A 72,089-nucleotide genomic window follows, 5' to 3' on the forward strand; every position below is an offset into this window, starting at 1 on the left:
TTTCTGGCTTTCGTTTGTGCCGTGTAAACAACTCGGTATATGTAGATCGATGTCTTGATAGCTTGTCTGGTTTTTGTCTGTGACTTGTAAACAACTCGGTATAGATCATTGTCTTGACAAACTTTGTGTTCTTATTAGTATTAAAAAGACTTAGGACCGGTGATCTCGAGTATCTTCAGCTTCTTCTTTTTGGCTTAACTCGTGATGTGGTCAGCATCTGGTCCTTTCCTTGGTTGCAAAAACATCCTAGGATCGACAAGCCCTCAAGCACTTCATGGTTGAGTTCTGGAAGCCTCGTCTTGTTCCTTCAGGTCCTGCTAAGTAGGAACAAGCGTCGTCTGAGTGCTTTCCTAAGCGAAACCGTGTAGCACTTCTTGGGATCTTCTGAGTGTAGCCCCCGAGCCTCTTGGTATTTGGAACAAGGAGCTGGAGGGTCTTGTCTTGAAATTGCTCTGATTTATGCTCAGGCTTAGTTTTGGTCGCTTTGCTTTTTGGTTCAGGTGTTAGCTTATTAGCTACCCTCATCGGCGTGCTCAAGCATCTTTTTAGCTCTTTTGCTCTTGGCCGGTATGCTTAGGCATATTTTCAGCTATTTTGCTTTTTGGTTCGGGTGTTAGCTTATTAGCTACCCTCATCGGCGGGCTCAAGCATCTTTTCAGCTCTTTTGCTCTTGGCCGTTATACTCAGGCGTATTTTCAGCCATTTTGCTTTTTGGTTCGGGTGTTAGCTTATTAGCTACCCTCATCGGCGGGCTCAAGCATCTTTTCAGCTCTTTTGCTCTCGACCGGTATGCTCAGGCGTATTTTTAGCCATTTTGCTTTTTGGTTCAGGTGTTAGCTTATTAGCTACCCTCATCGGCGGGCTCAAGCATCTTTTCAGCTCTTTTGCTCTCGGCTGGTATGCTCAGGCGTATTTTTAGCCATTTTGCTTTTTGGTTCGGGTGTTAGCTTATTAGCTACCCTCATCGGCGGCTCAAGCATGTTTTCAGCTCTTTTGCTCTTGGCCGGTATGCTCAGGCGTATTTTCAGCCATTTTGCTTTTTGGTTCAGGTGTTAGCTTATTAGCTACCCTCATCGGCGGGCTCAAGCATCTTTTCAGCTCTTTTGCTCTCGGCCGGTATGCTCAGGCGTATTTTCAGCCATTTTGCTTTTTGGTTCGGGTGTTAGCTTATTAGCTACCCTCATTGGTGGGCTCAAGCATCTTTTCAGCTCTTTTGCTCTCGGCCGGTATGCTCAGGCGTATTTTTAGCCATTTTGCTTTTTGGTTTGGGTGTTAGCTTATTAGCTACCCTCATCGGCGGGCTCAAGCATCGTTTTAGCTCTTTTGCTCTCAGCCGGTATGCTCATCGGAAACAACTCGGGGAAAGCCATAATAAGACATATGTTGTCGAGAAAGAACCATCTTTATTGATCATGAACATTGATAAGTCATAATAGTACATATGTTGTCGAGGAGCACCATCTTTATTGATCATGAATATTGATCTCTTGTGGCTTGTATATATATTCTTCCTTGAGTTGTTTTTATGCGTAGAATCTTCTTAGCTGGCTGATGTGCCATGTATTGTTGACTTCTTTTCCGTCTTTAGTTATCAACTTGTATGTGCCTGGTCCGGTGACTTTTGTGACAATAAAAGGACCTTCCCATGGACTGAGTAGTTTATGGCGTCCGTCAGTTTTTTGTATTCTTCTTAGTACTAGGTCTCTGACTTGTAGTGATCAAGGCTGGGTATTCTTATTGTAGTTGCATCTTAATCCTTGGAGGTATCTTGCTGATTGAAGGGTAGCATTTACTCTGACTTCTTCTGTACCGTCAAGCTCTAATCTTCGGGTGTGTTCTGCTTCTCCTTCATCATATTGTTCTATCCTTGGTGACGTCCAGATCAAGTCGGCAGGTAGTACGGCTTCTGATCCATAAACTAGGAAGAAAGGTGAGTATCCGGTGGCTCTGCTTATTTGAGTCCGTAGCCCCCATACGACCTTGGGTAATTCTTCAATCCATTTTGATCCATAGTCCACTAGTTCTTCATACAATCTTGGTTTTAATCCGGCTAGTATGAGTCCATTAGCCCTTTCTGCCTATCCGTTGGCCTCTGGATATGTGACTGATGCGTAATCAATGCTGAAGCCGTAGTCCTGTGCCCAACTTTGGAATTCTGTGGCTGTGAAGCGAGAACCCAAATCTGTGATGATTCAATTGGGCATGCCAAAGCGGTGCATAATGTCTTGGATGAACTCGACTACTTTGGCTATGCTATATTTTGTGAGTGGTTTATATTCAATCCACTTGGTGAACTTGTCAATTGCTACGAAGATGTACTCAAAACCGCCTATTGCTTTCTTGAGAGGTCCTACTTGATCCAGCCCCCAGCAGGAGAAAGGCCAAGCGGGTGGGATACATATGAGAATGTGAGTTGGCACATGAGCTTGTCTTGCAAACATTTCACAACCTTTGCATCTTCTGACAAGTTCTTCTGCGTCTTTCAAAGCGGTTGGCCAGTAGAATCCGGTGCGGAATGCTTTGCCGACTAGTGTTCTTGAAACGGCGTGATTTCCACAGCAACCTAAGTGTATTTCGTCTAGGATCTCTTTGCCCTCTTCAAATGAGACACATTTTAGGAGTACTCCTAATGATGCGGCTCTTCTATAGAGCTTGTCTCCCACTAGGACGTAGTTCTTGCTTCTGCGAACAACTCAGGTAGCTTCCTCTTTATCTGCTGGCAACTTATTCTCTTTGATATAATCAATAAAAACTTGGGTCCATGAGGTGGTGATTACCAAAATCTAGGTGCCTTCAGCTAATATTTTATGTGTTATCTCACCAGGTTATTTGATAGAGGGAGCTGGTAACTCCTCTATGAATACACCGGGTGGGACCTTTGCCCTGTCTGATCCGAGCTTGGCGAGGACGTCTGCCGCAATATTGGAATTGCATAGGACATGTAGAATTTCTAATCCTTGAAAATGTTTTTTGAGCTTTCGTATTTCTACACAGTAAGCGCCCATGTTTTCTTTGGTGCAGTCCCAATCTTTGTTGACTTGATTGATGACTACTGCCGAATCGCCGTATACAAGTAAACGCTTGATTCTGAGGGTAATTGCCACTCGTAGCCCATGGATGAGGGCTTCGTATTCTGCTTCATTATTTGTAGCTTGCCATAATATCTGAAGGACGTACTTGAGTTGTTTTCTGTCTAGAGAAATGAGGAGAACGCCTGCACCGGCTCCGCCTAACTTGAGTGATCCATCAAAGTACATCTTCCAATGATCAAGGATGGTATTTGACATAGGTTGTTGAATTTCTGTCCACTCAGTAACAAAATCGGCCAGGGCTTGAGATTTAATTGCCTTCTGTAGGGTAAAATCGATATTAAGAGCACCAAGTTCAACTGCCCACTTAGATATGCGCCCTGTTGCGTCTCTGTTGTATAGGATGTCTCCGAGTGGGAAATCTATCACCACGGTAATCTTGTGGCTTTCAAAATAGTGGCGAAGCTTGCATGAAGTGATCAGGAGGGCGTAGAGTAGTTTTTGCACATGCAGGTACTGGATTTTTTATTCTGACAGTACTTCACTGATGTAGTATATGGGGCATTGTACTTTATATACATGCCCTTCTTCTTCTCTTTCTACGACAATTGCTGTGTTGATCATAGTAGAAGTTGCCACAATGTACAACATCATGTCTTCGTATTTCTTTGGAGGTGTGAGAATGGGCGAGGAGGTGAGGTATGCTTTGAGCTTCTTGAAAGCTTTGTTGGCCTCTTCTGTCCACTCAAACTTGTTTGTCTTCTTTAGCAATTTAAAGAAAGGTAACCCTTTTCGCCCAGTCTTGATATGAAACGATTGAGGGCCGCCATGTAGCCTGTTAGTTTTTGCACATCTTTGACACTTTGAGGAGGGCCCATCTCTGAGATGGCTCGAATTTGCTTGGCGCTGGCTTTGATTCCTCGATGACTGACCAAGAATCTGAGTAGTTGTCCCGAAGAAACTCCGAATACACACTTGTTTGGGTTCAATTTCCACCTCCATCTTTTCAGGTTTTCAAAGGTTTGCTTTAAGTCTTCAATTAGTGTATCCATGTTCTTTGTCTTTTACTACTACATCATCCACGTATGCCTCTACGTTTTTGCCGATCTGATCACCAAGGCACGTTTGGATAGCTCTTTGGTAAGTGGCACCAGCATTCTTGAGTCTAAATGACATGGTTTTGTAGTAGTAGGCACCGAATGGAGTGATGAAAGATGTCTTGCTCTGGTCTTGTTCCTTTAATGCAATCTGGTGATATCCTGAATAGCAATCAAGGAAGGATAATAGGACAGATCCTGTTGTTGAATCAACTATTTGATCCATGCATGGTAGCCCGAACAGATCTTTCGGGCAGTGTTTATTGAGATCTGTGTAGTCGACACACATGCGCCACTCGTCCGTATTCTTTTTCTGTACTAAAACTAGGTTTGCTAGCCAATCTGGATGGAGGATTTCTCTGATGAATCCGGCTGCCATTAGCTTTGTGATTTCTTTTTTAATTGCTGCCTTCTTGTCGAGTGAGAATCGTCGTAGTCATTGCTTCATAGGCTTGGAGCCTTCATTGATATCAATTCTGTGCTCAGCCAACTCTCTTGGGACACCTGGCATGTTGGCCGGCTTCTAAGCGAAGATATCTTTGTTGTCCCAAAGAAAGTTGGTGAGCGCAAGTTCCTATTTTGCCGAGAGGTGGGCGCTGATGGTTGCCGTTTTGGAGGGATCACCGGTGCCTAGGTCGATTTGCTTGACGTCGGCTTCTTTTGGTGGTGCGAGGATGCTGGGTTTTTTAGCCGGTATCTCTAGCTCTTCTGGGCTCATTTCTGCTGCGACAGTGGCTATTTCTTTTCTTCCATCGGCGGCTTGTGCTTTTGCTGCAATTTGGATTGCCTGAACATCGCAGTCAAAAGCGCGCTTTAAATCACTCTGAAGAGAAAGGACACCGTTAGACCCTGGCATCTTAAGCAACAGGTACGGATAATGCGGTATCTTCATGAATTTTGCTAGTGTTGGGCGCCCGAGGATTGCGTGATATGATGAATCGAAGTCTGCAACTTCAAACTTGATGAACTCTATACGGTAGTTCGAGGGAGTCCCAAAAGTAACCGGTAGAGTGATTTGTCTAAGTGGCATTGCTACCTTGCCGGGTACTATGCCATAAAAAGGCATGCTTGTTGGTGTAATCATCTCAGCGAGTTGTAGTCCCATCTTCCTTAGAGTTTCTGAAAAAATAATATTGAGTCCGGCTCCCCCGTCGATTAGTACTTTTGTGACAGCCATACCGGCAATAGTTGGATCTAGAACCAGTGGGTAATGGCATGCGTTTCCTACGCTAGTCCATTGGTCTTCTCTTGAAAATTGGATTGGATACTATGACCAGGTTAGATATCTTGGAGTAGCCGGTTCTGCTGCCATGATGGTTCGCAGTGCTAGCTTTTCTTGATGTTTGCTTCTGGAATCTGGAACCCTAGCAAAGATTACTGCTACTGTCCCCCTAGATTTTTGGAATCCCTTGTCTTCATGGTTGTCTTCTTCTTTTTTCTGATTGCCTTCTTTGGTATTCTCCTTACTATCTTTTCTTGTATATCGATCTTTGAAGGTGTAGCAATCTCCGATGGTGTGATTTCCTTTGGGGTGCAAGATGCAATGCATGTTTTCAATGTCGTCATACCTTCTGGACTTGGGAAACTTCCTTGATTTGTCTGTTACCGCTACGGTGTTGTCTGGTCCACGTTTTCTTTCTTGATGTCTGTTGTTTTGATGATTTTGCTTGTCCGGGTTGTCTCGGTTGTTTCTATCCAGGAACCTTTCTCGTGTCTTCTCCTCCGTAGTAATCATCTTTTCTACTGTTCATCTGAATTCTTCATTGTTTCTTGTGTTTTCTTTGCAGAAGTCTTGAAATTGCCACCTAGCCATGGTTCCGTGAGAGAAAGCTTTGATTACTTCTCATTCGGTGATGTCATGTACTTGAGCTCGTAGTTCGCCAAATCATCGATAGTAATTTTTGAGACTTTCACCTCCTTTATGCTTGAGTCCTTTTAACTCTGCGTGGGTGATTGGGTGTGTAATGATACCCACGAAATTTTCACAGAAAGCTCTTTGCAAGTCCTCCTAATTTCTGATTGATCCTAGATTCAATTTGTCAAACCATTGAAGGGGCATGGTTTCTAGGGACATGGGAAAGAACAGGGTCTTGATATCATCGTCTCCTCTGGCCAATTCAATTGATTGCGAGTAAATCCTGAGCCACTGTCTTGGTTCGGTCTTGCCATCATACTTGGAGTGGTCGGACGGCTTGAACTTATAAGGCAGTCGTATTGAAGCAAGTCTGTTTGCAAAATAGGGGAATCTATCATGCGTTCTGGCTTCTGTGTATTCTGATTCAACACCCCCTTCTTGCCAACTGTTGTCTTGGTGAGAGTAGTTCTACGTGGCTATCCAAGTAGGTGCTTTGCTTCTGACCTTTCTTGGTTGTTCGACTCGGTCGTTTTGACTATGGTCTCTTCTACTTTCTCTGTTGTGACTTCCACTTGGTCCAAGTCTCTTGAAAGCAGACTTCCTTTGATTTTGATCTTCCTACTCATGAGATGTTGACCTAGCAGGTAGTTTTGAGCGGGTCCTTCCGTTGTGTGTCCTTAGGACTGTTGACCGGAGAAAGTCCCAGAGCTGTTCCTGTTTTTCACTGGGATGTGAGGTCACTCTGAGTTCTTCTAGTGCTTCTCGGATCTTATCGTAGGGAGTATTCGCCGTGCGTCCTTCTTCGACCTCTCGCTCTAATTTTCTTCTATTGTACTCAGCCAGATCTAACTCATATCTGATCTAAGATTCCTAGCGAAGCCTAGCACGGCGTTGACGTCCTTGTTTCAATTTGTTCTTTCTCTCTCTGGCTTGCCTCTGACTCTCGGTCTCACCATCGTGCCCCTGGGTAAAGGGTGATATGTTGGACTTAGATTCATCCGATGATCTAACATCGGGTGCTTCTAGGGGGACCAATGGTGATCGAGGGCGGTGAACCATGGGTACTTCTCGTATGTGAATTGTTCCGCTATCAGTGTTGGTTTCCACACTATCGGAGTAGTTGATAACTTTAGTAGAGGCTTCGAGGTCGCCGATCGAGTCTCCTTCTTGGTAGGGTAGAATTGTTGTTGTCGTATTGCCAACTAGTTGGGTGCCACTATCCTCAGGGATGGAACCTAGCCAGTGGACGATGCAGTCTTGAGATGTTATAGTTAGTACGAGACCTTCCAGAGCTCCTTTTAGTGGCATTCTAAGCACTGGATTGATGGATCCTTTGGGCCGTGTCTGATAAGATGTTGCCATGTTATGGAGTCTGAACGGAAAAGGACCCGACTTCTTGAAAAAACTTTGAGTGCACCCCAAATTGTAGTCTTGATAGACTAAGGCCGCATTCTTAAGCCCCATTGGAAAAGAACTCAGTTTCTCAGAAGAACTCGGGTAAGACTCCATTTTGGATGTGAAACCTGAGTTTGAGTCGGATGCGCAAAGTCACAAAATCTGAATAGAATCGAACATCGCGAGTTGCGTGAATCTTCTAGTGAGTTGACCTGTCGTAGTCGCCAAAATAGAATGGTCTTCATGGTGATTCAGAATCTTCGAGGAGATGGCTTTGGAGCTTGCCATTGTCGTCCGTCTCATAGATCCATGAGCCGAAGATGAAGGTTGATCCCATCGAGAAGATCATGTTGTCGAGGTCTGTCGAGCTCTCGGATGCAAATTCGCTAAAAGCCCCTACCTGGCATGCCAGCTGTCGATGTTTCACCACCGATAGCCTGCCACAGGGGTACCCGAGGCAGTATGTTTAGGCTTCAGCATATGCGGAACTCGACGGTTAACGCAAGAGACAATCGATTTATCCTGGTTCGGACCCTCAATCTTTGATCGAGTAATAGCCCTACATACAGTCGGCGTTAGCCTTTGCGTTGGATTGATTGTAAAGTGTTGTGTTGTCGTTAGAGTCGTGTCTCTAGGAACCCTGCCCTCCTTTATATAGTCAGGAGGTCAGAATCCTAGTCGGTTTACAATGAGAGTTTCTAGTAGGATTATAGAATAATACTACTACTAAGATTACATGGGAAGAATCCTAGTTAGACTAGATCATCTCCCTTCCTTGCGGGGTATCCCGTGGGTCCTGCACCGATAGAGTACGAATACCTTTATTTGTTAAGATAATATATGTCATGCTTCATACTTGTTAATGGTAATAGTAGGTAACTAAGTACCTTAGTTGGTAGAACTCGCTTAGTAGCTTGATAGATGTATTTTTATTTTAAGAGTTGTTGTTGCCGTATTACTAAGTGTTGCATCATTATTTCATGCATGTAGATCATGAATTGGTAGAGTTCATGCCTGTAGATGAACAAGACTATGAAGAGGTCATTGAGGAGTACGAGGAGGAGATCCTCGTGTAGGAGGGAGCCCCGTAGCCGTTCGGTGTTAACTTTGTTGACCCACCGCCTGCCCAAGGCAAGCCCTGGTGCATAACCCTTATTTTAAACGATCACTGAATATATATGATGTGCACTTACGTTACAGACATTTTATGAAAACTACATGCATAAATATATCTACCTATGAGTCCTACTAGTATAGGTCGAGTAGCTGCTATGCTCAGGATTTCAGTAGCGTGAGTAACCTGCCGTTACTCACAATAGGTGATAATTATGATCACTCATGATAAAATGGTGGAAAATAAAAAGGGTGACTGGGCAGGGATATGGTTTGGGTAAAGGTGGGTGTAAGAGGTTGTGTCCTATGGCCAACGGGGCATAGCTTGGTTACACTTTTTCCCTGTCTGTGTCGGTTAAGGACCGGTCATTGCAATGGACGCTAGGCAAGTCACAACTTTATTATCCCAAGCACATACTTGGGTATGGGTGTAGGGAAGACTTGTTGCTCTCTTGTCATGGGTTCTGGCACTTTCTGGACCGACTGATTGGAGTTGGGGATGGTGGAGGTCCTTGCACCGTACTAAGTCTGGGACTTAGGAGCGGGGGCTTGGAGTCCAAGTTTGGACGGGGACCTGGACCCCAGAACAGGTGGGTGATGGGTTGGTCCTGCTTGTGCCTAGGGTACAAACGGGGCGTGTGTTTTCGAAGTACCTAGCTAAGCACATTGATTCATGAATTGTCACTATGTCGGTACGACTTGTCTTAACTCTAGCATCGTAGTAAGGACTAGAAGATGAAAGGTGATGAAATGGAACTGATTGCTCAACTCTTGCTTGAAAGTAGAACAGATGCTTACATAGAATGGCTAGATAATAAATTAATCATGGCTGCTAATAATAACATAAATAAGGATTCACTATTAGTATTGATTTCTACAAAAACAAACCCAGCAAACCAATATGCTTATCATATTCCTTGGAGTCAGGAAATTATTCCCACTAGTCGGATAAGTCTCGCGAGTACATTGTGTACTCAGGGTTTATTTACCCCTGTTGCAGGTAATGCTTGAGGAGTACCATTGTGTGAAGGATTCTTCTGGTGGGCACAGACAGATCCTTGTTTCTTGTCGATAGATGTTTATTTACATTCTGCTGTTTAATATTCCGCACTCTAACATTTGGCAATATCATAATGAATTTCTAAGAACTCTGGATATATGAAATGCATTAAGTATTGTAACTCGTTCTCATTATTGGATCCTTGGGGGAAAATGTGGATCTTTTGGGCTCTCCCTTTGGGTGTGCCCGATTGAACCTACCCGCTATAGCTTGCTTTCGGGGTGCTTAGTGTCTGGTGGATGATGAGCACCTCCGTAAGTGCGTTATTTCGGGCGGTTCTGTCACAGTTGGTACCAGAGCCAATAATGAGTTTACGAGTTCATGACTCTTTTCTAAAACTTAAAAATTTGACCAACAAAAGTTTTGCGAAAAGTAGGATGCGATAAAATTATCTAAATAAGTATAAGCCCTAGCAATATGGTCTATCTAGGATAGCGGCACTAGTTTTATCTAATCTATTTTCTGCAGGTACATTGACTTACGTTGCATAAGAAATCGCTTAGCATACAGAAAGTGAGTGTGCAAAATTTTGTGAATACCGCTATATTCTGGCTTAAGTGAGCGTACAGGCCGATACATGCATCATGATAGTAGCATCTTGCTTAAACTAAAGTCCCCCTACACGTATAATTGGATTAGTAAATTGATAGGACAACTAAAAGAATGCTTTAATAAATGTCTCGTTGTTTCTCTAGTCCCTTGCTTCTGATCTGGAAGGTTGTCCTAAGTGGTTGGTTCCTATCTCTTACAGATGAATCTGAGGTCTGAACGTAGGAGCACCAGTGCCAGGGCAGGCCACGGTCTTGGCGAGGGCCAAGGCGAAAGCGGCCGGGGCATTGAGCACGGCAACGGGGAGAGCCATGAGGCTCCACAACTAGCTCCTCCTCCTCGGCCACCGCCACCTCCGATGACCCTTGCAGTGATGATGGCGGAAATGATGGCTGCTCGTCGGGAGTCAGCCCGTGAGATGGAGTTGCTGGCACAGGCTATCGGTGGCTTCGCCCGTGGAGGCCACGGGGCAATGGTGGGAACAGGGGTGGTGCTCATGGTCTTGAGGGACCCTGCTCTTACCAGGATTTCCTCAAGACCCTCCCGCCCACTTTTACACCGATGGCTAAGCCCCTAGATGTGGAGGATTGGCTTCGCATTCTAGAGCAAAAGTTCCTATTGCTCATCGTGACTGATGAGCAGAAAGTGCACTTTACAGCGCAACAGTTGTTGGGGTCCGCAAGTGCATGGTGGGATACCTTCAATGCCATGCAGGACGACGAGGACGACGAGGACGAGCTGCTCTCCAATGGTGGACCGAACGGAGCATTGGTCGGAGGGGCATCTACGCCCTTTGGCCAGGTACCATCTGGCACATCAGAGACATACGCAGCACGATCCTGTCCACAAATTTTCATGAAGATGTTTCAACATCAACAAGATTTGACATTACAAGGACTACACACGGTATATTCTTACCAGTGGTGGTGGATTCATGATGTTGTATGCTCTTTGTTGTCCTATGTTGCTCAGTTTGGTGTTACTTGAAAAGAGCTCCAGGAGGCGACCATAGGCGTCGTCCTTATTTATCTTCTCGGGGGCTTCCCGAGTGGTATCTTCATCCCCTATGTACTCATATGTGTGGCGGAACCTCTCCTTACTTGGCTGGATCTGGTGTATGATGAAGTTGATGGCTACACCAACTCCGTCAAGATTGTTATGCATCTGACCCAGAATCTACAGAAGCTCATTGACTTGGGTCATATCCGAGTTATTCGATCATGCCAACCAGTTTGTACTTGGCACTGCTAAGCGGTCTATGTCGGCCAATAGGCTCGATTCAGCATTTTAGATATAGAACCACTTAGCATTCCATTCTTTCAATGATGTGTTGAGAGGCACTTGTATGTATTCCTTAACCATTCCATCTCTCAGCTACAGATAAACTCCACCGACCACTTTGGGGGACCCAGATCTAGAAAAGGGTTTGAGGTAGAAGAAATAACGAAAGAGATTGAAGTGCGGAGCGATTCTGATGAATGCTTCACATAGATTGATGAAGAGGGAGATATGAAGAATACTATTGGGATGGAGATGTCACAGGCTAATGTCATAGTAGCCAAGAAGTTTCCGCAGGAAAGGATGCGCAGTCATCCCAAATTCGTGATCGAAATAAGCCACGAATACAATGAGTTCGCTAGTATCGGGGGTCGGAAATGGTTCACCTACAGTGGGGCACCATCCGGCGGTTACTTGATCTTGAAGGACACCTTCGAACACCATTCCTTCCAGGGTCTTCTGGGTGACAGTAGATCTAACCCACTCCTGGTCATGGCAGACCTCGCCGGTACTCTTCGCCGCCTCCTTCCCTAACTTCTTCAGGCTCGAGCGGCTATGTTTCTTCCCACCCTTTGCCAATGATTGGATTTGATTCGATTTGGCTATGCTCAGATTGGGTTGTGGAAAGGCCGCAGTTGCAACTGTAGAAGGGTGCGAGAAGGCGAAGCGCCGAAGTGTTGTGTGGTTGCGAGGAAGACAATGCGCTAGTGCATAATGAGGGGAGTGCACCACCGCGGGTAGATTGAAATGGTTCGACCCTGATCTTTTTTCTTCGGGGTTTTTAGGAAACCGCGCTGACCCCACCACATTGTTTGCACCCCTCCACAATGTTTGTGCCACTTCCTTCGCACCCCTCCACTTCTCCGTCAAAGGATATTGGGCCGGTCTAATGGGCCTATGGGCATACTAAATGGCTGAGCCCGCTTCGTCAGTTTACCTCTCCAAATTTCTCCATGTTCTCCAAATTTTGCCATGTTCTGCAATGTTCGCCATGGTATAGTGCTTATCACTCTCCATGTTCTCTAAAATTTTCCATGTTATCCAAATTTCAGCATGTTCTCCAATGTTCACCACAGTATAGTGCTAAGCACTCTCCATGTTCTCTAAATTTCACCATGTTCTCCAATGTTTGCCACGGTATAGTGCTAAGCACTCTCCATGTTCTCCAAATTTCTCCATGTTCTTCAAATTTTGCCATGTTCTCCAATGTTCACCATGGTATAGTGCTAAGCACTCTCCATGTTCTTCAAATTTTGCCATGTTCTCCAATGTTCGCCATGGTATAGTGCTAAGCACTCTCCATGTTCTCCAAATTTCTCCATGTTCTCCAATTTCGCCATGGTATAGTGCTAAGCACTCTCCAAAATTCGCCATGGTTAATTGCTAAAGTACTCTATCCATTTTTAAGTGCTCAGCACTCTCCAAATTTTGCTCCTATGTCTAGTTCTAAGCACGGAGATTTTGTCCTTTATATAAATATGAATAAACACCAAATAAACATAAACTACTCTGCAGGATATAAAATTCATCTATACATTGCTCCTGATAAACTCCGCTCTATTTTCTTTATCACCGAGTTTATATATTTTATTTTTAAATCATGTACTACCCATCCTACATATTTGTATTGTAGGATCATCGTCTAGGTGGTCGCACCATCCGGCCTTCGGGTTTCTCCGCCGATCAACTGGTCGGACCACTAGGTTCATGACTTCGTCGCCGACTAGTTGATCGGACCATTCGGCATTTCACTTCTACTCGGCGCTCACTTCGCCATTGACCAGTTGGTTGGGCTGCTCGGTACTTGATACTTCGCCAACCAACTAGTCGGATTATCTGTCGCTTCATCATTAGTTATGCTGGGGGCTCGCCAGCTAAGCTGGAGACTTCGTCAGCCGATTCGCTTGTTGGCTTACTACGTTTTGCCGATGCTGCATGTCATGTGTGATATCAAGGTTTTCCATGCTATCCAAATTAGGGTGCTGATCTTGGGTGGTACGTCAGGGGCTTTGATAAGTATATCTATTGCAGCAATCTAGTGCTAAACACTTTTCGTTTTCTCCACGTCTTACTGCTCGATATTATCAAGTTTTACTATAGATGTCCAGTGCTAAGTGCGGGGACTTCATCCTTTACACTTAATTCTTTGATCCTGCTACAAGATGTTTTCTATCTCACAGCAGGCTCAGGGACTAAGTGTGTACACTTCACCTTACGGTGAATGTATAGTTTTTTCTTACTAGTTTTTCAGCTAAGCTGGGGACTAGCTGTGTGCTCGGCCAAGCTGGGAATTGGTTGTTTTGACTAAGTGATCGTTGAAATTCTTTGATCCTGACACAAGGTGTCTTCTTCACCTACTGTCAGGCTCGAGGACTACAATGTATACATTACACTAGCGGTGCTTGTATCAAATTTAATGGTTGGCTAAGTTCTCGTTTTCAGTCGCTGATATTCTTTAATCCTGACACCAGGGGCATTCTTCACCTACTATTAGGCTCAGGGACTATAATGTATATATTGCACCTTGTGGCACATATATCAGTACTAATATCCTCTCTGCCTAAGTCATAGAAGATGATCATCTGACTTCGCCAACGATGCCTAAGTGTGTACACTTCACCTAAGGTGGAGAATTTTTAAATTTAAACTTAAGGTCCTTACATCCTTCTAGCAAGCCTTACTTGGCTAAGTTCAAGATCAGGTCACTAGATAAATTGGCTGGCTTCAATTTCTACTGATTGGATTACCAGTTAAACTGGTCGGCACTTCATTTTGTTGATTAGATTACCAGTTAAAATGGTCAGATTGCCAGATTTGCTGGCTGAGTCCAAGTTAAACTGCTCGGACTTGCTCAAGACGGCGTTGCTCAGCTGATACAAGGCGCTCGAGGACTAGTTGTAGGGGGTATAACCCTAGGTACCCATGGCAATGGACATGGGCCGCACCACCAGGGGAGGTCCAGCCCATAAGATCAAGGCCTACGGTGCCCAGTTCTGGTCGGCGTGCACCGCAAGGCAGTCAAAAGACATCTTAGCAATAAAGGAAGATTTATTCGGATATGCTAGATATCGTATTCCTTGTAAATACTTACCATATAGCCGAATAGATCTAGGCCTAAACCAACTTGTAACCCTACCTCCCAGACTATATAAGGCGGGTAGGGACCCCCCTTGAACTCATCTCATATATAATATAATACACCAAAGACACATGACGTAGGGTATTACGTTGATTAGATGGCCCGAACCTGTCTAAATCGCTGTCTCTATGCTTGTGTCACCATCCGGTTCCTATTATGCGCACCTCTACTGATTCATCTACTACCGTGGGCATACCCCTCGGTAGACTGCCGACCATATTTCATCGACAACTATGCCATTATTGCTGTAAGAACTTTGTAAAAGGTCCAGGAACTTGGCCATATGGGGTATGTCGGCCGTAGTACTCTCCCCCCCACGGTCAGATCTTACTACCTTAATCTTTAAATTGCAATGATTTTCTACTTCAGCCTTAAATATCTTAAATTTATCCAATGCTTCTGATCTTTCCTTAATTGGATAAATATAGCCATAACGAGAATAATCATCTGTGAATGTTATAAATGAATCATAACCATCCACACTTTTCATAGGAAAAGGACCACATATGTCTGTGTGAATTATTTCTAAAATTCCTACGCTTTGTTTGATATCTTTCTTTATTTTCTTAGCATACTTTCCTTTTATGCAATCAATGTATTGTTCTAAATCTAAACATTCTAATCATCTGTGAAGAATTGATTTTTTAATCAATCGTTCTATTCTCCCCCTCAAAATATGGCCTAAAGATAGTGCCATAATTTTGATGATACATCATGAACTCTCTTCCGCTTATTTCTTGCATTCATAGACGAGGAGGTATTCTCATTCTCAGTGCTCACCACATTCATATTCTCACAAAGTGATAACAAATAAAGCTCATCTTGTCGGAAGGCAAGACCAACACACTTATGATTAAACATTATCTTACATCGGCCATTACTAAAATGGCAATCATATCCAACATCATCTAAACATGAGACACTTATTAAGTTTCTATGCAAAGAGGGTACATAAAGGACATCTGTAAGCTTAAGTACAAAGCCATCATTTAATTTTAATGGGAGTTCTCCAATGGCTTCTACTTCAGCTTTGACTCTATTTGCCGCCTTAATATGTCTTTCTCCTCTTTATAGGGTTCTTCTCATATGGAATCCCTGTAATTAATTTGCAACATGAATAGTTGCACCTAAATCAATTCACAAAGTAGATTTTGCATAACTTAAATACAAGGACTCATCTACAAATATAATAATTTCCTCACCTTTTCTGATCAGGTGCTTCAAGAACTCTAGATAATCTTTCTAGTAGTGTCCAGTCTTGTGACACCATCTGCAGGTGTCCTTGTCCACTTGAACAAAGTTGGATTTTCTGATGGTGATCTTTCCGAGGGGCCTTTCCTTGTGACTTAGAAGAGGAGCTATTGTCCCACTGAGGTTTCCCTTGTGGTTTAGCATTCTTGTTGTTAAAGTTCTTTTTATTTTCCTTCACATGGTTGACAAAGTCACCATGTGAGCTCTTAAGCCTCTCCTCTTCTTGCACACACATGGCAATGAGCTTCTCAATGTTCCACTTATCTAGCTGTAAGTTGTAATTAACAACAAAAGTCTCATACTCTTTGGACAAAGATGCAAAAACCAAATGAACTAGGAACGCATCCTTGAGCCCCAAGTTCATTGGCTTGAGCTTGGATGCCATGTTGCTCATCTTCAATATGTGCTCTCTAATCACTTCACCAGAGTATTTCTCATTGACTAACTTCTTAATAAGAGTGCTTGCATAAACCTTTGAAGAGCCAGTGAACTGACTCTCCACCTTCTTGAGATACTCAGTGGCGGTGGTACATTCTAGGATTGAACCCCTTATTGGATCCTTAATGGAGCCCTTAATCACCATCAAACACTTACGGTTTGAACTATCCCACTTCGCACGATTAAGATCGTACTTCATTGTCACTTCTGCATGGTCATGCAGTCGAGTAGCGAAAGCTGCATCAGTCTCATTTGCTTCCCTCACCAAGTCCATTTGCTTAGTAGGACACGGAGAGATAAGTGCTAGATCATTGTCAGACAGCGCAAATGCTATCTCAAGCTTCTCTCACCATACATTATAGTTGCTTCCATTGAGAGGCGGAATGGATGAGATAAATGTTATTGGGTTGTAGCCAGAAACAACGTCAAAGAAAGTGAGAAATAGTTGAAATAATAATTGCATGCCGTAATTCAATGTTGGTCAAAATAAAAAACATACAATATGCTTCTACATTAATTCTACACCACCGTTGGGCAGAAATAGAACTAATGCATGGAAAAACTCATGAATAAAAAAATTATAATATTGCTATTATCAACATTGCTCAGAAAATAGCAATATCATAATTTACTGAATACTATAACTACTCTTCAAAATTAAATTCTCCCGTTGGTTCGAATTTAATTAGAAGATAATAAACATCCACTTAGCAGCGGAAACACAAAAAAATAATCTTAAAATGATATTATCATAAGCATTTCCATGTACTTAACTAATCATCCCGTTGGTTCAAATTTGAGCAGAGATTTAAACGTCAAAACTTAACATAGTTCATCAAAAATCGCTTCTGAAAAAAAAAATGAAAACAGCACTGTGCATTTGGCCCGAAAGCCCACAATGGCCCAAAAGCCCTCCGCGCACGCCGTGCTCCCCGTGCCCAGGCCGCAACCTGGGCCTGGGTCAGGAAAGCGCCGTCCTGCCTGGGCCGAAAGGTGGCCCGAAAACTACCGATCGTCGATCGCCATCGGATGGTCCTCCATTCATATCGGCTAATCAAAACCACGGTCATCCGCCTCCACTGAAACCCTACTCCATTTTCTCTCCTCCCCTTTCGCTCGGAGCACCGCGATGGAGCAATGACAGCACTGCTACGGCACCCCTCTTCGGCGCACGTGTGCGGCCGGAGCCGCGCACGGCGCCATCGTGTGGCATAGCGGTGGTGCCCTTTGGAGCCCTGTGCTCGTGCACACGGCGTCGCGGAGCGCCGGAGAGCCGACGACTCTGCCCTTTCTTCCCACATGATGGCGGTCGCGATGGCGGGGAAAAAACCAGGTAGGTCCTTTCCTCTCCGTCCTTCTCTCTTACTTTAGGGTTAGCGTTTGGCTGTTTCTGCTCGATTCGAACCAATCGATTCATCTCCTTCTACTTGCTGAAAAAACAAACTACCCCAATCTAGATCTACCATCTAGTAGGCGACTGATACCAATGTTGATTCTTAGGATCGTCTAGGAGTAGATCTAGTGGGTGAGTCCTTTTCAGTTCAGGATAAGCAAGCCTAGATCCAACCTAGAACATGAACTAAAGAGAAACAAGAGAGAGAGAGAGAGAGCACGAGGGGTGTAGAGGTAGTTGACCATCAGTGGGCTTAGCTGAGGAGCTCACCATGGCAATGATGTCAGTGCAGCTAGGGTCGGTGACGACACGGTGAGGTCCGAAGAGTGGCAGCGCGGGCGACGGCGAGTCGAGGAGGACGGTGGCGGCGCTTCCCGTCGCTTCAGTGCTGCTCTCTTAGATCGGATTAGGGTTAGGAATGTAGGTGGGCTTTGTGGCGGCTGCGGTGAACCTCGTTTTTAGTGCCCCCGCCCTACCTTTCTCTTTATAGCGCTGCGCGACGGGGGACCACTAACCATGATTGGGTTGGGCACCCCCGATCAGAGCGTGGATCAAAGACCTAAGTTGACCGTTCTGCTAACTTGGTGGAGATCAATAGTAAAACCGAGAGAGTAGTAGTCAGTCTCTCGCACTCGGCGCACTCAGGTAAGGACGGCGATTGCAAGGGTGATGTCGTGATGAGATCGGTCACCCTTGTTTTGACCTTGAAGCAGCAGGATGCAGTGGGTTTTATAGTATAATAAAGGTACTCTGCAGTATATAGATTTCCAAATAGGCCAGGCCCGCTGGGCCGACACGGGCTCGGTGCGGAAAAACACGACACTGGCCTGGTGCAGCACGGCTTGGCCCGTGCCCGTGCCTAGCCCGGCCTGCCACCGTGCCCATGCCTGGGCCTACACATCGGCCCGTAGTGTCAGCATGGGCATGGCTCGCTCCAACGGGCAGCACGGGGGTGGCACGGGTGCCTACCTGCCGTTGATCCCTGCCCCCACTCCTAGCCGTCGGATCCTCCCATGGGGGCAGGAGGGCTATATAATCCTCCCTGCCATGGCTGCTCCCCTGGCGTTGGAACCCTAGCTCATTCTCTCATCGCTCTCCTCTCTCCTGTCGGTGGAAACCCTAGCCTCTCTCTCTTTCTTCTCGCCCTCTGGTGGCTGGTTGAGCCACTGGTGGCCGGCACGGGCACACGACACGGCCATCTTTGCCCCTCATCTTCATCCCTAAACGTCGATTGAGCCTCGTCCTCCACATCTTGGCCGCATCAGAGTCTCCTCTCTATCGTCGACCTCGTTGGCCACCGACACCTCTGGGGCTCCGGTAAGTGGGTTGCACCCTTAATCTCTCTCAGATCCGATTGTTTTGAGACTTATAAGCATGTTTTAATGGTTTGATTTGTTTGTTTTCGTAGGTCTTTTGCCAAGGCGAGGCCGTCAAGGTACCAGGGGGGCGGATCTTTGCATCGTTGACCTCTCCGGCGTCTTCGGTGCTCCGGCCGTAGAGCTCGGAGCCTTTCCAAACCCTAGCTCATTTCATCACCATGGAGTCTTCTGGCGGGTAAGGGGTCAGTTTCGGTGACCCATGGTTCCCTCTTCTCCCTCTCCGCCCTCAATCTCCCTCTTCTCCCTCAGATCCGGTGGTTCCTTCTTCTCCCTCTTCGCCCTCAATCTCCCTCTTCTCCCTCAGATCCAGTGGTTTCCGCCCTCAATCTCCATCTGTTCCCTTATTCTTCATCCTGGAACGTCGATTGAGCCTCGTTCTTGGCATCCTCGCTGCATCTCCGTCATCTGTCTGTCATCCACATCGCTGGCTACCACCACCTTCGGAGCTCCGGTCTCCGTTGAGGTACCGAGGGTGTGCAATTGGTCTGTCTCATCGTCGTCGTTTACGGGGCTCTGGTCGTAGAGGTAAGGGTAAACCCTAACCCTAATCCTAACCCTAACCCTAACCCTAATCCCCAACCTAACCCTACTTGTATCTATTGATTGTGGCAGCCATCGAGGAATCGGAGACGGTAGAGATGGCCCCAGGCGCCGTGTGACACGACGATGGGGAGTTTGACCACTCCTAGAACGACGAGCTACGTATGTGCGGGATGGCCGGAGATGATGAGGATGATGATGTATGCGAGGACGCTGCCGTGCTCTTTGGTCGTTCTGCTGCTGATCCCCTTCCCGTCGATGACTCCGACCCCCCAGTCGATGTGGCTGATGCCGACGGTGGCCAGAGCGAGGTTAGCCCTATCGGTTCTAATTGCCCTTCCACGTCTGCTGTCTGGGAGGACTTTGAGAAGCACTACAAAACTGAGAAAGGTAGAAAGATCAGGTTTGCTACCACTTGCCTTCATTGCCATAAGCGCTACTCTGCTTATTCTGCTCATGGCACTGGGCATCTTACTCGACATCTTGCTAAGTATCCTAAGAAACTTGAGAAGACCCGGGGCATGACTCAGACTCATATTACTTTTAATTCTGATGGTTCTGTTCGTCGTTGGGAGTATAGTGTTGAGGTAGCTCATGTTGAACTTGTTCATATGCTTGCTAGATTGGACCTACCTCTTATGATTGGTGAAACAGAGGCATTTAAAGATTATATTAAAACTGCTCATAACCCTAATTTTTCACCTGTCTCTAAGCAAACCACTGGTAGAGATCTGTTTAAATAATACAATGAGAAACGTGATAAACTGATGGTCTGTTTAAAGGATTATGCTGTTTTATCTGTTGCTATTACCTCTGATATATGGTCTGGAAAGGCTAAAGAAGATTATTTATCTGTTGTGGCTCATTTCATTAATGCTGATTGGCAATTAGAGAAAATGATACTTGGTTTAAGGTTGATTGATGTGTCCCATAATGCTGAGAACATTGTTTAGCGTGTTGTATCTGTCCTTGCTGAGTATGGTATACTTAACAAGGTTTTTTCTATAACTTTGGATAATGCATCTGCAAATAAAAATGCTATGGATAAACTGAAACCTATACTTAAAGAATATTTGGGTTCTGATCTATTTTTGCATCAACGATGTGCTTGTCATATTATTAACCTAATTGTGAAAGAAGCACTGGCTGCTGTGAATCCTCTCATTGAGGATTTTAGAACAGCAATCTCTTTTATGAACTCCTCTAATCAAAGAATTGTTGCATACAAGAGTTATTACATTGCTAGTGGTGTTAGACCTAGGAAGTTTGGATTAGACATGGATGTTAGATGGAACTCTACCTACCTAATGCTTAAGCACTTGCTACCTCACAAGAGTACTTTCTGTACTTTCATTGAGGCCAATTACCCTAGAGGTTTAGGTAGTGGTTTCCTTTTGACTGATGATCACTGGGCTATGGTAAATAAAATCTTGAAATTTCTTGAACTGTTCTATGACTCAACTGTTGATTTGTCTGGTGTTTACTATCCTACTTCTTCACTTATGATTCATCATCTTGTTAAGATTGCTATACACCTGCATAGGTATCAACATGATGAACATCTAAGATCTATTATCCAACCTATGATTGACAAATACAATAAGTACTAGAAGAACATACCTGATCTTTATTCTATTGCATTCATATTGGATCCAAGAGCTAAAATTAAGGGATTTACCAAAGTGCTTAGGAAGTTACATTCTCTTTTTAATATTGACTACACTAATAAGTTGCTGGACACCAGAGCTCTTCTGTTTAAAATGTATAACAGGTATGATGTAATGTATGGCTCTAATAGGCTGAAAAGGGTTGTTCCTCCATCCCTGTCTGGTAAGAAAAGAATAGCTTGGGCTAAAATTTATGATGATGAGGAGTTGGATGTTGCAGCTGGCTGTTCTTCCCTCCCTTCTAGTCTTGATCATTCTAGGAGTGTTTCTGCCACTTCCTTGCTGTAGGCAGCAACTGCTAGTTCTAACTCTAGTGAACTTGCATCCTACCTGAACTGTGATACAGTAAGCCAGTTGGATGATAAGTTTGACATCATGCAGTGGTGGCATGAGCACAAGCTTACTTATTCAGTACTTTCTGTTCTTGCTAAAGACATTTTGACAGTGTCTGTGTCAACCATTTCTTTAGAGTCTACTTTTAGCTTAACTGGTAGGATCATCGAGGAGCGGCGGCGGAGGCTGAACCCTGAAACTGTAGAGGCGCTTACCTGCATAAAGGATTGGGAGAATGTTGAGACAAGACTGCAGCACATAGTGGAGGACAAGGAGCTGGAAGAGGCCTTTGCTGGTCTTTCTTAATGTCGACTAGTTCACTTCTCATTTGTGTAATGGTTCTGTAATAACTGAGACTTGGACTTGTGGTGATGGATGTAATGAACAATTAATCTAGGAGCTGTCTGTACTCTTTTTCTATTTATGGTTTCTCACAAAGGTGAGTTTTAACTAAACAGATTTTTAATGAGCCAGCCATTGCACAACTCATACTTAAATTAGTTTTAGTTTCAAAAGTTTGTGTTCTTTGTTGTGCTGTGTTCTGATCTGTTTTTGATCTTTTGTGAACTTAATCATTTTATATCTCTTTGAATTGCTGTGTTGAGTTCATTGAGGGGTTTTGCCAGTTTAGTGCCTGGGCCGGCACGGGCACGCTGAGCCTGGAGTCGGCACGGCACGACACGGCACGTTCCAGAAATGATAGTGCCGTGTCTGGGCCTGAAGTCGGACACGGTGGCACGACACGGCACGGCACGATTCATCAGCCATGCCTAACGTGCCGTGCCCAGATATACCGTGCCAGGGCAGGTTAGTGCCTTGTAGTGTCGTACCGGTACGTTTGGAAAACTATAGTGCAGTATATGGATCCACCACGTCTGCAGAAGAGGAGCAGAGCAGATGAGGACAGGCCGTCAGGTTGGGCGCGCCGGCACCGGGAAAGAAAGATGGAGGTCGAAGTGGGCGTGGCAGGGACCAGGGAGACCGACACGACACCGACCGAACGGCGACCCATGCGGCCGCCCGCCGCGTGGGCTCGCCAGCAGTCGCCTATCTCTCTCTGCTCTGCTTTGGCGGTCTGTCTGCCTACACCGAGGCCGAGGCCGAGGCCGATTGCTTGGTTGGATTCCTTGTTCCTTCCTGGCAAGTGGCAAGTGCAAGTGGGTGGCAACCCGGCCGGGGTGGACGGGACGCGGCCACCGGCGAGGGCGGAACGGAAGAAGACGACGCTCGCTTCCCTTCCCCGAGCGCCAAGCCCGCGTGGTGACGACGCCCGCCATCAGTCCATCACCGGCCACTGGCAAGTGCAAGTGTTGGTCCCCTTCCGTTCCTCCTTGGGCGCAGCGTGTGTACATGGGCGGATGTGCCAAGTCTACTACGTACTCCTTTCTCTTTTAGGATAGTAGTCCAGTCGCTGCCATTTGCCATCGCCGGCCGCCTTTGCCTCGCCGCATTGCTCTCCTCCACCTAGACTCGACTGGACTGGACTGTCCGCCCATTCGCATCCACTCTTCAATTTACCGTCCAATCGCACGCAGCTTTGCAATCATTTGTTTGTTTGTAACTTGTATACAAGGCTAGCTAGCGTACAAGCACAAGGTTGGTTAATAACCAACGCGACCAGTGGCTGTGGCTCAAACAAACGGGCAGACAGAGTTGATGTATACAGCCAGGCAACTACGGCTCTGTTCATGCATACACGCAGGCTTGGGGAAGCAGGCTGTCGATCGCGGCCTCAAAACACAAGATTTAACGCATCAATCAATATTCATTCATGCACTTAATCTTCATCATCATGGATTTAATATAAGACAAGATTTGGGTCATCAAAATTCAAAAGTCACTCATGCTTTTTATTTCCCTTGTGGGGAGGAGATATGATGCTACATCAATCAAATCAATAAAGGATATATAAGACGGTCTTTACAACCTACGAAAACTCATCTGCTTTCTAGTCTAGATTGATAATGCTCAAAAACTTCTAAAGACGAGCGTTCCTCGGTTATTATGCATTCATAGGCACCTCAGAAGGAAAAACGATATGATACGATTTTCACGTACTTACACTGCCCCAAGACTCATCTCAATAAAGACCCAACAGTTTCCACCATAATGCACCGGCAGCTCCCCGAATTACAGCATTGATTACGGCTGTTATAAAACCCAGCTTGAATACATCTGGAAGGCCAACATACCCCGCTGCACAAGGAAAACATCAGGTTATTCAGCAGAGAACAAATATTAAAGCTTTATTTATTAAAGCCCTTATAATATAAGGATGACCCAACTAATAAAACAAGCAAAGAATTTTCATATGTCTATGCGCAGCTAGCAGCTTGTGCTTTCATTTCATTATAAGGCTCCACTTGAATTATCATTTTGTTGTGTGCACAAATCTGAAGGTACTTTCCATGATCAAATACACTGTCATACCTAGCGAAATAGAAATTGATGCTAGAAAAAGGATCTATTAGTAAATTGAATCGACAAAAAGAACGGAAAAGATGGTGCATCAAAATCTGTTCTACACATTGCAATACCAGTAGAACTGTAGAAGCTAATCAGTTAATTAACTGCCCTATAAAATGGTATTGAAAACCAGGCTCGAAACAAGTATGGAATGTACCAATCCAACGTGGTGGATTGCAAGCAAACTTGGAAAATATGTGCTATTCAACAGAAGCGGTGGAAAAGCACAATTACCTCCAAAGTATACTGCAGATTGCCCGCTACTATAGTGTGTCAGTGATCCAAAGAGGTTTGCATTGTATGCCAAAGCAAGTGCCGACATTAGAGCTGGCACACCAGCTGCTAAAGGCATGGCAAGAAATGCCGAGTATAAAGCTCCAACATGTGCAGTTTGGCTTGCAAATATATAGTGAATAAAGAAGTATGAGGCCTGAAGAACACCAAATGCTGCAGGCCAGCTCAATGAGAAAGATCGAAGAACCTTGGCAACACAATTAGATATCCAGGACACAATCCCGAGGGTAGTAAGCTGCCCAGCCAAACCAACTAAAATAGCAAACCAAGCTAGGGTGTCCCATGCAGACTTCTCATTCAAACAATCCTCCCAGTTCAGCACTCCAAGCAGAAGAAGTATCGAGAGTCCAATCATTGCAGCAACAACGCTGGATACGCCAATAGTTTGCCTGCAATATTAGAAATAGGATAAGCCTTTTTTTGTTCCTCATCAATAAAAAAAAAAGGAAAACTGAATAACCATATTGACTCTTGGCCATAAAGAAAAAAAGAATATTTTAGCTGTCTCCACAACCATGAGTGGAACCACAGACTAATAAAGGAACTTTTCAGGGGAAAACACACAGAACAATGCTGCTCAGTGCTCTGTGATGTGAACATTGTCACAATGACAACTACAGCAAGCACCAGTCAAGAAAGATACTTGTGCTCTTGTGCTGTGTGTATATATACTTGCGTGATTCCAAGAACAGTGTAAACAGTGAAACTAAATACAAAATTCAGTTACTGAAAGTCTGAAAGTTTAGCTTCAGATTGCAAGTCAATTCAAGGAGAAAATCCTCTTTAAAAAGAAAAATCTTACCCAAAAATCCATAGTGAGACTGCAAGAAGCATTGTTGCAATCATGATCCATTCATTTTTTGTTACTCGACCCATGTCAGGGCCGTACCTAGGATTTAGAGGCCCCTGAACAAAATACACGATGAGGCCCTAAAATTCGAGAAAAATCAAAGCATACTTTCACTTAATTATAAAGCTTCAGGATATATATATGGGTCTTACACTACTAAGAACAGATCAAATATTACTTACTGCAAATTCGGAGGCCCTTAAATTTTGGAGGCCCTGAACACTTGCCCATCTTGCTCCTGTCAATCTACGGGCCTGCCCATGTTCTTTAGTTTCTCGGCAGCTAATGCTTGGGCTTCAGGAGTGTCCTTTATTTCAGGCGGAATATTTTGTAAATCAAATAAGGAGTCACTAAAAGCCCAAGAAGTGCTGGCACGCAAGCAGCCTGGAACCAAGTAATCCATTGGTTTGTGATATTAACGCCCTTCAGACACAACAGGTTCTGTGCAGCCGCTGTCAAGAAAAGAGCACTGGAGTTGGCAGCTGCCTGTCAATCAGGCATGAAACCAGCACAGTAAACCCGTTGATCAATTTGAAAGTGCACTAATGATTAAGAAGCGAAAACATAACTAGTACAACTACAGAGGACACAAGTCCACATAAACATGCAATAAACAACGTATAAGAACACTTGCAGTTTGAGGCTAGTTTCCAATTCAAATGCAAGATTTCTATTTGTTCAAAGAAAAATATCTGTACCCACAATTAGTTTGTGCTAAAACAAATGGATGTCTCACTGCTGCATTGATTAATCATGGTTGTATCTTAGCACATCAAAATTAACCTTGCAAGTACACCCTTCGCATCAAATCATAATGCTTACTTAGTTTGAGTGGGCACAAACATTAAGAACCATATAGATCAAGAAAACTACCATTACTCCCTTCTTTAAACACATTGACAGTAGTCACGAATACAGGGTGAGGTAGACAAAGAAGTGAGGGGTTGTAGTAAAAAAGGTAAATACATAGAGTAGCAACTGATGTTAGCCCACAAGATCACCGACTCAGGTGAGTGAACCACTCACCAGTCTTGCCGAGCACCCGCTGGTGTTGCCGAGCACCCACTAGCTAAGCCGACCACGAACAAGCGTTGTCCGTCCCCACACGCTATGGCTAGAGGTTGAAGAAGAGAGAGAACAGAGCATACACACACAGTACAAAGACACTAGCGTTAGCCAAAGCACTGTATAGGAGATGGCAAATCTGAATTCTCTTTACTAAGTTGTCGTGGCAGTCTATTTATACAACTCTATCCATCTAGTCCTAGTACAGCGCACATGTTACAACAGTAACTAGATAACACAGCATGACCGACTTCTGCGTCTGTCCCTGCATGTGGCTACAGTGCGGTAGGTGAGCCGTTCGGCGCCTGCCACCGCGCGGCTACAGTACCACAGCAGGGGGCCTTTCGGCGCCGCCTTCCCCTTGCTGTGTGTTCATACAAGAAAGCAGTAGATTATTCTAACAATTCTCCCCCCTAATCCTACTGCTATCCCTTGTACCCCTTCCATGCCGATCATCTCCTTCAGCTCCGTGAGTCGAAAACGTCCGAGTGGCTTGGTGAGAACGTCCACGAGTTGTCGACCAGTTTCGACGAACTCGATGACGATCTGCCCTCCATCGACACAATCCCTGAGGAAGTGGAACTTCACGTCGATGTGTTTGCTCCGATCGTGCAGAACCGGATTCTTCGCGAGGGCGATGGCGAGCTGGTTGTCCACCATCAGTGCTGGTGGATGAGCTTCCACGCCGGTCAGCTCGCCCAGCAGCCGACGCAGCCATACAACTTGGCACGCCACTGTGGCCGCCGCTACGTACTCTGCCTCGCACGTAAATAGCGCTACCACCTTCTGTTTCAGCGACAGCCATGAAATTAGGGCCGGCCCGAGGAAGACGAGCACGCCAGAGGTGCTCCGTCATCCGTCGATGTCCCCCGCCATGTCTGCATCGCTGAACACAGTGAGTTGCAGCCTACTCCTGCCGGTCTTGGGAAAGATAATCCCTTGATCCACCGTCCCCTTGACGTAGCGCAGTAGCCGCTTCACTATAGCCTAGTGATCCTCTCTGGGATCCTCCATGAAGCGACTGACGTAGCCCACGACGAACGCAATGTCTGGCCTCGTGTGGACTAGGTAGTGTAGACCGCCGACGATGCTCCTGTAGAGTGTTGCATCCACCTGCGCCGTGGTGCTGGCCTTCATCAGCTTCAGCCGCTCCTCCATCGGAGTCACGCATGGCTTGCACTCAGCCATGCCGCTCCGCTCCAACAACTTGGAGGCATGTGCGCTCTGACCGAGCGTGAGTTCCTCCTTCCCCTGTCTCACCTCGATGCCGAGGTAGTAGGAGAGTGCGCCGAGATCGCTCATTCAAAAACGAGCCGCCATCTCGCGTTTGAAGCCGTTGATGTCCTCCGTGCGCGCGCCGGTGACGATCAAGTCATCCACATACACGCTGACGATGAGCTCCTCCTTCCCCCATCGCCGCGTGTAGAGCGCGTGCTCGGTTGCGCACCGCTGAAACCTAAGCTCGCCCAGCGTGGCGTTCCATATTTGTGGGGCCTGCCACAGCCCATAGAGCGCCTTGCGCAGTCGGAGCACCCTATGCTCCTCTCCCTTGATGGCAAAACCTAGAGGTTGCCTGATGAAGACCATCTCCGTCAGCTCGCCGTTGAGGAAGGCTGATTTAACGTCCAAGTGATGGACACGCTAGTCATTTGTTGCTGCCAAGGCTAGTAGCAAACGGACCGACTCCATGCGCGCTACTGGCGCAAAAACCTCCTCGAAGTCTATGCCCTCGCGCTGAACAAAGCCTCGGGCGACCTTGTACACCCACTTTAGGCTGATCGGACGGCATCCTAGAGGTGGATCGATGAGCTGCCATGTCTCATTTTCCTCGATCACCTTCATCTCCTCCAGCATCGCCCGTCGCCAGTTTCTATCCCGCTCGGCCAGCGCGAACGTGGGTGGTTCCTCTGCACTAACGAGCAGCAGCTCTGCGTCATTAAGAGGCTGACTAGCCTGTCCTGAGGGTCCTGTGCCACCGACGATGTTGTCCAACCTACGGAACCGCACCTTCTCACCTTCGTGGAAGGCATCCACGAACTCAGTGATGACACTTGGAGGTGAGGCAAACTCGATCGGCGTCAATGGAGTTTCCTGTTCTGCCGGAGTGCTCGGCACAGCACCAAGAGTGCTCAGCACCCTGGTTGCAGTGCTCGACACTACTTCTGAACAGCTCGTTTCTACTCCTGCAGTGCTCGGCACCACTGTAGGAGTGCTCAGCCTCAGTCTTGGAGTGGTCGGCACCACTGCAAGACCTCTTGGCTCCGCCACGGGAGTGCTCGGCACCCGTCCTGGAGTGGTCGCCACCACTACAGAACCTCCCAGTGCCACTCCTAGCGTGCTCAGCATCCCTCTAGGAGTGCTCGGCACTCCTCCCGGAGTGATCGGCATCCATCCCGAAGTGCTCGGCACTGCCCCAGTAGTGCTCGGCACTGTCGCTGGAGTGCTCAGCGCTCCTCCCGGAGTGCTCGGCACCTCTTCCCCAGCATCTCCACCACCATGGATGACCAGGTGCTCGACGATGAAGGTGCTGGTGAAGCCGCTAGCTTCCCTATGCTTGGACTGGTCCAGTCCCAAGCCACCTTCTCATCGAACACGACGTCGCGCGAGACAAGCACATTGTCTCCGCGTGGGTCGTAGAGCCGGTACGCCTTGGTACCCTCCACGTAGCCCAGGAACACCATCGATGTGCTCCTGTCCTCTAGCTTGGTGAGGTTCGGCTTTGTCTTCCTGACATGGCCGATGCAGCTGAATGTCCAGAGGAAGGACACGCTCGGCTTGCGCCCATACCAAGCTTCGAACGACGTCTTGCCCGTCAGGGCTTTAGTCAGAGCGCGGTTGAGGATGAACACCGTCGTGGTCACCGCCTCCCCCCAGAACCTTGCTGGCGTGCCTTTGGCCTTCATCATGGATCAGGCCATGTCGACCACTGTCTGGTTCCATCGCTCCACCACACCATTCTATTGTGGCGAGTACGGCGCGGTGTGGTGTCGCACCACACCCTGATCCGCATAGTACACAGCGAACTCCACCGAAGTGAATTCGCCGCTGCGATCAGTCCTCAGCACGCAGAGCTTCTTGTCACTCTCGGCCTCTGCGTGCATCTTGAACTTCTTGATCGCCACCGCCGCTTCATCCTTGCTCGTCAAGAGTTTCAGCCACATGTAGCAATTGCAATCATCCACGAGCAGGAGGAAGTACCACCGACCACCGTTTGTAGCTGGCGTGATCGGCCCGCAGAGGTCGTCGTGGATGAGCTCGAGAGTGTCCTTCACGCGATACTTGGCCACCTTTGGAAATGGTAGCCTCCTCTGCTTCCCGGCTAGGCAGCTGTCACACAGCTCGCCTCCGTGCTTGATGTGGGGTAGCCCCCAGACCATCTTCTCTAGTCGACCAAGCGCGTCAAAGCTGAGATGTCTGAACTAGGCATGCCACATCCATGGTTCCTCGGTGTGCCTTGCCACCAGGCACACCAGCTGCTCTACCTTTAGGTCAAGCAGGTACAACTGGTTCAGGGACCTCTTCACCTTGGCGAGAAGTCGCTGCTCCCAGTCCTTGATCCTAAGGACTCCATCCTTGATCAGTACCTCGCTACCGCGCTCATCCAGCTGACCAATGATGGTGATGCTGGAACGCAGCTGTGGGATGTAGTATACATCCGTTAGCGCACGGTGCTCCCCATTCTGGCACCTGAAGATGATGGTGCCGCACCCTTGGATAGCCACCCTTGAGCCATCACCAAACTTCACCGCACCAATAACATCGTCGTCGAGCTCGGAGAAGGATGCCTTAGAGCCCGTCATGTGGTTACTGGCACCAGAGTCTAGATACCACCGATGCTCCTGGTCGACGCCCACACGTCCGAGGTGGACTTGGGCGCATGGTTCGTTGAGGTTGACAGTCTTTAGGGCCTTCCCAGGTCCTTCTACCGTCGTCACCTCTTCCTTCTCCTCGGCCTTGATGTCGTGCAGTGCATAGAACGTCGCCATCAGGATAGTGGCCTTATCTTCATCATCAGCTTGCGCTAAATGAGCCTTAGCCTTCTTCTCCTGCTTGCGATTTGGGCACTCCCATGCCCAATGGCCCATCTTCCCGCAGCGCCAACAGGCGTTGGGGTCGATCTGCTTCTTTTTCTCCGAACAAGCCTTGCCACAGCACTTGCCATCACCACCGTGGCTGGAGGAGGCTGCCTTCCCAGAGTTCCTCTGAGCAGCCCACTCCTCTTCCATCAGCAGCAGTTTGCCGCTGTCCTTTGTTGCTGTCGCCTGCTATAGGCGCTCATCCACCGCCCGCAGACGCCCTGTCACATCCTCAATGGCGAGGGTGAACAAGTCCAGCATCATCTCTATGGAGAGAGTGATCTGAATGTACTTTGCTGGCACAGAGTGGAGGTACTTGGAGACCGTCTCCTCTTCATCGATGGTGGCGCCATGGCTCTTCAGCTTGCTGATGAGCGTCTACAGGCAGAGGGAGAAGTCCTCCACCATTTCACCATCCTTGAACTTGAGGTTGGAGTACTCCTGCTTCAGAAGCTGGGTTGTCGCCTTCTTTGTGCGGTCGGAACTGACGCGCATCGCCGCAACAGCCTCCCACGCCTCCTTAGCAGAGCTCTTCGCCCCCAACGGCTCCCTGTACTCCACTGGTACAACAGCAAGGATAGCCTCCAATGCTGACATGTCATCTTCCTCATTGTCGGTGCCCTTGTCAACAGCATTCTAGAGCCATCGGGCTCTGAGCTTGACCTTCATGGTCACCGACCACTCCCCATAGTTGGTGCGAGTCAGCGTCGGCCAACTAGTGCCGCTGACCTCCCACACCATGCGAACAACGACCTTTGGTCGTGGCTGGGCAGCCACAGCAGTTCCACTGCTGTCGCCCATCTCTGAACCGCCCATCATCGCCAGCGGTTAGTCTGGCGACGGTGCTCGTACGGCTCTAATACCACTTGTTAGCCCACAGGATCACCGGCTCAGGTGAGTGAACCACTCATCAGTGTTGTCGAGCACCCACTAGCTAAGCCGACCATGGACAAGCGTTGTCCGTCTCCACACACTATGGCTAGAGGTTGAAGAAGAGGAAGAACATAGCATACACACATAGTACAAGACACCAGCATTGGTGGCTCTGTTCGGTTTCTCCGACCAGCTCCTCTGGTTCTCTGGGATATGGTGGACGTCGCAGCGGATTGCAGGGTGGCTCTGTTTCATGTAGAACCATTTGGAATTCCACCCTTTTAGAGAAGTGTTCAGCGGTACGTTGATGTACTCGCTGGCCATTCCATCCTAGAGCCGCAAATAGACGCCGCTGACCACTTTGGAGCCACTGCCACCTTTCTTCTTCAACCAGAAGAGGTGTCTGAAGAGGTTGAAGTGCGGCAAAACCCCCAGAAACGCCTCACAGAAATGAATAAAGATCGAGATGTGCAATATGGTATTTGGGTGGAGATTGCACAAACTGACCACCTAAAGCTCCATCAAATCCCTAAGGAATGGGTGAACAGGAAATCCCAACCCACGCCAGAAATAATCTTCAAAGACTACAACTTCATCGGTGTTAGGCATTGGGAAGGACTCAACACGGGCTGGCCGCCATCCAGCGATGATGCGGCCAGGAAGAACGCCGGCTTCCACCAATCTGTTCAGTTCCGCTTCTCCCATACGCGACGGCACCCACTCTTCGTCACACCGGGTTTTGGTTCCCGCCTTTTTCGGGCTCGTCTTCTTCGATTTGGCGTTTCCCTTCTTCAGCGCCATCCCTCAGATTCGATTAGGGTTCAGCGGCGGAGGCGACTGTGGATGCAAATCTAGAAATGCAAGAGCTTTGGAGGAAGATGAAGTGGCAAAGGTGGGAGCGCTAGGTGCGGCGGCGCTGTTATAAAGCATTTTCCCCACCTCTTCGCAGTTGAGGGTTTTTGGTAAACCGTTCCCACGATTTGTGCCTCTCCGAATCCTCCACTACAGCAAGGTGGGCCATAACGTGGGCTTTTGCGCAACCACAGCCCACGTCGCCCATTTATCGCCAACGTCAGTTGCTACTCGCCGAATAATCGCCGACTTCTCCGCCATTTATTGAGGCTCAGTAACCGACACTGTACAACCATTACTCCAGTTTTTTCTCCACGGTTTGATTTCTCCGATATCTCCGCTTGTAGCTCGGGGACTGGCTGCCTGCTCGGCTGGTCTTTGTTTATTTTTCTGTTTCTAACCCTGGCACCACGTGACTGCGTCACCTACTGTTAGGCTCGGAGACTAAGTGGGCACACTTCACCTTGTGGTGAATGTGCTTTGTCTCTTTTTGGGACACGCCCGGGGACTGGCTGCCTGCTCGGCTGGTTTTCTACTATTCTTCTACTATCTGACCCTGGCACCACATGACTACATCATCTATTGTCAGGCTCGGGGACTAAGTGGGCACACTTCACCTTGCGGTGAATGTGCGAGATTTTTTCTCAAAGACTACATGCCTATGGAAGAAGATTGACTCATACTTCCGTGGTCGGACTCTAAGTGGGCATACTTGGTCCACTGCGAACAAATTTTCGATTCTGGACTTGAGCTCCTTACACCATTATGGCAAGCCGTACTTGGCTCACACTGCTCGACGACAGGTCACGCTGCTCGGTTTTATTCGCACATGCTCGGACGAGCTCAAGACGGCGTTGCACAACGGGTACAAGGCACTCGGGGACTAGCTGTGGGGGGTACAACCCCGGATGCCCACGACAGACCACATGGGCTGCGCCCCCAGGGATGGCCCAGCCCACAAGGCGAAGCCTTGCGGGGCATGACTCTGCTCGGCGCCTCTCGCAAGAAACCGGGAAGATATCCTGAAGATACTATGAGATCTATTAGGATATGTATGATCCCAAGATTCATGTAATTAGTTATTACTTTTCAGTTATCTCTCAGATCTAACCGACTTGTAACCCTGCTCCTCGGACTATATAAGGCGGGCAGGAACCCCCTCCAAACTCACGAAATATTATACGATAGCTAATACAAAGCAACAGACCACATGAGTAAGGTATTACGTCATACTGACGGCCTGAACCTGTCTAACTCGTGTGTCTCTGTTGCCTTCTTATTCTTGATCTCACGCTCCTTTGCCGATCAATCTACCTTCGTGGGATACCCCTCGGAGGACTACCGACGATATTCTGTCGACAAGAATGAACACAGTTTTTCATTTCAGTGGTGATTACCATCAAAGGGGATTCCTATAAGACATTAAATAATCTTAAGGCACAGTTTCCATTACTAGGCCCTATCCTATTAGCAACTACGGAGTACAACAGTTTAGAGCAATGCAAGGTCAATAAGCACATGCACCGGTTCATCCATCTGGAGCAAAATTTAAAAGGTTCATCAGAGCCCGAACGAATATCTGATATATATATATATATATATATATATATATATATATATATATATATATATATATATATATATATATATATATATATATATATATATATAACAGCGGGATTCATAATACTGTAACATCTTAATATAAAACTTGCATGCATGCATCTGCTTCATCCAGCATTCAAGCGCATCGTCGTGTATTACCTGTAGCTGCGATTGCACAAGATAAGAGCCGAGTTTCTTGGCCGATGGGTCGTTGGGCTTGCTTCCCGACGATAGCGACAGCGACTTGATGATGGGAAGGAAAACCCCTCCTGCCCTGGCGGTGGTGCTGGGCATGGCAGGCGAGATGAGAGCCTCGCTGATGACAAGCCCATAGGATAGGCCCAAAGTGCTGCGGCCCAGCCATTTGGCGAAGTAGGTGGCGACGCGGTCGCCGAGGCCGGTCTTGACGAAGCCGCGCGCGAAGGAGATGACGATGAGCCAGATGACCTCGTTAGTGAAGGCCCCGAACCCGGCGGTGAAGGAGAGCGTGCGCGTGGCGACGGTGACGGTGAGGCCGAGGAACGCCCACGCACCGACGGGGAGCGGGGCGAGGACGAGCCCCGCGATGGTGGAGAGGAGCTGCCATGCCTGCGGGGTTACCTGGGCCGGCCGCGGCACGAGGAAGCGGACGGCGAGGCCGAGGGCAAGCGAGATGAAGAGGGGCAGCGGCTTAGCGCCGCCCGATACCGCCGGCGCCGGCTTAGGGCTCGAGGTTGCCGAGGAAGCGGGGCAGCCAGGAGGATCTGCTTCGACGACCACGACCGTGTCAGCGGTCGTCGTCGTCGTCCCTATCTCTATGTCTCCTGTCGCGACGGTGGGATGACTCCTCATTCAGAATCAGAAGTGGATGAGGAGGACACGGATCCGGTATCCTAGGCATGGACCAACCGGCCCCGCACCATGCTTGCTGCTCACGGTGGGCCATCGTCTCTCTCTCTCTGTGAGGGCGTTGCGGAGCTGAGGTTGAAGCGGTCAATCAGCGGGATGCATGCATGTTGTTGGGGTTGTGAGTCCATGCACCATGCCCACAGCCACAGGTTGAGAGACCGAGTATCTTCTCTGTTCAGAGTTCAGACAGGCCTCTACGACATCACACTATCATAGTGCAGCAAGCAGGACTTGCCGATAATCTTCTTAGCGACTTTTCTTAATACGTACTCGAGAGAAAAAAAAAATCTTCTTAGCGACGTCCTCGGTCGCGAGACGTGGATCGGCACGCCCTCGAGGCAGAGACGCACATGGAAGTCCATCGGGGCATGCTCGCCATGGACGCAGCTCTAGCCAGAGGTTGACGGGGTGGATTCCCTCCCGACTCCCGTGCGACAGCTTGGTCACGGTGGTGGTGATGGACAAAGCATGCCACTGGTAATAAGGTCCTAGCTGGCATGACTCCACTTCACTAGTGAAGTCATTTTATTTAGCTTTAGCTCCACTAACAGCTCTTCTGATAGAGCTGAATACATTTTAATACACCATTTGATAAAACAGCTCCTTATGGCACACAAAAGAGATAAAAATTTCATAATACCTTTTTCTTTTTCTCCTCTCCTATTTTTTTCTTTATCTGCTCGTTTCGTTCTTCTTCCCTGATGGCACGCGCGAGCACTCTGCCCGTCCGCGTGACTACGCCTGGCCGGCCATGCCCTCTCTGCTCTCGCGCCCGGCACCCAGCGGCCCGCGCGCTCCCCGGCCCCGCGCCCGCACCCTCCCTAGGCGGTCGCACCCCTTGCGCCCGCACCCTCACCAGGCAATCGCATCCCTCTGCACCCGGTGGCTGAGCCCCTCCCTGCTCTCGTGCCCGACGTACGACGCCCTGCGAGCCCGGCGGCCCACGCCCTCCCCGGCCCCGTGCCCACACCCTCCCTAGAAAGCCGCACCCCTCTGCGCCGGTGACCGCGGCCCTCTGCTCTCGTGCCCGTGCGCCTCGACACGGACAGAATGGGTCTCTCTCCTTATGGTGTCCACGTGGACGAGGTGAAGCCGAGGGAAGACACTATATGGCTCCATCCCTTCCCAAACATATTTGAGAGCCCGTCTTAAGAGCTTCACCGGTGGAGCCATTTCATTTGCTCTATTTTGTAGAAAATGACTCCAAACGGCTCCTGAAGTAATGGAGAAGCCCTGTCAAACGGGGCCTAAGAAAGTTACACAAAAAAAACTGGTGGTTTATTGGCTTACGTCTAAATATGTTCTAGAAAAATTAGCTTCAATAGTTTCAACATTAAAACAAAAAGATGTAAAGTAAAAGGCTTGAAAGACCGTGCACAAAGATCGATTGACAACTTCACAATAGTTTTAGTTTACAATTGAAGCAATGCTCAAGTAACTCCGGGGAGAAAAATCATCTTGCTAAGAAGATAGCATCAACTTATTAATCATGCTCCATTGTGCACTTGTCATATCCTCCTCACTTTCAAATTTTACAAAGCTAAAACCTCGGGACTAAAGTTGGTCGTCTACTGGTATCCCAATGACTACTGCTTCCTCCACACGCCCAAATTCAGGATTGAAGAATTCAATAAGGTACTCCGTCAGGAAATAACAAAGAAAGTGAGAAGTGTGCATTGCTTTAAATTTGCTTAAAACCAAGAAGTGCAGGGTTTATGAAGTTTTACCTGAGTCTACCGGAACGAGATCGTCTGCAGTCGGGAAATGCAACGCTGATCCCAACCAAACACAACCTTTTTTTGAGCAAACCCAGCCAAACACAACTGGCAGGCCGGTTCAGTGGTCCATGCCAGCCCAAAAATACATAGCGCTAGTCGGTCGTCTCCTTCGCCGCCGTCCAACATCGTACCGCTGTGCGCTGATGCGCCCGATGCCATCTTCCTCTCTCCTCGCCACCGCGACGCACACATGTGTCCTCGTCCTCTTCCTCGTTGCAAATCAGTGCTCCCTTACTCGCCACCATGACGCTGGGGCGTCGTTGCTGCGGACGCCTGCCCATCATGGTCGGGCGCGTCGATAGGGTTCATTCCCCATCTCGCCCACCACCATGTACCCCACTTTTCAATTTACCGTCCAATTGCAGCTTTGAAATCATTTGTTTGTACAAGCACGGTTTGACTCAAACAGAGGGATAGAGTTCGATGCATGCACTTCTTATATTATCATCGGTTCTGCTCTCAATGTAGCCGCCATCTACTCCTACTTCATTACTAGCCAAATTCAAGAGCTGTGTCTCCATCGGCAGTTACGAATAGAGATTTCAATCCTATTTGGATCACCTAGGGCTAGTTATCAGTGCACTAGTGGCTAAAACTAATTGTCAGGTGACTAAAAGTTGGGTGACCAGCAGACTTTAGGATCCTAAATGTGTACAAGCACAAGCCTAAATTGTTGTTAATTTCTTCTTTAAAACTCGTCCGGCCGGGAAAAGATTACCTCACGGTATTAAGAAACCTCAGCATTCATCACCCAAAGAAATTTGATCAACACTGACGAGGATGGGCCCAGGTTGATGCTGGAGTGCGCGGACGCACACAAACACACAAAAAATGATAATGATCCAGAGCGAGCGTCCGTCGGTGACTCAAGTCTCCACGCGGCTCCACAGGGGCGGAGCCCATCTCTCTCAGAAAAAAAAATTTTCTCCACCCATGCTTACCTGCCCGGCTCCAAAGCAGCGTGTGGCCGCACCGTGCCCTTCCCCCATTGTCGGTCGCGCCGTGCGCCCTCACTCCCTGCGCCGCTCACCTGCGTCCCAGTCACCATCGCCGCTCGCTCCCTCGTTGTTCGTCCATTGCCCACCGTCGTCGGGCGTGCAGCTGACCTCGCATGGTTGCTGGGGCGCACGTGCCATGGCACCTCATGCCTTCCCCGGCCGAGCCATGGGCACCCATGAGCATGGCCGGTGCTAGTGGTGCTTGCGTGCCACCGCTCGCCGCCGGATCCCATCCCGAGGACCGGAATCGACCGGCCCCGGTCTCCCCCTTCCCTATGTTGCAAATGTATATTTCGATTGTTTCAGATATTTCAGAGGTATGTTGCAATTGTTACATATGGATGTTGCCAAAGTAGATCGAGATGTTGCACATGTTGCATATTTTTGCAGTGTTTTTAGTGGTATGTTGCAAGCGTTTTGAAAAAATGTGTCATATGTTTCAGACGCATGTTGCAGCAAGTGTTTTATCTGGACGTTGCATATGTTTCACACACATGTTGTAAGTGTTTTATCTGGATGTTGCATATGTTTCACACACATGTTTGCAAGTGTTTTATCTGGATGTTGCATATGTTTCACACACATGTTGCAAGTGTTTTATTTAGATGTTGCATATGTTTCACACATATGTAGCAACTGTATGTTTCAAATGTTTAATCTGTGTTCGACGTATGTTGCATTCATGTGTTTTATGTTGCAATTGTTTCACAGGGCACGGCGAGTGATGGGCGCACGGGCCGGGCGCTAGCAGAGCTGGGGACCGACGAATAGGGGTGCAACGAGCTAGGGGCCGGCTCTCGGGTCCCGCCCACGCGGAGAGAGAGGATGGGGTCAAGGGACGGAGCGGGGCGCAACAGGGGCAGGGTGCGCATGCGAGGTGGGGGCGGGCTGCACATCCGTCCATCCAGACGTGAGGAGCAGCGGACGTAGCGTCGTGGGTGGGGTGCACGAGCGAGTCAGAACGAGGCGGACGGAGACGGGCTGCGTGGACGTCCAGATGTCCGGCCGCTAGCCACGCCAAACAAAAACACAAATCAGGGAGATCACAGGCAGCCTTCCTTGCAGGCAGACGCGGATGTAAGGACCCATGTGCGACATGAGGCAGGGCGCGGGAAGCACTAAAATACATAGATATTGTACATCAAAGGTCTCCTGGCTGCTTACTTAGTAGTCATCACAGATAACATAACATTCATCCAAGCTTGTTAATTAGGAAACAAGTCAGGGATACATCCGATCAACTACCTAATTGTTAATTTCGTTTCGAGAGACCTAATTGTTAATGAAGGGGTAGATTTCCTCCTCACAAAAAAGGGAGTTTCCTCACGACAATAGCTTAATATCCTAATTCTCACTTCTGAGTTCCATCCACCACACACTTCAAACCCGCCACTGGAGAGATTGATGACATGGTTAGTCCAGTTTTGCTGATAAAGTTTGCAAACCCACCACTGGAAGCACGTCTGCTGGCTCTGGCTTTGTAATCAAGAGCTGGTTCTACTACACTTGGAGAAACTCCAACAAGCGCATTAGTGGAGATCCAGACAGAAGACCATGCAGCAGGGTCACTCCTTGATTCTCCCTCATCAAGTAACCTCTTTCCCCCTTGGGCACACCTTGTACAAATCACCCCTTGTCTGAAGAAACAAGAACAAGATATGTCAGTTAAAACAGAAACTGACAAGTGCCTCGTATGATAACTTATGCTACGACCCCGTTACATAGAGACTCCTTACAAACAAATTCCAGCTCCGCTCCAAAAAGAGGAGGCTATCGCAATCTCAAAACCACACAAAAAAAAATGAAAAAAGAAAAGAAAGGCACAATGCTGCTGTGACAAGGACATTGATGACCAAACTGATGCTAAAGAAAAATAAAGGCCAAATTGCACCATTCTATAACAAGTAAATGCCCTTTTGCGATACAGCATTTGCTACAATCGAGGCCTTATCCTATGAAATTTCTGTTTATAATACTAATCCCTTCCATACAGAATTCTTTTCATTGTATCACAAAATGACGAAAAACAAGTCAGCATCTAGGCACCACTAAGCCACCTGCCAGGTGCTATGCGTATGTTGCGTTGGATTTGCGGTCATACAAGAAGGGATCGAGTTCGAAACGATGATATACATGAGAGATTAGGGGTAGCGCCAATTGAAGAAAAGCTTGCCCAACACCGGTTGAGATGGTTTGTACATGTGCAACGGAGACCTCTAGATGCACCGATGCGTAGTGGATTCCTAAGTCAGGATAGTAACGTGAAGAGAGGCAGAGGAAGACCGAAGTTGACTTAGGTAGAGGCAATAAAAGGAGACTTGAAAGGATGGAATATACCCAAAGACTTAGCCTTAGATAGGAGTGCTTGGAAGACAGCTATTCACGTGCCTGAACCTTGATTGCTTCTGATGGGTTTCAACTCTAGCCTACCCCAACTTGTTTGGGACTTAAAGGCTTTGCTGTTGTTGTTGTTGTATTTTGCCACACTACAAATTTTCCCCATCTTTCATGTTACTTGGTGCCTTGGTGGAAGATGAAGAGCATGAATATACTTGTTAGCTTTGTTTGCTACCTGATATCTGAAAGAGCTTTGCTTGTTAATTATGCCTGTGCTACTGTTAGCTTGATGTACTCTTCCATTTTCAGGCTCAGCTTCGTGTTTGAGTTTTCGAAGAACTGGGTACATGACACAGAAAGTTCCCGGTACAAGAATTCTAACATTAAACCAATCCGGTACACTTTTAATACCACTGAAGATGCCGCGGTTAAGAAATCTACCATCCCGTCATCTATAAATGTTTTTTTTTTGTTTACCTATTAGTTAGCTATGTCAATCTGCAGTAGTTGTGCCTCAAGCACGATCTACTTTCCTCCCTCTAATAGCCTAATCTGCAGTCTGTGTGCACCAGGCTGGACAGAAAAGAGGAGCAGAGCAACGAGGCCAACACCACAACTGGAGAAGAAGGCCGGGATCTGTTTGCCGTAGTGGTCCATGCAGTAGTAGTGGAGAGCAGAGGATCCAATTTGGCCTAGAGGTGAGTGGTCCATGCGGTAGTAGTTGTGCCTCAAGCACGATCCAATTTGGTCGACAGAGAAGACAAGGACACAGGAGGAACAAGGCTGTTGATTGTGTAAATGTGACGGATTCGTAATTTTTGTAACAGCAACATCTTTTGGTGCCGGTATGAAAGTGTGCCCGGTAGATTTGATGGTAGATTTCTGAAACTAGAAACTTTGGGTCACAGACCTTGTTCTTCCCTGATCTCTAAGACTTTAACTACACCTGCACCAACTCTTAATAAGAGCAGAATAATATAAAGCAGTAATGGAACATTAAAAAAAAGATTGGTCCAAGCAGCCAGTTGAAGTGCGGCTTACTTTCACCACCCCCATCACTACTTTTTAATAGTAATTGGGAGCTTAACATTTTCTAGTGATACGTTGAATGCCCTCCCATTTGCTAGAATTTCAATAAATTGTCTAACTAGTTCAAATTGATCACATCTGTTTTGGCAAGAAAGAAAGTAAGGGACCTGTTAGGAAGTAGTACCTGGTTTAGGTAGCGGGTAAGTGAGAAGTAAGAGCATCTCCAGTTCCACGATACCTCCCCTATCCCTATAAAACTATTATATTGGGGACAGTTATGCTTTTTTCTTGCTCCAGCAGTTTTTTAATACCTCTCCTTTTTTTTAAGTGGCCACCAATATGTCCCTCGTCTCCCCTCAAAGAAAGAGGGAGATACAACTCCCGCAATACCGTGGGTACCATACCAATTGTGGTTGTAGACCAAGATCCCTTCCAGAAGGTCAACCCAGCAGAGCGAGGTTGCTCCAGCTGCCAACGTCATGTCTGCACGGAAGGAGGGGTGGTGGTCTTTGTCGGTGGGGAGGGGGGGCTCCACCTCCATGGGGATCCACTGCTGGGCGTGCGCGGCCAAGTCTTCAGGGAAGGCAGGGACCTTGTCACGGGTGAGGCAGATGTAAGGGCTGCAGATGGGGCGACGAACAAGCTGGCCGGAGGCCCCGAGCGACTTCCACAAGAAGAGGGGATATCTAACTATTTGCCACTCTTAGTGGCTGCCTCTCCATTTGCCAACTTTATCATGCCAATTATAAAATTACCCCAGTAACCTTGCTAATATTTTGCCATTTTCCCTGACGTGGCACGCCACTTCAGCGTGCCAGCATGGAACTTGACGTCCCCGTCTGCCCAGCTAAACGGCGCTAGCAGCTCCCGTCAGTCCCCATCTCTCTGCTAGTGGAACCCAGTTATCAGTACCTTCTTCTTGCACGTGAGGAAGCAGTCAAAGGTGCCGGCCCAGGCGTCGCGCTTGGTGAGGAAGCTCCTGAGGTTGAAGGGCTTCTTGACGGTGGCCGGGATGGAGGAGTGCTCGAACTCCGACGTCGGGTATGGCCCCGACGGCCTATGCAGCATGGTCCCGGGCTCGATCCACGGCGACACGAGCAGCGCCGGGACGCGGACGCCGAGGCGGTCGAAGCCGAAGAAGAAAGGCGCGGCGCTGACGATGCCGTCGGGGCTGGGCACGACGCCGGCGCCGGCGGGCGTGGGCACGTGGTCGTAGAACCCGCCGTGCTCGTCGTAGGTGACGACGAGGAGCATCTCCTCCCACTACGGCCCCGACCGCAGCGCCTCGTACACCTCCTTGACGAACCGCTGGCCTTCGGCCACGTCATGGGACGGGTGGTCGTCGTTCCCCGGGAGGATCTCCAGGTCGAAGTAGCGCTGCTCCACGACGACGTAGCTGGGCAGCTTTCCCTCCCAGCAGTGACGCCGGAAGTCGAGGTCGAAGGCGTGGAAGCTGCCCGCGTACTTGAGCTGCCGGAGGTTCCGGTAGAAGAGCGTCGACGGCGGGTACTGATAGTAGATGTCGAAGGAGACGAAGCCCTCGTCGTGGAGCGCGTCAAAGATGGTCCGCTGCGGGAGCCCCGCCACCAGCGCCTTGGTGTCGTTGCTGACGAGGCCGTGGGAGGTGGCGGAGTGCACGAACAGCCGGTTGGGCTGCGTCGACGTCGGGTTCGACGCGAACCACCGGTCGCACACGGCGAACTCCTTCACCAGCTCGCGGTACACGGGTACGGCGTCGGGGCGGAACCCGCTCATGATGGTGCTAGACATGCCGGCTTTCTCCTTCTCTGCCTGCTGCGCGAAGCCGGTCATGGGCGGCGTTGGCACGCCCGGCGGGGTGATGGGCGTTGTGGCGGCGTCGATGAAGGGTGTCCCGTACACCTGCGCGAAGCCGGTCATGGGCGGCGCTAGCAGTGAGTAGCTGAGAGGGGAGCTAACGGGCAAGCTGCGTGGAGGAGGCGAACGAGCTGATCGAAGCGTACAACGGCAGGCTCGCGGCGAGGGTGGACGACATCGTGGAGGAGGGGGAGCTGACGAACAGTTGCGGGCGCCGTTGGTCAGCAGAGACGGAGGCGTTAACTTCCACGCTGGCGCGCTGATATGGCATGACACGTCAGCGAAAATGGCAAAATATTAGTCTGGTTACTGTTTTCTCAGGTAATTTTGTAATTGGCACGATAAAGTTGGCAAACGAAGAAGCAGCCACCATAAGAGTGGTAAATAGTTAAGAAGAGAGTGGCCTTGTTTGTGGGGTCCAGGCCGCTCCGGTCTTCCGTGCGAAAGAGGAGCTCGGCGAGGAGGTAGTCATCGTGCTCCTCGCTGGAGGAGAAGCGTAGGACGGCGAGCCCCCTGAACTCCCATCGGACCCGTGCTATGGGGAAGTGGGTCGAGTAGCAGCAAATCTGCCGCGGGACGACGGCGATGGAGTTGGCCTTGGTATTGTAAACCATGTAGAATCCATCCTTGCTGCCGAGGCAGAGAAGGAGCAAGTTCTTGTGGCAGCCGACGATGAAGGCGGAGTCGGGGTGAGTGCGCCCGTAACGGTTGGGGAAGTGGCCAAGCGATGTTGAGGGACAGGGAAGTGACGCCGTCGCAGGGGTCGGCGACCTGGGGAGGGCAAGGCTCGGTGCCGTCCAACACGCCAAGGAAGTAGGCAACTTCGTCGTCATGGTCCAACAAGAAATCCACCCACTCCGGCCACTCCTTGCGCACGCCGCTGGGGCCCGAGGGAACCATGAACGCCGGCCCCTCACATCCGCCCGGTACCGGGTCATCTCTTCACCGACGGCCACCTCCTTCTCTCGTCTGCTGCTGCTGGAGTATCTCTTGCGGAGAAGAAGCTCAATGTCCTTATTATCCCTTGAAAGACCTCCTGATTGTGGGATGAATTCTTCGACTTGATTGTTGATTCTGACCTGGCGATCGACCAACACCATGATCGGGAGTCGCGGGTGGCGTCGGCCCGCCGCCGTGGTTGAGGATCCTGCGGATCCGCTTCCATGAGTGGTGCCGTGGTGGTGGAGGAGGATCCGCCGCCGCCTTGGAGCTAAGAGGAGGAAGATGGCAAGAGGGGAGGATTACCGTAAGTTGAAGTTGAAGCGGATGGGATGGCAAACGATGTTTTTTTTTTCTGTATATATATAAAGCAGGCAAACGATGTTTTAGTGGGCCGACAGCATCCAAAATATTCAGCCCGGTGCACCCAATACCCATTGGGCTGACCCACCCAGCTCGGTGCGGCGCCGCCACCTGGTTCGTCGTCAATCAAAAGCTCAAAAGAAAAGAAAAAGAACTCAGTTCGTCACCGCCTCACCGGCGTGGCGGTATCCGCCATTCCGCCCGCACCGGCGGCGGCGCCCGGCCACACCCCCTCGATCCTCCCCAGGCCATGGCGAGGCGTCCTCACCTCAACCGCGCCCCAACCCCAGGCGTTGGTATCCTCCAGGCACCGTGGGACGCATGGACAAATGATGGATGCGGAACGGAAGAGGAGCACACTAGAGGACCTGCGACTGCGCGGCAGAGGGCGGAACGGAAGACGCTTCCCCGACGGCGGAGGCGGGAGGCAGAGCAAGGAAGTGAAAGAGCAAACTCACCTGCCTCCTGGTCCTGGAGTCCTGTCCTCCTGGGGGAGCTTCAGCTTGTCCGGGTCGGGTCCGCCTGCTGGACTCCGAAAGGTGGATTCATCACGTACATAAAGCGCTTGGTTTTTTTTATTTTTTGAGGAAACATAAAGCGCTTGCTATGTACTACAGGCACAAACCTAAATTTGACCCTATTCGTTTCTCTTATGATTTATTTTTTTCAGCTCGTTTTTTTTAGCTAAAATCGTGTTATTCTCTCACAACAAATTAAACGGAACAGTATTTCGGTTTTTTCTTCAGCGAAGCAAACGGAGCCATTGTTGTACAAAACTCGTCCAGCCAGGAAAAGATTACGCCATGGTATGTGGTATTAAGAAACGTCAGCCTTGAGCAACCAAGAAATTTGACAAACGCTGGCTGACTGACTGGCAGTCCAGATCCAAAGTGTTGCAACCCAGGCCAGGAGCAACAGCCACCTCATAACCTTGCCCTTTTAATCCTCCGTCGAGTTGATGTTAGGGCCCGTTTGGTTCGTCTAGTGGCTACTAAATTTAATAGCTTTTAGTCACTTTAGTAACTTTTTAACCAAACGTTATGACTAAAAGTTATTAAAAGGACTTTAGTCCTCTCTAATAACTCTGAAGTTACTAAAAGCGACTAAACCATTTAGTAGCTACTAAAGTTTAGTAGCTTGAACCAAACACCCCCTTAAATGATCAAGCATTAGCACGTGCCCTTTCATCAGATGTACTGCTGTACACAACTACAGTTCTGCACAGTTTTTGTACAGCCGTTCGGGCGGTGGGGGAGTAATGTGGTCCTCAACAGGCAACACTGCGCCTCTGTTCAAGTATACAGGCAGGCAAATAGCAGGCTTGGGGAAGCAGGCTGTCGCGGCCTCAAAACACAAGATTTGACGCCTCAATCAATATTCATTCATTCATGCACTTAATCTTCAAGGATTTGATATAAGACAAGATTTGGGTCATCAAAATTCAAGTCACTCATGCATTTATTTCCTTTGAGGGGAGGAGATATGATGGTACATCAATCAAATCAAAGGATATATAGGACGGTCTTAGCAACCTACGAAAACCCATCTGCTTTCTAGGTTGATCATGCTCAAAAACTTTCTAAAGATGATCGTTCCTCTGTTATTATGCATTCATAGGCACCTCAGAAGAAAAACGAACCCCCACTTCCGATGGTGGATCATGAGTTACTTGTTTAATATATGGTACCATTTTCATGTACTTACACTGCCCCAAGACTCAATAAAGACCCAAAAATTTCCACCACAATGCACCAGAAACTCCCCAAATTACAGCATTGAGTGCGGCTGTAATAAAACCCAGCTTGAATACATCTGGAAGGTCAACATACCCCGCTGCACAAGGAAAACACCAGGTTACTCAGCAGAGAACAAATATTAAAAGCCCTTATAAGGATGGCCTAACTAATAAAACAAGCAAAGAATTTTCTCCATTCATATGTCTATGCGCAGCAGCTTGTGCTTTCATTTCATTATAAGGCTCCATTTGAATTATCATTTTGTTGTGTGCACAAATATGAAAGTAGTTTTCAGGATCAAATACACAGTCCTACCTAGCGAAATAGAAATTGATGCTAGAGAAGGATTTAGTAAATTGAATCGACAAAAAGAACAAAAATGGTGCATCAAAATGTGTTCTACACATTGCAGTACCAGTCGAAGCTAACCAGTTAATTAACTACTCTATAAATCGGTATTGAACCAGGCTCGAAATAAGTATGGAATGGTACCAATCCAACGTGGTGGATTGCAAGCAAACTTGGAAAATATGTATTCAACAAAAGAGGTGGAAAAGCACAATTACCTCCAAAGTATACCGCAGATTGCCCGCTGCTATAGTGTGTTAGTGCTCCAAAGAGGTTTGCATTGTACGCCAAAGCAAGTGCCGACATTACAGCTGGCACACCAGCTGCTAAATGCATGGCAAGAAATGCCGAGTATAAAGCTCCAACATGTGCAGTTTGGCTTGCAAATATATAGTGAATAAAGAAGTACGAGGCCTGAAGAACACCAAATGCTGCAGGCCAGCTCAATGAGAAAGATTGAAGAACCTTGGCAACACAATTCGACATCCAGGACACAATCCCGAGGGTAGTAAGCTGCCCAGCCAAACCAACTAAAATAGCAAACCAAGCTAGGGTGTCCCATGCAGACTTCTCATTCAAACAATCCTCCCAGTTCAGCACTCCAAGCAGAAGAAGTATTGAGAGTCCAATCATTGCAGCAACAACGCTGGATACGCCAATAGCTTCCCTGCAATATCAGAAACAGGATAAGCCTTTTTTGTTCCTCATCAATAAAAAAAGGAAAACTGAATACTTTTGAACCATATTGACTCTTGGCCATAAAGAAAAAAAGAATATTTTAGCTGTCTCCACAACCATGAGTGGAACCACAGACTAATAAAGGAACTTTTCAGGGGAAAACACACAGAACAATGCTGCTTACACCAATCGAGTGCTGCTCAGTGCTCTGTGATGTGAACATTATCACAATGACTACTACAGCAAGCACCAGTCAAGAAAGATACTTGTGCTCTTGTGCTGTGTGTATATATACTTACTTGCATGATTCCAAGAACAGTGTAAACGGTGAAACTAAATACAAAAGTTCAGTTACTGAAAGTTTAGCTTCAGATTGCAAGTCAATTCATGGGGAAAATCCTATTTAAAAAGAAAAATCTTACCCAAAAATCCATAGTGATACTGCAAGAAGCATCGTTGCAATCATGACCCATTCATTTTTTGTTACCGGACCCATTAACCTTAGCTTTTCGGCAGCTAATGCTGGGGCTTCAGGAGTGTCCCTTATTTCTGGGGGGAATATTTTGTAAATCAAATAAGGAGTCACTAAAAGCCCAAGAAGTGCTGGTACGCTAGCAACCTTGAACCAAGTAATCCATGGGTTTCCAATATTAACACCAATCTCCTCTGCTAACTTCAGACACAACAGGTTCTGTGCAGCCGCTGTCAAGAAGAGAGCACTGGAGTTGGCAGATGCCTGTCAATCAAGCATCAGAAACCAGCACAGTAAATCCATTGATCAATGTCTAAAATGCACTATGATTAAGAAGCGAAAGCATAACTAGTACAACTACAGAGGACACAAGTCCACATAAACAGAAACAACATATAAGAACACTTGCAGGTTGAGGCTAATTTCCAATTCAAATGTCAGATTTCAATTTGTTCAAAGAAAAAATATCTGTACCCACAATTAGTTTGTGCTAAAACAAATGGATATCTCATTGCTGCATTGATTAATTATGGTTGTATCTTAGCACATCAAAATTATCCTTACAAGTGCACCCTTCGCGTCAAATCATAATGCTTACTTAGTTTGAGTGCGCACAAATATTAAGAACCTTACAGATCAAGAAAATTACCATTGCTCCCTCCTATAAACACATTGAGAGTAGTCGCGAATGCAGGGTGCGGTAGACAAAGAAGCGACAGATTATAGTAAAAAGGGGAAAATAAAAACAATTCACATTCACGAATATCTGATATAACAGCGGGATTCATCAGACTATTAACATCTTAATATAAAACCTGCATGCATCTGCATCATCCAGCATTCAAGCGCAGCGTTTATTACCTGTAGCTGCGATTGCACAAGATAAGAGCCGAGTTTCTTCGCCGATGGGTCGTTGGGCTTGCTTCCCGACGAGAGCGACAGCGACTTGACGATGGGAAGGAAAACCCCTCCTGCCCTGGCCGTGGTGCTAGGCATGGCAGGCGAGATGAGAGCCTCGCTGATGGCAAGCCCATAGGATAGGCCCAAAGTGCTGCGCCCCAGCCATTTGACGAAGTAGGTGGCGACGCGGTCGCCGAGGCCGGTCTTGACGAAGCCGCGCGCGAAGAAGAAGGAGATGACGATCAGCCAGATGACCTCGTTAGTGAACGCCCCGAACGCGGCGGTGAAGGGTAGCGTGCGTGTGGCGACGGTGGCGGTGAGACCGAGGAACGCCCACGCGCCGACGGGGAGCGGGCCGAGGACGAGCCCCGCGATGGTGGAGAGGAAGATGGAGAGGAGCTGCCATGCCTCCGGGGTTACGTCGGCCGGCCGCGGCACGAGGAAGCGGACGGCGAGGCCGGCGGCAAGTGAGATGAAGAGGGGCAGCGGCTTAGCACCGCCCGATGCCGCCGGCTGCGGCGGCTTGGTTACCGCTTGAGAGGCCGATGCGGAGGCGAGGAGCGGGGGCAGGTGGCGGCGAGGGATAGGTGAGAGGTGGGAGGAGATGCGGGGTGAGAGGGAGAAGGGATTGGGGTAGGGGTGGAGGTGCAGATGGCGGCGGCGAAGGTGGCTATGGGGGGTCGGGAGAGGGAGAGCCGGGCAGTGGGTGACGGCGAGCCGGAGGCTCGCCATAGGCGGCGGTGGCGGCGGCGGCGGCGAGCGGGAAGAGGCAGCGGGATGGGCAGTGGTGGCTGCAGTCGTCGGAGAGCAACAGCTAAAAATTGTCTTTGTTTGCTTTGTTTTTATTTCTGGGAAAATTGGTTCTGCAGCATCGAAAGGTTGCGAACTCCATAAAATACCACTAAAAGAGTTTGGCCCCATAAAATAGCACTGAAAGTTGTCACCATAAACTAAAAATAGCACTCCGTCAGGTTTTACACTCGGGAGCGTTAATTTGACCTAGACTCCAAAAGGTAAGTGACATTTTTGCCCTTGCCTTGTCCTCATCCCTGTCCTCATACGGGAACTGCACTGCGCAAGTGAGACAGCCGCGCCGCGCTCGGTTCTGCCTGGGAGCGCCGCCTCCGCCCGTCCGCCGGCCGCCTGGGAGCTCCGAGGGCCTCCTGTGCCGGCCGCCGCGGTTTCCTCTCCTCGCACAGGTCGCTCCCCGTGTGGAGGCCGCGCCGTCCGCCGCGGGCTGGTACTCGCGCGGAGGCCGCGCCGCCTGCGCCGTCCGCCGTGGGCCGCTCGTCGTGCGGAGGCTGCGCCGCCTCCGCCCATCCGCCGGCCGCCTGGGAGCTCCGAGGGCCTCCTACGCCGGCCACCGCGGCTTCCTCTTCGCGCGCAGGCCGCTCCCTGTGTGGAGGCCGCGCCGTCCGCCGCGGGCCGCTCGGAACGCGGAGGCCGCGCCGCCTGCGCCGTCCACCACCTCCTCCTCCTCGACTGCGTGTTGCGCCGGCCGTGACTCCTCCTCCTCCAGTGCGCATGCGGTGGAACAATGCATCGATCTAAGATCCTCGACGGGTAAGAATGAAACCCTAGTTAAGAATTTCAGCTTTTCAGATTGGTGACATCATTCATTCAAGGGACAGATTCTTATAGTATTGCTAATTGAATTGAGGAGGTAGGAACTGGACATTTTGCTTGCTTTGGTTGGTTGAGCATGGGTTGTAGTGTCCAGTCTTCACACTTTTAAAGTAGATAGTTGTTTTTGGTTTTGCTTTGCATTTTTTGTTTGTTGGATTTATGAAATAGTTCATGTTTTAAGTTTTAGTTCTTAGGCTGTTAGGATGAAACACTGCGAACACATTGGTACATGTTGGAACTCTTTATCTTGAACGCTGGAAAATTTTCTTTAAAGAAGAAGTTTTAATGACATTGGACATGATGGTCATGTTGCATGGTCTCAGAAATGCATTGCTGGACCTACTCTTCTCTACCATATGTGTTTATTCTGAGTTATACTTGAAGTTAATAATAAAGTTGTTCCACTAATATTTTGAAAATGCACTTTTATGTCCTCTTAATACATATTTTGTCTCGCCAGTGGCCTTCTTTGGTGGAAGTTGCAGAAACTCGTCAACTCCCTCCTATGTTGATTGAAAGATATAACACAGCTGCCGGTGAAGGAACAGCTCTTTGCGGGTTTTTTTGCTGACATACATCGAGCCTGGGCAACAGTTGACAATTCATTTTTCGTCTGGTGTTTTGATAAATGGTAAACCACTAATACTTGTTTTCTTTTTCTTTTTCTTTTTTACATGTGTGATTGGCCTTAAACTGTTAAAAGGGAATACCCTTTATAACGAACTTGATTCTTACTTGGTACTCAGATTTATCTCGTTCTCAGTTTGTTGTTCCGTGTTAGTTAGTCACAGTGCTGTTGTTTTGTAAAATTGTTTATACAAGCCCATTATTATATTCCCTTCCATTGTCTATTTTCATATTGGTTTTGAATCAAATGATTGTATGGTCTATAATGTGTTACTTCTGAACTTTTGGCCATGCTAAAATTATACGAGCCCATTATCATTGATTTGAGTTTATTAGATATAAACAGCAGAGTTGGGTTTAATAGCAGTTTTCAAGTGATTCCACTTTCTCGTAAGTGGTCTAATGATACCTTTTCCTCAATGGAGACATGCCATCCTTATTGCTTATATAATTGTTTTTTTTCTATTTCCCAGGGATGGGCAGTGCCAAGAGCATAATGTCGATGAGCAAGCAATTTGTGCTGTTGGCCTTGCTAGGGCAAAGCCTGGGATTTTCATTGAAGCCATTCAATACTTTTTAGTTTTAGCAACTACTGTTGAGGTAAGGATGATTATGATTTCCCTTGGAATTGCAACGCACATGCATACCTTGAATGGCACTTGCTAATCCAATTGATATATGAAGACGAGCAAAATCTACAGTAATATATATTGCCTGCAAAATTCAATCGTTAAGTTAAAACACACTAAGCATTTGACACAATTTCTGGATAAAATTACTCTTCACAGTATCCATTTTCTGTTTCTTATACCTAGCACACCAGGACTAAAATTTACAGGATGCTGAATCAAATTGTATCCTGGGGCTATATATAGTTTGAGATTTTCGTAGTGATATGACTGGTCAAGTGTTCAACACTGCAAGGAAGAGTGGACCATCGGATCCTTTCAGGGCATGCTTAGTTTCCTTGCCTTGCTTGACCTAGCCTCAGTAGTGGCTGGGTAACGTAAAAAAGAGTCAAGATAATCAAATTCATTTCTTACCTACTAATCTTGCTGGGTAAGGTCTTGGCTAATGCAAGCGCCCACTTTGTCTACTATGACATTGAAGCTGTTCCAGATTTTCTTCCAAAAACCGTCTCTCCCTTGACCTGCATTCCCCGGCCTTCCTTGTTGTGCTTCCCTTGCCATAACAGATTGGTGCACCTTGCCATGTCAGGTCGGATCTGATCTGACATACTGCCGTCCGGGACCATAAGCCTAGCTGACTGCCCATGATAGAAGATGTAATTAAATCTCAACACATCAGTGTGTTCGGTTTATCTCATATCATCAAAGGATAAAATGAGATCTATACCACAGAATCGATTTCTTTTTTTTTCCTACATGCAAAATGATTTGATTACATTGCTGTTCTGTAGTAAAAGAAAGGGAGGGTGTGGTACTTCAAAATGCAAGAATGCTTCCAAAAAGTCCAAGAAGAATGCTACAGGAACCTCTACTTCTTCTGAGCCCCCTACTGAACTTGCTGTTGAACCTAGGTAAGTTAAACTTTAAGTTTCATGTTTTAGCTGAATTACCCTACATGCAAAATGACTTGATTACATTGTTGTTATGTAGGAAAAGAAAGGGAGGAGGTGGTACTTCAAAGAATGATATAGGAATAACCTCTACTTCTTTAGTCACTCAATCACCTGGTATAGCTACAGCTAGCCCCTCTACTTCCTTAGCCATCCAAGCACCGGTTAGTCCAGGACCAACAACAAGAAGGATGGCAGCTTCTGTTTCTACACCAACAAGAGTCCAGGGCCAATAACAAGACAAATGGCAGCACAACTGGATACATCACCAGGAGGCATTGCTAGGAGGGTCATCATAAACTAGGCTAGTGTGATCTTGAATCATTTTATTGAACTGTTGATGTAGGAAAAAGTCATGTACTAAACCTATTTTGGGCATGTGTTGGACCAAACCAATATGGTTCCTCTACTGTGAACTTATCTGGCCATGTGCTTGCAAGATGTGTTAGTCAATATTAGTCCATGTGTTGAACCAGAATATTTTTCATGTGCTTGGTCAATATTTAGTGCATATGGTGACTTGTATGTGTTGAAATGCTGTCAATTCATCCCTGTACTTCGTTCTTATGTTTTTAGAGCTCCTGTACCGGTTTGGGGCTTGATTGTTATATTTTTAGAGCGCTTGTAACGGTTTGGGGGTATTTTAGTCTAAGTTAACAGACCTAACGCTCAAATCTAACAGAATGGTACTTTCAGTTCACATGTGCACCTTTCAGTGGTATTTTACGGGACCGATGTCTTTCAGTGGTATTTTATGTGAGTCGCGATCTTTCGATGCTACAGAACTAATTTTTCCCTTTATTTTTAAAAAAACAGGAAGGCTGGAGAGGCGTGATCTGTCAGGGTGCTCCTGACAGCTGGGGACAGTGTCCAAGTGTCCTAGTGGGACCACAATGTCAGTTTCTCTACTGTATGTGCGAATCTCCTGTTGTGAATTCCGTGACCTTTCTGTTTGACAGATCATCACAGGTTTTGTTTCAGGAATCGGCCTGGGCCCCACGGGCAGTGAAAAGGTAGATTGGGATCGTCAGGTCTGGCTGTGTGGTTCAATGTTGATTTTGGGCGGAATCTACGGTAATGGTTAGGACGTGGGCGTGCATCAGTGGCCACGTCATATATCTCGCGCTCACCGTCTCTGCATGCTCCGTCATAGGTTCCTAGGTGTCGCTATGCTATTTACGTCAATCAGACTTCTTAAAAATTAATCAAGTTTGTAAAAAATATTAATAACATTGGTATCTTTAAACAAGTTTGTTATAAAAATAAATTGAATGATCTATCTAATTATATTAATTATGTACCATAAGGTCTCGTTCGGCTTGCTGAAACTTGGCTGAAAAACACTGTTCTGGTTGAAAAAAGAAGCCGAACAAACCGGATATAAGGTAAGAAGGGCCTAAACATTAATGTTTTTATGTATAATCAGTTAAAGTTGAGTACATTTGACTTTTCAAAAAGCGAGAATGACAACTAAAAAGGGACGAATGAGGTATGTGTAAGTACAACTTTAGACTGTCATTGCCAATTCATGTCTGGTTGCTAACTTGTGTCATTTGCTATTGTTTTTGTTTCGTGGATATTATTATTATACTTTGTTGCTTGTACTGCTAGAGGTGAACTTACCACTCATTTCATTTCTCAAACATCATACCATTCTCAATGATCATTTACCATCATAGTCGGCTTTCTCCTCCTCTTCTACTCATGCTCTAGTTCCAAGTTGTGCTTGTGGAATCGGTTTGCACCACAAAGTTCAACAAATGAAACTCGTTGATACTACCATAGCTGCCAAGGAAAGAGCTGGTAGCCATCTTTTCCAAGCAATGGTGGACGTCCTCAAGGACCAAGCCACGCGCAGTGAATTCTTGCTCTACTTAAATGCCCATCTCATCTTCGTTGTGTCTACGATTCTTGGTGGCATGGCTGGAGGTGTTTCGCGGCTTCGTGCTAGGGCACCCTATCATTGCTCTCAGCCTAGGTGTCGGGGACCTAATACTGGGGTACCCAATGAGATGAAGCTAATAACCATCAAATATTGATGCTTTCAAGCGGACAAGAACGTAATTGCACTTCTTGTCCATATGACCCGAGGTTGGCCGTGCCTCGCCCGACCCCTAAAGGTTGGCTCTGCCTCACCCGACCCTCGAGAGCTAGACTCCGTCTCGCCCGACGTCTAGGGGCAGACTCCACCTCGTCCGACGTCTAGGGACAGACTCCGCCTCGCCCGATGATGAGGGCTAGCTCCGCCTCGCCCAACGGCTAAGGGCTGGCTTCGCCTCGCCCGACGACCGAGGACGGGTCTCGACTCGCCCAACCCCTGAGGGCTGGCTCTGCCTCGCTCGACGGCTAAGGGCTGGCTCCGCCTCGCCCGACGACCGGGGATGGGTCTCGACTCGCCTGACCCCTGAGGGCTAGCTCTGCCTCGCCCGATGACTAGGGACGGGCCTCGCCTCGCCCGACCTCCTAGGGCTGGCTCCACCTCGCCCGACGACTACGCCCTGCTCCTTCATAATGACGGGCACAGGATAAGATAGGACATTCAAGTTAACCACAGTACCGAGGACCATGCTCTGCACGCCTGTAGAAAGGTACCATTAGGATATGATGGGACGGGCGCTTTAAGCCCTTTCTAGCCTGACAGAGCCCGAACAATGTTGTAGGCGCCGACTTTTGTCTTACAGTGTTGTGGACGACGCCGTCAGCCCTCGGACCCTAGATCCTAAGATAAGCATATGACAACCACTACAATCCAGAAAAGAACTCACATCATCTACAGTGACGGACGTATGGTCACTTCCCCATCTACTCCTCGTAGGGTCGCAGCTCGACTTCCTGGCACGCCGCGCCGTTCGCTAGTGTAGGATGGGATGTACCCACTTGCTGAATGAGGCCAGGGCACAACCCTATAAGGATCAGCGAACACGCCATCCTTGACACGGTCTGTCATGTCAGCAGGGCAGGAACAAGGGGAAAGGAAGACCCGACTCCTTTGAAGGACCTTCTCTACCCTCTGGTTTTTTCCTCTTTCTCCCATATGTAATCTCTGCTCCCCCTTGGTCTATAAAAGGAGGGCAGGGCACCCCACTAAGGGGATGGATCGATTTGACACACAACACATAGCCAAGCAGCAACCGAGCTCTTGGCATCCTTTTGACCTTTTCATCAGAGACTTGGGATATGTCCCTCTCTCGACCGTTTGTACCCTCTACTATGAACCTTTTTCGGTACTAATAACACGAGCAGCAGCAAACTAGATGTAGGGACATTATACCCGAACCAGTATAAACCTTGTGTCCTTTAGTATACCATCTGAGCCTAACGCACAATAAATATAAATTTACTAGTTGGTGTTTGTTCGAAACACCGACAGTTGGTGCGCCAGGTAGAGGCCTTTGCGTGTTCCAAATTAGGCATCGGATGGCTAGCCACGCAATTAGCTAGGTCCCGAGCGCACACGTGTGTTTTGGTGACCTAGACTTCATCGTCACGATGGGAGGAGAGTTGGCGTTGGCCCACGCCGCCATCCAATCTCTCTCCTCCATCGGCTTCAACTACGGGAGGCTTGAGCGCTAGCCTGGCATCTCCCTTAGACCCTAGCCATCTAGGGTGGACCCATGTTGCCTCACCCTCTCTCCAGAACACTTCGCATGGAGCACCCCAATGGCACTTCCATTCAGTCTTCGCAAAGCCGCGGCGACCGTTAGCCACCTTGTGGCGCAGTGCATGATCCTGTCCCCTGCGAACAATGAGTTCATGGGAATGATTGAAAGCGTCATGGAATCCCTCCATGGCCTCCTCGTGGAGGAACCAAGGTCAGACTCTGGCTCTGACTCCAGTAGGGGGAGCCATCACCCCTCCTTAGAATGTTTCATGGTGGGTACCCCCGAGGGACACATTGAAAGCATCTCCACAGAGGAGGCTACCCCGATAGGCAACCTCGGTGATGGAACCGAAGGGGGGACAGCGGCCCCACCTCGCATAGGGGTGGAGCAACTAAGAGCCCAAAAGCGGGAGATCAAAAAAGCCAGAATCCAACTTGTGCGGGAATGCGCAAAGGTCGATTGGGAGATCAAACGCCATGGAGACGGTGGGTGCACGCGCACCAGGGCCCATGACATGAACCAAAGGATCATCGCCGATGCTGAAGCCCTTCCTCACTTCGCTAGGCGAACCAAAACATCACCACCGCAACGGCCTTGCTCCATGGCCTTCCAGAGGCCATGATGCCTGAGGATTATCAGGCCCACCATAAGATTCACATGCTACTCGAGCATACGACATAGCAGCAGGCTGAGAGCTTGCTATCTCGATGACGCGAGCTCGATGCTAGCCAGCACACAACCTCAACGTGCCCTGCCAGGGACGTGTTAGTCCATTAGACACCACAAGGTGGCAGGCAGCATGTCATGGTCTCAGTGCATCAAGACCTCAGTCGCAACCACGACGCACGCAGCACCCTCGACGCCCGTAGACGCACCTACAACGACCCGAGAGAAGGAGCCCATCATGACCATCACCCTTATCGTAGCGGACGCTACGATAGCGGTGAGGATCAGAGCCCGAGCCCCGGCCTATCAGGCCCTTAGGCCTTCGGTCGGCACATCCTTAACGCTGCATTCCCACCAAGGTATCAACCGCCTACCAATATCCCTAAGTACTCTAGGGAGACAAACCCCGGACTTTGGCTCAAAGACTATCGGCTTACCTACCAAGCCGGTGGTGCGGATAATGATGACTTCATTATCCGCAACCTTCCACTGTTCTTAGTCAATTTAGCACGAGTGTGGTTGGAACACCTACCGTCCAACGCGATCCAGAGTTGGGTGGATCTAAAGGAGATCTTTGTGGGGAACTTCCAGGGCACATACAAGCGCCCTAGGAACCCATGGGACCTCAAGAACTGCCATCAGAAGGCCGGTGAGACCCTCCGTGGGTACATCCAACGCTTCTCCCGGCAGTGCAACAAGCTCCCTAACGTCATCGACATTATAGGAGCCTTCCTGTCTGAGACTACCTGCGAGTCTTTGGTTCATAAGCTAGGATGCAAGGGCCCATGAACCACCAAGGAGCTCCTAGACATTGCCACCAGCCATGCCTCAGGAGAAGAGGCGATCGGAGCAATCTTCGATCGTCTCGAGGGCAAGGTAAGGCAGGACGAGAGCACCGACGAAGGCACCTCCAATCATTTCGCCAAAAGGAAGAACAAGAAGCAACAATGCGAGGACTCGCTCATAGCCGCTGCTAACCACAAGGGTGGCTGGAAGCCCATGGAGGGCACTCTGAACCACTTCGAAAAATTACTCGAGGGGCCGTGCCCAAACCACACCTTTCCTGTTAAGCATATGCTCAAGGACTGCAGCCTCATGCGGTGGTTCTTGTTTGAAGGCTTCAACAAAGGGGAGCAAGGGAAGGACCCTACCCCTATTGCGAACAATGCTGAGGAGAAGGACAATGCCTTTCCAATGCTGGACGGTTGCCTCATGATCTTCGGAGGATCGATGGCCTATGAGGCTATGACTCCAAATGTCGTTAGAAGGTCACACGCCACGAGGTCTATACGACCGAACCAGCCACGCCTGCCTTCCTTCGATGGTTAGAGTCCGCCATAACCTTCGACCGGGCCGACCATCCAGATAGCATCCCGCCCCTAGGGAGATATCCGCTCATGGTTGACCCGATCGTTGGCACAAAGTGACTCACCAAAGTACTGATGGATAGGGGCAGCGGCCTCAACATCATGTACACAAAGACGCTCGACGAGATGGGCGTCGACCAGACACGCCTCTGCCCAACCCAAGCGCCTTTCCATGGCATTGTGCCCAGGAAGCGGGCCATGCCACTCGAGCAGATCGATCTACCCGTCAACTTCAAGGATCAGTTCAATTATAGGACTGAGACCCTCACCTTTGAGGTGGTTGGGTTCCCCAGAACTTTCCACACCATTCTGGGACATCCATGCTACATGAAATTCATGGCCATCCCCAACTATACATATCTCAAGCTAAAGATGTTGGGCCCCCATGGGGTCATCACCGTTGGCACCTTCTTCCAGCAGGCCTATGAGTGTGAGGTCGAGTGCTGCGGCCACGCTGCGGCGATCGTCGCCTCCGAGGAACTCACTGCCCTTAGGGAGGAGGTCACCAAAGAAGCGCCCGATGCTAAGAAGTTGACCGAGTCGTTCAAACCAACCAAGGGCTCTAAGGATGTCCTCATAGACCCCAACAGCTCTAAAGGCAAAATGGTAGGCATTGGCACCACGCTTTCCTTTAAATAGGAAAGCACGCTCATCGACTTCCTTCACAATAATAAAGACATCTTTGTGTGGAAACCCTCGAATATGCTAGGCATTCTAAGGGAGGTCACCGAGCATACCTTGAAGATCCACCCGGGCTCCAGGCCGGTGAAGCAACACCTATGTCGCTTCAATGAGGAGAAACACAGGGCCATCGGTGAGGAGATAGCCAAACTTTTGGTAGCTAGATTCATCAAGGAAGTGTACCACCTAGAGTGGTTAGTTAATCCCATTCTTGTGCGAAATAAGAGTGGGAAATGGAGGATGTATGTTGACTATATGGGTCTCAACAAGGCATGTCCAAAGGATCCATTTCCTTTGCCATGCATCAACCAAATAGTCGACTCTACCTCAGGGTGAGAAACCCTCTACTTCCTTGATGCGTACTCCAGCTACCATCAAATCACGATGAAAGAGTCTGACCAACTCACGATGTCTTTCATCACCCCCTTCAAATCGTTCTGCTATGTTTCAATGCCGTTCGAACTAAAAAATGCTAAGGCTACGTACCTGTGTTGTATGCTCAGATGCTTCGGGGACCTCATCGGGTGGACCGTTGAGGCCTACATCGATGACATCATAATTAAGTCCAAATGGGCTGACCACCTCGTTGTTGATCTTAAGCAGACGTTTGCAAAACTCTAAGCGAATAGCATCAAACTCAATCCCTGAAAGCTCTAGTTTGGTTTTGGTGAATTGATGAAACCCTAAGTGCTAACCTAGTTTATCAAAGTGTTCATGAGATAGGTAGCACATTCCAAGTGGTCAAGCAAATGAAGATCATGACATAATGATGGTGATCCCATGGTGATGATCAAGTGCTTAGACTTGAAAAGAAGAAAGAGAAAAATAAAAGGCTCAAGGCAAAGGTATAAATTATAGAAGCTATTTTGTTTTAGTGATCGAGACACTTAGTGAGTGTGATCACATTTAGGATTGATAGCCATACTATTAAGAGGGGTAAAACTCGTATCGAAATGCAGTTATCAAAGTGCCACTAGATGCTCTAACTCATTGCATGTGCATTTAGGATCTAGTGGAGTGCTAACACCCTTGAAAATGTTTATGAAAATATGCTAACACATGTGCACAAGATGATACACTTGGTGGTTGGCACATTTGAGCAAGGGTTAGGAACTTCACTGGCGGAGTGTCCGCCCATAGAGTGCGGACAGTTCGACGATGCCACCGACGCTCTATATAGAAAAGATGGAGGTCACTATAAGTGACCGGATTGTGGTCTCGGTAGGACCAGAGTGTCCGGTCAGTGGTAGCAGTGAGCGTGTGGTTTCGGTCTCATGACCGGACGCTAGCACAAGAAATAACCGGATGCTCAGGGCCTAAGTCCGGTCAGTATGACGTATGATGACATATGCGGCGCATAGGGGAGATGTTGAGTGACCGGATGCCGGATGTGTCCAGTCGTGCATGACCGGACACGTCTAGTCGTGATTTTTCGCTTCTAGATGCTTACTGGAAACGACCGGACGCTGAGGTCCTACGTCCGGTCACTTCGAAGCAGCGCATCCGATCACAACTTAAATGTACTGATGACCATTGCGATTAGGCGATCAGTGTTTGAAGTAGGGGACACATGGCACACATCGCGCGATAGGACGCTGGGGTCCAGCGTCTGATTGATCTGACCTGCGCGTTCGATCGTCCCGGTTTTTAGTGGACTGAGGAGCCAACGACTCTATTTCATGGGGGCTTCTATTTAAGCCCCATGACCAGCTCAAGCTCACTCTCTTGGCCACTTACATTGATATAGCAACCTTATGAGCTTAGCCAAAACTCTCCCACTCATCTCCATCATTGATTCATCATCTTTGTGAGATTGGGAGAGAATCCAAGTATATTGCTTGAGTAATTGCATCTAGTAGCACTTGGTATTCGTGTTTCACTGTGAGATTCACTTGTTACTCTTGGTGGTTGTTGCCTCCTAGATGGCTTGGAGCAGTGAGGATCATTGAGCGGAGGTTGGTGATTATCTCTGGCTCTGATCATGGTGATTGTGAGGGGTCTTATGCCTTCCCCGATGGAGCGCCGAAAGGTAACTCTAGTGGATTGCTCATGTTATTGAGTTATCTCACTTGTGGGTAGGTTCTTGCAGTGTCCAATTGGGTGGACGAGGTTCATGCAACACCTCTTAGCCGCTGAACCACCAAGTGTTGGTCGACACAACGGGGATTAGCATGCCGACAAGCACATGAACCTCGGGAGAAAAATTGGTTTTCTCTTGCCCTTTAGTATTCTCCTAGTGATTGATTTAGTATTCATCTTATGATTGGTTCACTCCTCTACACGGTGGTATAATCACCCTACTCACTCATTTATATTCTTGCAAACTAGTTGTAGCAAGCTCTTTATTGTAATTAGAATTGAGAGCTTGCTTTGCTGTTTTAAGTTCATCTAGTGGAGCTCTTTAGTGTAGCAAGTGTGAGAGCTCTTAGTGAGTAGTGACATAGCAAACTATATGTCTAGAGATCATAGCAACTAGAATTGTTAGATAGGTGGCTTGCAACCATTGTAGAGCTAGAGCAAGTTTGCATTTTGCTATTTGTTATACTAATCAAATTGCTCTAGTTATTTTGTAGATTTTTAAATAGGCTATTCACCCCCCTCTAGCCATATTAGGACCTTTCAAGTGGTATCAGAGCCATGGTCACCGTTTGATTAAAGGCTTAACAACCTCGGTGTCAAATTATGGCTTAAGTTATGTTCAACCATGTGGGGGCAAACCACCGTTCTTTGATGGCACATGCTATGATTATTAGAAGAGAAAGATAAGGATGTATCTTGGTTCAATCAATGATCAAGTATGGGAGATGACTGAGAATGACTATGCTATCATTGATCCTGACAATCCCACCAACCAAGACAAGACCAACAAGCAATGCAATACAATGGCTCTCAACACCATATACAATGCCATTGATTCCAAGGTGTTTGAGCAAATCAAGGATTGTGAAAGAGCTAATGAGGTGTGGAGGGGATTGGAGGAAACATATGAGGGCACACCGGCAGTGAAGAGTGCCAAGTTGTATATCCTCAAGGATAACTTGACAAGCTTCAAGATGAAGGATGATGAGAGCATTCTAGAGATGTTCCTTCAGTTGCAAGTAATTATCAATGACTTGAAGGCTTTAGGAGAGAAGGTCAAGGATGATGATGTCTCTCATCAGTTTTTAATGTGCCTACCTCCAAGATTTGAGATGTTGAGATTGCTTATCATAAGAGGAGGATTGAAGAAGACTATCCCTAACCAAGTACTAGGTGATGTCATGACACAAGAGACATATCATGTGGAAAGGGAGGGGGATGACAAGGATGGCAAGAAGGAAGAAGAAGACAAAAAGAAGAAGAGTATAACATTCAAGGCTAGCTCATCATCATCCAAGAACAAGGGAAAGTCCAAGAAATAATCAAGTGATGATGATGATCTTAGTGATATTGATGATAAAGCTATGGCCCTCTTTGTATGCAAGATGAGAAAATGCATGAAGAAGAAGGGCTATGGTGCAAGAAAGAGAAGAGATCACACCAAAAGCAAAGAATATGTGAGATGATGCTACAATTGCAAGAGCTTCGATCATGTTATAGCGAATTGTCCCTACAATAGTGACAATGATGAGGATAAAAAGAAGAAGCACAAGAAGGACAAGAAAGAATAGAAGGAGAAGAAGGAGAAGAGAATGACCTTCCAAAAGAAGAAGAAAGGTGGAGGCTATGTGGTCACATGGGATAGTGATGGCTCTTTGGATAGTGATAGCTCTAGTGACGATGATAAGAAATCTATCAAGAAAGCACTAGCTAGCATCGCCATCAACAACAAGCCCTCCATCTTTGACATTCCATCGACGTGCCTCGTGGCAAAGCCTACCAAGGTAAAATATGATGTGAGTGATGATGATGAATGTGAAAGTGATGCTTGTAGGAGTAATGATGATGATGATGATGAGTACACAAAGGAGAAGCTCTTGGACATGTGTGAGCAAGTGCACACTTGCATTGAAATGAAGAGAAAGGAGTGCAAAGAATTACGCAAGAAAGTAAATTTTTTTGAGCAATCCTTTGATGAGCTCAATGCCACTCATGAGAGGCTAATGGAAGCCCATGAGAAGCTTGGCAAGGCTCACTCTAAGCTTGAAAAGGCTCACTCCCCTCTCATCGAGCAAGTCAAAATAGAGGAAGTCAAGAAGGAGCAAGTGATTATGTCTTGTGATGTGGGACTAACATGTGATCTTATTAATGAATCTTTTTATAAGCCCACTGTAGTTGCTCCAACTAACACTTCTTGTAGCACTACTACTTCTAATTCACCTTTGAGTGATGGTCTCACTTGTGATGCCTCACTAATGGTGGAAAATGAGACCCTCAAGAATGAGGTGAATGAGCTCACTCGTGCCTTAGGCAATGCCTATGGTGGAGACACCCGCTTGCTAAAGTGCTTGGATAGCCAAAGGTTTTCTCTCAACAAAGAGGGATTAGGCTATAACCCCAAGAAAGGCAAGGCGACCATTGTCACTCCCAAAGTTAGTTTTGTGAAGGGCAATGATCGGTTTTATAATAGATGCAAGCAAGTTGGGCATGTAGAGCAATATTGCAAGATTAACAAGAACAAGCTACCTAATGTATCCTCAATTAAATTTGATTCTTGTTACATGCTTGTTAAGGATGCCAATGGTGTGAAGGCTAAGTTCATTGGTACACCAATTGTGGGTCCAAAGAAGAAGGCCAATTGGGTACCAAAGACCTTGGTAACTAACCTTCAAGGACCCAAGTAAGTTTGGGTACATAAAAGGAATTGATCTTCTTTTATAGGTCAATTATAAAGCCAAAGGAATGCATTGGGTGTTTGATAGTGGGTGCATACAACACATGACCGGTGATTCAAGAATGTTCAATTCAATTAATAAAAACAAGAGCAATGGGATTGATAGTATCACATTTGGTGACAATGGCAAAGGCAAGGTCAAAAGTCTTGGTAAGATTGCAATATCCAATGACTTGAGCATTTACAATGTGCTACTTGTAGAGAGCTTGAACTTCAACCTATTATCGGTAGCTCAATTGTATGATCTTGGTTTCAAGTGCATATTTGGTGTGGATGATGTAGAGATTATAAGTGTAGATGGCTCTAACTTGATATTCAAAGGATTTAGATATGAGAATCTATACTTAGTTGATTTCAATGCTAGAGAAGCTCAATTGTCAACATGTTTGATCACTAAGTCTAGCATGGGTTAGTTATGGCATAGAAGGCTTGGTCATGTTGGAATGAAACAATTAAATAAGTTGATCAAGCATGATTTAGTTAGAGGCTTGAAAGATGTCACATTTGAAAAGGATAAGCTATGTAGTACATGTCAAGCCGGAAAGTAAGTTGGTAACACACATCCTAAGAAGAGCATGATGAGCACATCTAAGGCATTTGAGTTGATGCACATGGACTTATTTGGACCAACCATATACATTAGCATTGGTGGAAACAAATATGGATTTATGATTGTGGATGATTTGACTAGATATACATGGGTATTCTTTCTAGTGGATAAGAGTGATGTGTTTACAATATTCAAATCATTTGTCAAGGGCATTCACAATGAGTTTGAAACAACCATCAAGAAAGTGAGAAGTGACAATGGAAGTGAGTTCAAGAACACAAGAATTGATGAGTTCTAAGATGAATTTGAAATTAGACATTAATTCTCGGCTAAGTACACTCCACAATCAAATGGCTTAGTTGAAAGAAAGAATAGAACTTTAATTGACATGGCAAGATCAATGTTGAGTGAGTACAATGTGAGTCATTCATTTTGGGCCGAAGCAATCAACACGGCTTGCTATTATAGCAACCAACTCTATTATCACCCCATGATGGAGAAGACACCTTACGAGCTATTAAATGGAAGAAAGCCCAACATAGCATACTTTCGGGTTTTTGGTTGTAAATGCTACATATTGAAGAAAGGCACTAGATTTAGCAAGTTTGAAAAGAAATGTGATAAAGGCTTCTTTCTTGGTTACTCCACTACTAGCAAGGCATATAGAGTTTGGAATTTGGCTACTGGTACTCTTGAGGAGGTTCATGATATGGAATTTGATAAAACAAATGGTTCCCAAGAGGAAGATGAGAATCTAGATGATGTAAGAGGCACTCAATTGTCAATGCAATGAAGAACATGGACATTGGTGATATAAGGCCTAGAGAGGTGATTGATGTTGAAGATGACAAGAATCAAGTGCTCTCTAACTTAAATGTGCAAGCTAGTGGTTCTCATGATCAAGTTTAAGCAAGTACTAGTCATGACAAAGTGCAAGATCAACAACAAGTGGCTAGTTCATCATCTCAACCAAGTGATCAATCAAATGCAAGCAATCAAGTATAAGTGTTTCAACCAACCAATGTTGCAAGAGATCATCCATTGGACACTATAATTGGTGATATTTCAAGAGGTGTGCAAACTAGATCAAGATTAGCTTCATTTTGTGAGCATTTCTCATTTATGTCATCCATTGAACCTAAGAAGATAGATGAAGCTTTGAAGGATATTGATTGGGTCAATGCTATGCATGAAGAGCTAAACAACTTTACAAGAAACTAAGTATAGGAGTTAGTTGAGAGGCCTAAGGATCATAATATGATTGGAACCAAGTGGGTCTTTTGGAATAAGCAAGATCAAGATGGGATAGTAATAAGGAACAAAGCAAGATTAGTGGCTCAAGGTTATACTCAAGTTGAAGGTCTTGACTTTGGAGAAAAATATGCCCCGGTTGCAAGATTGGAAGCAATTAGGATCTTGTTAGCCTATGCTTGTGCCCACAATATCAAGTTGTACCAAATGGATGTGCAGACTGCATTTCTCAATGGGTATATCAATGAGCTTGTGTATGTTGAGCAACCTCCTGGTTTTGAAGATGAAAAGAAACCCAACCATGTTTACAAGTTGAGAAAGGCTTTGTATGGATTGAAACAAGCACCTAGAGCATGGTATGAGAGATTGAGGGATTTCCTACTCTCTAAGGGATTCAAGATGGGAAAGGTTGACACCACTCTCTTCACCAAGAAACTTGGAAATAACTTATTTGTAATGCAAATCTATGTTGATGATATCATATTTGGGTCAACAAATCAAGATTTTTGTGAGGAGTTTGGCAAGATGATGGCAAGTGAGTTTGAGATGTCCATGATTTGAGAGCTTAGCTACTTCCTTGGTCTTCAAATCAAGCAAATGAAGAGTGGCACATTTGTGAGTCAAGGCAAGTATATCAAGGACATGCTCAAGAAGTTTGGAATAGATGATGCTAAAGCTATTAGTACACCTATGGGGACAAGTGAAAGCTTGGATAGTGATGCTAGTGGCAACATGGTGGATCAAAAGATGTATCGGTCTATGATTGGAAGCCTACTCTATGTGACCACATCAAGGCCAGATGTGATGTTTAGTGTATGCATGTGTGCTAGATTTTAAGCCTCACCAAGAGAAAGTCATTTGAAGGCAACAAAGAGAATATTGAGGTACTTGAAGCATACACAAAATGTTGGATTGTGGTATCCCAAAGGAGCAAGATTTGAGTTGATTGGATATTCGGACTCTGATTATGCAGGATGCAAAGTTGAGAGAAAGAGCACATCGGGCACATGTCAACTATTGGGAAGATCACTTGTGTCTTGGTCATCGAAGAAGCAAAATAGTGTATCACTTTCAACCGCCAAAGCAGAGTATATTTCGGCCGGTAGTTGTTGTGCTCAATTACTTTAGATGAAGGCTACTTTGAATGACTTTGGAATCAAGTTCAAGAAAGTGCCATTGCTATGTGATAATGAGAGTGCCATAAAGCTCACCAACAACCCAGTTCAACATTCAAGAACAAAGCACATTGATGTCTGCCATCATTTCATAAGAGATCACCAACAAAAAGGGGTCATTTGCATTGAGAGTGTGGGCACCGAAGATCAACTTGCCGATATCTTTACCAAGCCACTTGATGAAAAGAGGTTTTGCAAGCTAAGGAATGAATTGAATATACATGACTTCTCAAATATGTGTTGATGCACCCCCCCATTATATGACGTGCCTCTCCTTCGAGCAAAGCAAGCTAAAGTTGATTGTCATGTCATTCATCCATTGCTAAGGACTTGTTTAGTGCATCTAGTCATTCCTATCATGTCCTAGGCTCATTCATGAAAATCAAATGAATTTGATGCTTGTATGGTACCACTATTGCTTGTATGTTTGAAATGATCTAGTGGTAGCATATGACATGTTTGTGGGCTTGTAAACCTAGTATTTGATCTAGAAAATAAGCTATAAGTGTTTAACTTAACATGGTACAAGATAACCCTTATTTGGAGGTGTGAAGAAGCTTGTCCTTGGATCAAACCGAGTTAAATATCTTTTGTAAGTGATCTAGATTGAACCAAATTGGGAAAATGATCCCTATTTCACATGGTTTCACCTCAACCTATCTACAATTTGAGCTCATCTTTGTTCTAATTATTGACAAAGGGAGAGAGAAATTTACAAAGATAGTAAGATAGGAGGAGCAAACAAATGAAATGACATTATAAGGGAATCAATAAAAAATGCACACAAGTAGGGGGAGAAAGCTTATAAAGTTGTATGTTGCATTTGAATGTGCATTTCATATATTTGCTTGCATGACACAAGTTTTAAATTTCAATATCCATGCTTGTGTGGTGTATGCTAGTTATATGCTTGAATGGTAAAATGAAAAACTAGCATGCATAGGCTAAAGTAACTAGACTTATGTTCATCGTATGGAAAATAGACCCTTGCTTGTAATGTTGATCTTATGGGGTATTCTAGTTTTTGTGTATATCTAGTTACTAGTGGTGCTAAGGATGGTATATTGGTGCACTCCAATTGGTATCACGCTTCAAAGGTCCATCTCTTATACCTTAGCATCATTTGGTAGACATTGTCTCCTATATTTTCTATCTAAGCATATGTGCAAGCTACCATCCAAACTCTTAGCACATATGTAGGGGGAGCAATTGCTACCATTTGGGGTTCATGAAACTTATCCATATCCTTTTACACATGGTAAATATGCTTGGGCAAGCAACATGGATTCAATTAAATTTTAATTCATATCTTTACGAAAGGGTTGTCATCAATTACCAAAAAGGGGGAGATTGAAAGCTCTAGTATGATGACATATGCGATGCACAGGGAAGACGTTGAGTGACCATACGCTGGGTATGTCTGGTCGTGCATGACTGAACGCGTCCGGTCGTGATTTTTCGCTTCTGGATGCTTACTAGAAACGACCAGATGTTGAGGTCCTGCGTCCGGTCACTTCGAAGCAGCACGTCTGGTCATAACTTAAATCTACTGATGACTGTTGAGATTAGGTGATCAGCATTCGAAGCAGGGGACACATGGCACACATCACGAGATCAGACACTAGGGTCCAGCGTTCGGTAGATCTAACCTGCGTGTCTGGTCGTCCTGTTTTTTAGTGGACTGAGGAGCCAACGACTCTATTTTATGGGGGCTTCTATTTAAGCCCCATGGCCAGCTCAAGCCCACTCTCTTAGCCATTTACATTGACATAACAACCTTGTGAGCTTAGCAAAAGCCCTCCCACTCATCTCCATTATTGATTCATCATCTTTATGAGATTGGGAGTGAATCCAAGTGCATTGCTTGAGTGATTGCATCTAGTGGCACTTGGTATTCGTGTTTCACTATGGGATTCACTTGTTACTCTTGGTGGTTGCCGACACCTAGATGGCTTGGAGCAGCGAGGATGGTTGAGCGGAGGTTGGTGATTGTCTCTAGCTCCGATCGTGGTGATTGTGAGGGGTCTTGTGCCTTCCCCAGCAGAGCGCCAAAAGGTAACTCTAGTGGATTGCTCATGTCATTGAGTTACCTTACTTGTGGGTAGGTTCTTATGGTGTCCAATTGTGTGGACGAGGTTCATACAACACCTCTTAGCCGCCGAACCACCAAGTGTTGGTCAACATAACAGGGACTAGCGTGTCGGCAAGCACGTGAATCTTGGGAGAAAAATTGGTTGTCTCTTGTCCTTTGATATTCTCCTGGTGATTGATTTAGTATTCAGCTTGTGATTGGTTCACTCCTCTATATGGCGGTATAATCACCCTACTCACTCATTTATATTCTTGTAAACTAGTTGTAGCAAGCTCTTTAGTGTAATTAGAATTGAGAGCTTGCTTTGCTGTTTTAAGTTCATCTAGTGGAGCTCTTTAGTGTAGCAAGTGTGAGAGCTCTTAGTGAGTAGTGACATAGCAAATTGTGGGTCTAGAGATCATAGCAACTAGAATTATTGGATAGGTGGCTTGCAACCCTTGTAGAGCTAGAGCAAGTTTGCATTTCACTATTTGTTATACTAATCAAATTGCTCTAGTTGTTTTGTAGATTTTTAAATAGGCTATTCATCCCCCCTCTAGCCATATTAGGACCTTTCAATCCCGAGAAGTGTGCTTTTGGGGTCCCGAGGGGCATGCTGCTTGACTTCATCGTCTCCAAGCGTGGCATTGAAGCCAACCTAGAGAAAATCTCAGCCATCACAAGGATGGGCCCGATTCAGAACATAAAGGGGGTTCAACGAGTCATAGGGTGCCTCGCCGCACTCAGCCAATTCATCTCATGCCTCGGCGAATGAGGTCTCCCCCTTTATCGACTCTTGAAGAAAGCCAACCACTTCGAGTGGACATCCGAGGCCTAGGAGGCACTTGAAAATGGTCAAACTGCTTCTGACAAGGGCCCCGATCCTAGTTCCTCCAAGCAACGGAGAATCGCTCCTGCTATACATAGCAGCCACCATGCAAGTGGTCAGCGCTGCCCTGGTAGTAGAGCAGGAGGAAGAGGGGCACACCCTCAAGTTGCAGCACCCTGTGTACTTCATCAGCGAGGTACTATCTGACTCTAAGACCCGCTACTCCTAAATCTAGAAGCTCCTATACTCCATCCTCATCACCAAGAGGAAGCTACACCACTACTTTGAGTCACACCCCATGATAGTCGTGACGTCATTCCCCCTCAGTGAGGTTGTCTAGAGCCAGGACGCCATGAGAAGAATCACGAAGTGGGCATTTGAGTTAATGGATCAAGCCAGGGCACCTCCCGAATGGTGATCAAGTCCCAGGTGTTGGCTGACTTCATCGTGGAATGGATCAAGCTCCAAACACCACCGACGGTCATCGATCAAGAGTACTGGATGATGTACTTCAATGGATCACTGATGAAGAAGGGCACTGGCACGGGGCTGGTCTTTGTATCACCACTCGGGGTTCGCATGAGGTACATGGTTTGTCTCCATTTCCCCTCATCCAATAATGTGGCTGAGTATGAAGCGCTCATCAATAGCCTACGAATCACCATCAAGTTGGGCATCCATGCCTCAACATCTGGGGTGACTCCTAGCTGGTCTTCAACCAAGTCATGAAGGAGTCGAGCTGTCACGACACCAAGATAGCTGCATACTGCCAAGAAGTCCGATGGCTAGAGGACAAATTCGATGGCCTCAAACTCAATCACATCCCAAGGTGCCTCAACAAGGCGGTCGACGTGCTTGTGAAAGCGGTGTCTGGCCAAGAATCGGTGCCAATGGGTGTCTTTGCTAGTGACCAACATAAGCCCTTGGTATGCTACGAAGGGTCAAAACGGGCCAACGACGGTCCATCCGATCCAGCCTCAGGGGCTAACCAACTGACGACTCCTTCCATCCTAGAGGTCATGGAGCTTGAAGAGGATCCAGCGACAAAGCCTGACCCTCTTGACGACTGGAGAACACTCTACCTCGAATACCCCCTCCATCACACACTGCTGATGGACAAGACAAAAGCTCGATGGCTCGCACGTTGCGCCAAGTCATTCATTCTTGTCGAGGGCAAACTCTATAAATAAAGCCACATCGGGATCCTGCAGCTCTATATTCCCATCGAACAGGGGAAGCTTTTGTTGAGCGATATCCACGGTGAGGTCTACGGTCACCACACCGCGCCTAGAACCTTGGTTGGGAACACATTCTGATAGGGCTTCTATTGGCCCACTGCAGTAGCCGACACTGAGCAGATCGTACGCACCTACGAAGGGTGCTAGTACTACGCTCGGCAAACTCTCCTCCTAGCCCAGGCATTCTAGATGATCCCCATCACGTGGCCCTTCATAGTCTGGGGGCTTGATCTGGTTGGGCCTCTCAAGAAGGCACCCGAGGGCTACACCCACTTACTTATCACCATAGACAAGTTCACAAAATGGATCGAAGCTCGACCGATCTCTGTGATCAAGTCCGAGCAAGCTATGTTGTTCTTCCTCGACATCATCCATCACTTTGGAGTACCAAACTCCATCATCATGGACAATGGCACATAGTTCACTGATAAGAAATTCCTTTGATTCTACGATGAACAACACATCTGGGTTGATTGGGCCACCATCGCGCACCCCCAAACGAACGGGCAGGTCAAACGCGCAAATGACATGCTCCTACAGGGCCTCAAGCCTAGGATCTTCAACTGGTTGAACAAGTTTGGCGCACGCTAGGTTGCCAAACTCCCTGTGGTGCTCTAGAGCCTAAGGACAACTCCCAGCCGAGCCACTAGCTACATGCCTTTCTTCATGGTCTATGGTTCTGAGGCCGTCCTCCCAACCGACCTTGACTATGGAGCACCAAGGATCAGAGCATACGATGAACAGGGAGCCGAGGCATCCCACAAAGATGCCATGGACCAGCTAGGTGAAGCTCGTGACATTGCCCTCCTTCGCTCTGCCAAGTACCAGCAGGCGCTGTGTCGGTACCATAGCCAACAAGTGTGGGACCGAACCTTCAACATCGGGGACCTAGTTCTCTGCCTCGTGCAGAGCAACAAGGACCGTCACAAGCTCTCTTCGACCTGGGAGGGGCTGTATGTCATCACAGAAGTACTTCAGCTAGGCGCCTACAAGTTGAAAACCATCGACGGTGAGGTCTTCACCAACGCCTGGAACATTGAGCAGCTAGGTCATTTTTACCCTTAAATAAACGCATACTTTCTCTTATCAGTTTTTGTCATAAAAAATCCCTGATCTTTTCATGACATCCGACCCCTACAAAGTGCGAGGGGTCGGACCTCACTCGAGGGATGGTATGAGTACGTTTATCTTGCAAACTTTCTCTGAGTTATCTTGCAAACATTCTCTATGTTTTCCTTCTTTTCTCATGGTAAGTTGCAAACATTCTCTGTGTTTTCCTTCTTTTCTCATGGTAAGTCCTAAGGGCTAGAATTTTAGGAACAAAAATCTAAGTATAACTGGTAGGACTGTGAGAAACCCATGCCCCAGCAGCTATGGTCTCTTTGCTCACCAGCGTAATCAGAATTGGCTCTCCCGCACTCTGAGCCTTTTTGCGACCTTAGCTACAGGAAGGGTCGGAAGGCACTGAACCTCTTTTACAAAAAGGGGGAGAAGAGCTAAAAAGCTGATTGCCGTAATGAAATTTGAGAACCAGTTCATTTTTTATACAAATTCATCGCTTACAAAGTGATTTCATCACAAAAAGGGACTAATGTATTCATAAATACAAAAGACTGTTCACACAGGGGCTCCCCCACAACTTATTCGATTACAGTTTCTGACCAGTTCTACTATAAGTACTACTACAATCGCTGCGCCACGTTCTCCATCGGCGATGTCCTACCGCTCCGTGGGATCCTTGAGGGCACTATCATATGCAATGTCAAGCACCACGCCAGTGACTAGGGCACCTTTGCTAGGGCATCCAGGGACTATGCCATCGTGAAGATGCCTCTCCCCCCTATTTAAGGACAAGACACGGCGGTAGGAGAAAGGTGAAAGGTTGGGACAAAAAACCCTCTCCCTTCCCCTATTCAATGCAGATGAAAATTCAATGCTAATGGGAATTTGAGGGGATGTGCCTTGACCGACGGGATGCACCCAGCTCGATGAGACGGTGCCTGGTCGAACGGGATGTGACCCGGGCATGGCCTGCCACTACCACACGCCGGGCATGAGAAACAAGGCACACCCGCATGCAGGACCTAGAAGGACCCGATGATAGAACCCCCATCA

At 47.2% G+C, this 72,089-nt stretch overlaps 2 protein-coding genes and 3 pseudogenes across 2 annotated transcripts; 1 reads left to right on the forward strand and 4 right to left on the reverse strand.

Annotated features, from left to right (window-relative positions):
• Positions 1-23,341: 23,341 nt before the first annotated feature.
• On the reverse strand, positions 23,342-34,428 carry LOC136501639 (dicarboxylate transporter 2.1, chloroplastic-like; annotated as a pseudogene).
• A 3,997-nt stretch (positions 34,429-38,425) lies between these two features.
• LOC136501637 (non-specific phospholipase C4-like) lies at positions 38,426-42,541 on the reverse strand (annotated as a pseudogene).
• Positions 42,542-42,707: 166 nt separating this feature from the next.
• On the reverse strand, positions 42,708-44,213 carry LOC136501638 (uncharacterized; annotated as a pseudogene).
• A 910-nt stretch (positions 44,214-45,123) lies between these two features.
• LOC136500655 (dicarboxylate transporter 2.1, chloroplastic-like) lies at positions 45,124-48,706 on the reverse strand. The gene is made up of 4 exons (XM_066496060.1): positions 47,861-48,706; positions 46,950-47,263; positions 46,068-46,516; positions 45,124-45,598 (listed from the first exon to the last, which is right to left on the reverse strand). The coding sequence occupies exons 1-4, from the start codon at positions 48,629-48,631 to the stop codon at positions 45,483-45,485; spliced, it is 1,650 nt and encodes a 549-aa protein (XP_066352157.1). The 5' UTR covers positions 48,632-48,706; the 3' UTR covers positions 45,124-45,482.
• An 8,735-nt stretch (positions 48,707-57,441) lies between these two features.
• LOC136500293 (uncharacterized) lies at positions 57,442-58,005 on the forward strand. The gene has a single exon (XM_066495641.1). It carries the CDS (start codon positions 57,442-57,444, stop codon positions 58,003-58,005), a length of 564 nt encoding a protein of 187 aa, XP_066351738.1.
• Positions 58,006-72,089: the final 14,084 nt, after the last annotated feature.

The sequence above is a fragment of the Miscanthus floridulus genome, chromosome 13 (genome assembly GCF_019320115.1).
Source record: "Miscanthus floridulus cultivar M001 chromosome 13, ASM1932011v1, whole genome shotgun sequence".
NCBI lineage: Eukaryota > Viridiplantae > Streptophyta > Magnoliopsida > Poales > Poaceae > Miscanthus > Miscanthus floridulus.

Excerpts from the sequence above, each read along its gene's own strand:
- LOC136500293 (XM_066495641.1), top strand. The coding sequence starts at position 57,442 with ATGGATAGGGGCAGCGGCCTCAACATCATGTACACAAAGACGCTCGAC.
- LOC136500655 (XM_066496060.1), bottom strand. The coding sequence starts at position 48,631 with ATGGCGAGCCTCCGGCTCGCCGTCACCCACTGCCCGGCTCTCCCTCTC. Across the intron at positions 47,264-47,860 it reads TTGTGCAATCGCAGCTACAG|GCATCTGCCAACTCCAGTGC; the intron begins GTAATAAACGCT and ends CTTGATTGACAG. Across the intron at positions 46,517-46,949 it reads GTATCACTATGGATTTTTGG|GGAAGCTATTGGCGTATCCA; the intron begins GTAAGATTTTTC and ends CTGATATTGCAG.